Source organism: Mytilus californianus, unplaced genomic scaffold (genome assembly GCF_021869535.1).
Source record: "Mytilus californianus isolate M0D057914Y unplaced genomic scaffold, xbMytCali1.0.p SCAF_1, whole genome shotgun sequence".
NCBI classification, from domain to species: domain Eukaryota; kingdom Metazoa; phylum Mollusca; class Bivalvia; order Mytilida; family Mytilidae; genus Mytilus; species Mytilus californianus.
In genome coordinates, this window is record NW_026262581.1 from 135,826,321 (window position 1) to 135,898,409 (window position 72,089).

Here is a 72,089-nt window from a genome sequence, read left to right on the forward strand (position 1 = left end):
TTCATGAGTGCTAGACAAAATACAAATGAGAAATTGGAAGATTGGGCAGACCGAGTTCTCTCGTTAGCCTGTAAAGCCTTTAGAAATCTTCCCGACAGTTATATGTATACACAAGCTATCTGGAAAATATGCCAGGGATGCTCAGATAAAGAAGCTGGTCAACATGGAGCCACCGCCAGACCAACATCTGTTGAAGCAGCAATTGACCAGATAAAATGGTTCCAACATAACCACACAGCTATCTTTGGTAAACCAACCGGTAGACGTGATCCAACACCAAATCAGGATGAACCAAGTGATTATGATAGCGACCTAGCTGTTCACGCTATGGGTAAGACGGACACAAAGTCCGATTTGTCTAAACAAATGGAAACATTGCTAGAGAAAATGACTGTCATGGAAGCATTTCATAAGCAGGAAATTGGAGACATTAAACAGCAGCTTCAAAAACAACAGCAGGCAAAACAGTTTCCTGCACAAAATGAAGTCCAGCCAGCAACCCAACCATTCAGCCAACAAAATCAAGGTAATCGCCAACAATGGCGTAACAGGGAAAATAGGCAAGATAATCAGCGACAATCACAATTTAAAAGGCGCTGGGGACCTATTCCACCTGAAAAATTAGCAAATATGGCTTGCTATTTCTGTCACCAGTTTGGCCATATACAACGGGACTGTCCTGAATTGCATTCATCAACAGGAAAAAATTACACAGACCATTTAAACTAGAAAGAGTCGGGCTAAAGGGCGGAACCCTGACTCAGACCACACCTAACCGCCTAACGTTAAACACCATTTCAAACGAAAGAAACAAGACACCTGTTTCGGGGATTACCCCGTTGAAAACATGTGACATGTCAACATCCACAGATACTCTGTCTAATTCATCATTGCACACAACGGAGCCTGATAATGATTTACAGAAAGTAATTGACCTTCAGTTGCAAGATCCCGTACACTTAGGAGGAACTATTTGCCAGTTAGGCTCAGCATCTATTCTTCGATTCACTTTAAAAGTGCATGGACAGCCTGTAATTTCGGTAGTAGATACCGCAGCAGAAGTTACAATCATTTCTGACAAAGTTTATGAATCTCTTAGCAAAAAACCACCCATGAAAAGAAAAGCAACAATGCATGCAGCAGGGCGTGGTATGCACATGGATGCCTTTGTAGTGGGACCAGTTGAATTACAAATTGGTGAAAGAACATATCGGACAGATATTTATGTTGCGCCTATTGATAATGACATGCTATTAGGACTTGATTTTCTAGTCAAAGCAAAAGTAATTTTAGACTGCAGAAAATTAATCTTCTTCATCAATGGAGAGGCACTACCTATGGTACATGGACATATTGGACTGGTACCGCCTGTAAACGTTATAGCAAGAGTAGCTAAAATTACCGTTCCAAATAGAACAGTCATACCTCCTAATTCAGTCGTACAATTAGAGTCAGATTTGTCAGCGGAATTAACTGATTTTATAGTTGAACCTAATAAAGAGATAGATTTGTTAATCCCACGTGGTTATTACAACGCTAGTTCTTTGCCATGTGTCAGTTTACTTAATGTCACGAACAACAAGATAGTTTTGCAAAAGGGAACTCTATTAGGCGAAGCAATTTAAGCTGACGTTGTTGAAACGGGGCCAGCCCCGTCAGTAGCAACAACTGGAATAGCCAGAGATAACAATACACTACCGGAACAGTTGCAGAACATATTGGATAAATCCAGTACACTTGCTGAAGACCAAAAGTCCAAAGTTGCAAATTTACTTCATGAATTTGCTGATGTTTTTGCACTAGATGATTTTGACTTGGGAACATTTAACCACATTGAACACGAGATTGATACAGGTGATGCGCGCCCTATCAAACAACGAATAAGACGAACACCCATGTGTTTTGCACACGAAGAAGAAAACCATTTAAAGAAAATGTTAGATGCAGGTATAATAGAACCATCTATGTCAGAATGGGCATCTGCCCCAGTACTTGTGCGCAAGCGCGATGGCAACGTGCGCTGGTGCATTGATTACCGGAAGTTGAATTCCGTGACGAAAAAAGATGTCTATCCGCTTCCCTTGATAGACGAATGTTTGGACACGTTAGCGGAAAACGAATGGTTTTCAAAATTGGACGCTAATAGTGCATATTATCAGATTAAAGTGAAGGACTCAGACAAGGAAAAGACCGCCTTCATCACTAAATATGGATTATTCCACTTTGTCCGTATGAGTTTTGGACTTTGCAATGCCCCTGGAACATATTCACGAGTAATGAATCTCGTTCTCAGAGGTTTAACATGGAATGTTGTACTCGCCTTCCTGGACGATATTCTAGTAATGGGAAAGACATTTGAAGACCATTTACAGAATTTGAGATCAGTTTTTGAACGTTTCAGAGAGTATGGGCTCAAATTGAAACCCAGGAAATGTGATTTCTTTAAAAAGGAAATAGACTTTTTAGGCAGAACAATCAATAGAGATGGTATGGCAATTGGCAGTGAATATGTTGAAGTTGTTAAGAAATGGAAAGTACCTACGACAACAAGAGAGGTTGAACAATTTCTTGGTTTTGCTAATTATCATAGAACTTTCATTAAGAATTTTGCAGATTTATCCTACCCTTTGTATCAATTGACCGGTAAGAAACCGTACAAATGGGGAGATTCAGAGCAAGAGGCTTTTGACAAACTTGTAGAGGCATTGACAACAACTCCGTTATTGGCATTACCCAACAGTAAAGATCCGTTTATTTTGGACACAGATGCTTCCAATTTCGCAATTGGCGCAGAATTAATACAAGTACAAGATGGTGTAGAGCGTCCCGTTGCCTACGGAAGTTTTTCATTAACCCATGAGCAAAAACGATACTGCACGACACGGAAAGAATTGCTTGCAGTAGTGAAATTCACCAGACATTATAGACATTACCTTTTAGGAAGAGAGTTTATAGTCCGTACAGACCATAGTAGTTTAACGTGGTTATTGCACTTTAAAGAGCCACAAGGACAACTAGCTCGATGGTTAGAGGAGCTAAGCCAGTATCACATGACAGTAAAGCACAGGCCAGGCAAAAGACACCAAAATGCGGACGCATTATCACGTCTGCCAGATTTAGCTTGTTCACAGAATAGATTAGCAGCTGGGAACGTGCTAAAACACAATCTACCCTGTGGAGCATGCGATTATTGTACTCGTGCTCACCAAAGTTGGCTTGGTTTTCAAGAAGACGTAGATAACATTATTCCTTTAGCTTCACATCAAGACTGTAAAACTTTTGAGCAACCACACAATACAGGACCACTTACAGTACTACCGAGTTCTTTGATTTCAGAGAACAAATTAATGAAACAGGACATTACACAACATACAAATGTTATTATAGAGGACAGTGCTACACTAGATAGTTCAATATCACAAGACGGGGACCAGAACGTGACAAGTCACGTGAATGAGAATTTAGGTACATCTCCGGTCCAGCCACAAGTATTTGACAGTACAAATCAAGATACAGTAAGCCAGAACCAAAATGTTTGTCACAGTTCATTGGAAATAGTCACTACACCACTTGGTATGTCAGTTTACGCGACATATTTGGACCTTCCAAATGTAAATGTCATTACTGAGACAGGTATAGAAGCTAGTACTTATTCACCAGAGCAATTACGAGATTATCAGTCTAAAGACCCAGACTTGGAGTTAATACTGGTATGGTTCAGGGACAAAACAGAACCATCAGAGGCTACAATATTCAGATGCAGTCCAATAGCTAAGAAATATTGGATAAACAAAGATATGTTCTACTTAGATGATAATGGAATATTGAGAAATTTGGACAAGAAAGACAGAACACCAAGACTTGTGGTACCAAGAGATCTTGTAGAACAAGTGATATCATTATGTCATGATATTCCTGCTGCAGGTCACCAAGGTATGAATAGGACAACATTGAGAATAAAGGCAAAATATCAATGGTATGGTATGACACAACGAATTAGAGACTTTGTCAAAACATGTAGTACATGCAATTTACACAAGAAGCCAAACAGGAAGGCTAAATGTCCGCTCACCCAGTTTCATGCAGGTGCACCAATGGAGCGTGTCCACTTAGATTTTCTAGGACCACTGCCAGAGACGAAATTTGGGAATGCACATGTACTAGTTATGGTTGATCAGTTTTCCAAATGGATGGAATGTATTCCGTTACCAGCACAAACTGCAGAACATACGGCAAGAGCTGCTGTGAACGAGTTTTTCTCTCGTTTTGGATTCCCATTTCAGGTTTTTACAGACCAAGGACGCAATTTTGAAAGCAAGCTTTTCAAATCCATCTGTGAAATCTTACAAATGCACAAAGCAAGAACTACTCCGTACAGACCATCCTCAAACGGACAAGCAGAACGTTGCAACAGAACCTTAATGGACGCCGTCCGTTGCTTCGTGTCTAAACAACAAGACAATTGGGATGAACACTTGGCACAGTTGGCAGGAGCTGTTCGATCGTCGGTGAACAGAAGTACTGGTTTTACGCCAAACATGCTAATGCTTGGGAGAGAGGTTAACCAGCCTGTTGATTTATTGTACAGCGTACCTGGTGCTAAAATAGACCAGTCACAAGATGAGTATGTGATAAGACTCCGAGATGCCATAACATCTGCACATGAAATAGCGCGCAACACGCTAAAAACTACACAGAATACCATGAAACGTGATTATGATGTACGTATCCTGGAGAGAGAATACAAAAAAGGAGATTTAGTTTATGTTTTAGACACGGCAAAAATTAAAGGTAGAGCGAAGAAATTGGACCCACCTTGGAAAGGTCCAGGACTTGTATGTGCCAAATTATCTTCGTATGTGTACAAGATAAAATTACAAAAAACTGTACTGACAATAAATCATGACCGTTTAAAGCCATGTAAAGACAGAGAAGTACCACCCTGGTTAAAACAGTGCCAGCACCGGTTACAGGACGGTGAAGATGTGACCAAGGCGACTAACCCAGACTTACACTGTTTGTGCAGAAAACCAGATGATGGACTGTTTATGATACAGTGTGATTTTTGCGATGAGTGGTACCATGGAGCTTGTATAGATTTGACACCAGCACTGGCAGACACTATAGTAAAGTTTAGATGTCCACGGTGCCAGGACTCTGGTACCGCAAGGTAATTTAAAATATAAGACAGGATACTATGATGTACATATAGAGCAGAAGGAAATCAGTTGTAAATTTTGATTGGACATTACAGTGAAGATTGTGTGTAATATATATATATCAAGGAATGATATGCTAGTTTTAATAAAACTCCGCAGAGCGACAACGGAGCAATTGTGGAATTTTGAAATATATGCATGTTGTTAATATGTCAACATTGGAATATATATAACTATATATATGGAGATTTATTTGTATCCCCGTGGTGCGACCAGACGGGGTGGACTAAAGAAATATAGTGAATATTCGAATAGGAAGTAAACTCCCTCCTTTCAAAGTGGGGGGGGGGGAGTGTTGTGTAATATGGTATAATGGACGTGACATTACTATGTAGACAGTACGGTAGTTAGATATACCGCGTAGCCCGGTTCCCGGAATGATCCATGGTAAACTACCCAGCTCAGGATAAGATCTCAGATAGTTACCAGGTAACGAGAGTTGGCGTATTGGCGGGAATATAGCGAACGAATTATATATTACCAGAGAGTATCAGAGGATATTTGGTAAGTTAGTACAATTAGAGGCGTTGAATTGTATTAGTAGTATTAGTATTGAGTGATAATACTCGAAAATCACATCAGGTTTCAATATTTGTATTTAAAGAAGAAGGCATGTAACAATATTACTATTTATTATATCAGAATTCAGTAAGTGTTAATTTAGGTAAACCTGCACACACCAAAAGTTATAAATAGAAAGTTGACGTTGTATGTTTCCAATGATGCTGTTGGCTTGTCGTATCGTGTAGCTAATTAAATATGTAGACTTGAGCTACCTTGTATTGATCGCCACACAACAACGAAACAGTCATCAGTACCAAATTATTTTGACGTTGTCTTATTCTTAGGGAGTTTTTAGTTGTTTTCCTAAACAAGCGACGTACTTTGTTAAAGTAAGTGAACATGATATCATTGTTGATATAAAAACCTATTATATTATGCTGGTATGTAGACCAGTATGTAGCGACACCTTTCCGGTTTTGGACGGAAAAGGTGCATGAAAAACTTAACTTATAATGCTTCTGTATTTGTAATTATCCAACTTTTTGTCTGGTAAGTTTTTTCTCATTAGTAAACTCTTGGTATGACATTAGGCAAATGTTTGTTTTAAAATCCTATAAGAAACAAAGAGTAAATATTATTTGAATATCAATTATTTCATTTTGATTTTACAAGATGTATTGTAGAAAGGGATTTGATACTAAATTAATTTTAAGTGGAAAATGAAAGGCAGTTATAATCATTTATTCTTCACGCGTGCAAAAAGCGCGCGTTCTTCTCTATCGATTTATGAGTTTTCGAACAGCGGTATACTACTGTTGCCTTTACTTCTCAGTACATTTTTGATATTGCAAAAATTGATAAAATGGGGGAGTGCTGAGTATTCACATAGCTATTTAATCCCGACAACAATTCACTTTGCCTTCACATGTACAGGAACCTAGTCAGAATTTGTCTTTGGTTATATGTTACAGTTATTTGGTATAAATGAATTTTATGTTTAAAGAAAATTTAGTTAGTCTTTCTACTACATTTATTTTCAACTTGTCTGTTCTCGGGACCGCTTGCTATTTGAATATATATGCTTGCTTATTGTTTGTTGAACTCTATATGTCATTTTTATTGTTTCTTTGGATTTCTACATCTAATTAACGTACAGACTTCAGTACAATTGGCACCTCTTCTTAGTGATACTTAGGAGATAACTGTACTGTATTTTAAGCTCCGACGGCATCAATTGGTGATTTGATGGTCGCAAATTAAGTTTACTGCTACGACGCGTTAGCGGAGCCAATAAACGGGTATTTGCGACCATCAAATCTCCATTCTATTGAAACTGACAGAAAATAACGTCAAATCATACATTTAAAATCTGTCATACGTCGTCTGCGCTTGCGCATACGTTTTCATAGCATCAATTGTGAATTGATGCCATGAAAATTGGTGATGTTATTCAATCAAAATGAACGTTAAAACAATGTTGCATTAGAATTGGAAATGAATAAGTCACTAGTTTGCTTTTATGTGTATTCATATAGCAATTTTAAATTCTTACACATAATACTGCAAAAAAAAAAACAAAGTTATGCATGCCCGTAGTTATCCTCTTATTCTTAACTTGAAACAAACGGTAATTTATTTTATTTTTTAAAGGTATAAGTTACTCAAAGATCTGAAGAAAAAATGGGCACAATAGTGGCCCATTCTAAGGACCGCATCAACCCTTATATAGATTCACTCATTAAAGTGTGTCTTCTTTTCGATTTTTTATCATTCTCTTCTAATTTTCCCGAATTATACGAATACAAAGAAATTGTGTTTCCATTTAGGATAATGAAAGTGAATCCACAATCCATGTCGAACTTTGCTAAAGACCTTTCTTCATTAATTTGATATTCCTAAGTATCTTTAACATGTTTAATTTCTGTATTTTATACTCTGAATGTTTAATGAAAGATCAAAACACTAGTAGTACTCGTTATACTCCGGAAAAGGCTGTCTAATTGGGAAAGTTCAGGTTGTAAGTTTAAAGGATCGATATAGAGTGTATGCTATAACTATTTGATATATGTTAAAAATTGATACTAATTATCTATTCAGGCAACCAAATCATTGGGGGAAAATACTATAGGACAAGTCTGACTATTCTGAGTATGAAATAGTTACCGCTGTATTTGTGACAACACCAATAAACTGAGTATGAAATACTAGTTGATTAAAGTTGATTCTTTTTTGTTTTTGTTGACTAGTATATATTAAACAGATTATCTTTAAGGGGTTTACGCATATAAAACAGTCCTAGTTTACTATGAATATGTAAAATAGGCAGTGTTAACCTCATACAAGAGAATAGTCAGATACGCTGGTAGAAGGATAAAACAGGGTCAAACTCGGTTGGTGTATAACAATTAAAATCATAGAGAAATCATATGATTTGAATAAAAGGAGATGTTGGGTATACGTCATTGAAAGCAATCTAACGACATAGTTATCAAATTAAACACATTTTCGGCCTAAATTGGAGGAGCGTGTTAACCCCCTCTTTCCTTGATCTGCCTTGTCCTTTGAGGAACTTTCAATGATCTGCCATCAACACCAAATACTCCAAGTAAGAAAATATTACGATATTACACAAGAGAACAACTGACGAGATTACCGACTCTGGACAGGCACATGAGAACGTGGTTGGTTGAACTATTTTGATACCGCAAACTTTTTAATATTCGTCAGTGCAAATGGTATATAAGAGAGGAACATACTGCGAGTTCTCTTAGAAAGGTAGATTGTGTCTTCTTTTTTTAAGATGGTTGGTTTTTTTTTTGTGTTTCAATCCCATTTCAGGTGCCTGCAATTCAGTGGTTGACTTTGGTTGCTGTCCGTCGCCAGTTTTCTCCCTTCTATTGTTTCACATTCGTTTATAGCTGACTATACCATATGGGTTTGCTCATTGCTGAATGCCATCGTTGCCCCATAGTCGATAACATCCACGTCATTTGGACTCTAGTTGATAGTTTATATCATTGGTAACCATACTACATCTCCCTATTCTTATTTACAATCAAAACTAGTACTGATATCACTTGACTCTAACGGCAGATTTTCCCTTACGTTTGTCGGTATACATGTTATTGAATTTTATCTCTAAAGTTTTGTTGTACATTAGTTATTCTCTAATCGTTAGTAAGTGAGTAATAGAACACAGTTTAATAGATAATGATATGTTGCGTAACAGTTAACTGGCTAGCAATCAAATACAATAAGTAAGTAGAAGTCTACTGGTTATTTGCGACATCGAAAATTCAGAAGTACAGTTCCACAAGCTTGACTTCTGAAATTGCACCTGCCTGACCTCAAACATTTTACCGAAAGACAGTATTTCTGGCTCCGACTTTTGTGTGCGTGAATTTTAACAAACATTTATATCTGCATTATGTCTTCAACACAGAGAGAAAATCCCGCACCTGAAGGCAGGTTTCAGCTGGTCCCAAAACAAACATAGTTTGCTGCGTTGAAGACCCATTGGTGGCCTTCGGCTGTTGTCTGCTCTTTGGTCGGGTTGTTGTCTCTTTGACATATTCCCCATTTCCATTCTCAATTTTATGTGTACTAGTTCAGTGAAAATGGACGTCACACTAAACTCCAAAACATATAAATGATCTAAAATTTAAAAAAAACATACAAGACTAACAATGGCCAGAGGCTCCTGACTTGGGACAGGCGCAAAAATGCGACGGGGATAAACATGTTTTGTGAGATCTCAACCCTCCCCTATACCTCTAGCCAATGTAGAATAAACAAACACATAGCAATACGCACAGTAAAACTCAGTTTAAAAGAAGTCCGAGTCCGATGTCAGAATAGGTAACAAAAGAAACTAAGCAAAATGACAATGATACATAAATGAACAAAGGATTACTAGTAGTTACTGACATGCCAGCTCCAGGCCTCAATTGAACTGATTGAAAGATTATGTCTTCATCATATGAAAATCAAGCACAATCCCTCCCGTTAGGGATTTAGTATCATACCATCATAAATATATGAGAAGAACATAACCCGTATCATGCCAACAACTGGTTTTAGAATAAATGTGTTTGAGTGAATCAATATTAATTCCAAAATATGCCATCTTTAATAACCTGACAACAGTATCGTAACTATATCCCTTCTGAATAAGTCTGTTTCAAGGTTTGGTTTGCTTTTGAGGTGAATGACGACATTTTTGTGCTTTGTATAGAATATTACCATAAAACACATTTATTCTAAAAACCAGTTGTTGGCATGATACGGGTTATGTTCTTCTCGTATAATTTAAAAAGCATTATACTTAACCCCCAACGGGAGGGATTGTGGTTTGATTTTCATATGATGAAGAAATGATTTTTCGATCAGATTAATTGAGGTCTGAAGCTGGCATGTCAGTAACTGCTAGTAGTCCTTTGTTAATTTATGTTGATCATTGTTATTTTGCCTAGTTTCTTCGGTTACCTATTTTAACATCGGACTCGGACTTCTTTTAAACTGAGTTTTACTGTGCGATTTGCTGTGTGTTTGTTTATGCTACATTGGCTAGGTATAGGGAAGGGTTGAGATCTCACAAAATAGGTTAAACCCCGCTGCATTTAAGCGCCTGTCCCAATTCGGGAACCTCTATCCTTTGTTAGTTCTCTGCGGGTTTTTTTTTAATTTTTGGTTCATTTGTATGTTTCGGAGTTTAGTATGGCGCCCATTTCGCTGAACTAGTGTACATTATTGTCTAAAGGCCAGATGAGGCCCGCCTCCTGGTGCGACATTTTCTCGCTGCGTTGTAGTCCCATTGGTGGCCTTCGGCTGTTTTCTGCTCTTTGGTCGGGTTTTATCTCTTTGACACATTCCCCGTTTCCATTCTCTATTCTATTAAAGCACTGTGTTTTAAAGATTCTGTGGCTGTAAATATCATATTTTTCAACAACCCTGTGATTATATTTACTTTCTCTATCTTATACACGGTCGACCATTTATCTAATCTGAAACTTCCATGCAATGCTCTAAAAAAAAGATAAATTCCATTACACCATAATGAGGAAAGAACATTCTATTAATTATAGCTTAAGTATCTCGACTTTTAGTCAAAACAAATTTGTTTGTCTTTTTGGTTATATATCAAATGCGACTAATCCTGAAGCCATGGTTTGTCTTTTATTGGTCAGCCATGTCTTTCAACTGGCAGAAAAAAACATAATGGTTCAAATGACAGTATAATTTTAATGACGGGACCCTTTGTTCGTATTTAAGTGTTTAATAAACCTAATCTTGAATCATAGAACCAAGAAAAAGAGGTCAAGTCAAATAAAACATGTCGAACGATCATAATATATTAACGCTTCTATTCTATATTGTAGAATAATCATAGTTACCTATTACTCTTATAAGAAACATTGATAATCTACGAGTATACGAGTACGCTAAAAGACTCTATATTGTTCACCGCACTATGATTCTGTAGACCAAATATAACTTTTTTACTTGTAGTATAGATAAAAAATGTTAACCTTCTAATTAACTCAACCTATCGAAACTAAACTTTGATAAATAAATTATGAAGAAAGAAAAAGGCACGACGACCGCATTAATACGAACATATTTTGCACTTAATATATGAACCAAACACAATACTATATATACCTTACTAAAATTGACTAAAATTATATAGATAAAGGGCTGTAGGCAGGGGCGGATTCAGACAGGGGCGTTTACAAAGCATGGGTTGTCCTCAGCTTAATAAAGAAAATTATCGCCCCCCCCCCCCCCCCCAGGTTAATAAAGAAAATTTTCGCCTGATATTATAAAATGTAAAGCTTTATACACATACATTACATATTTACCCTGTTAATATATTATTACTCACATAAGTATATCTAAGTGTTGTCTAAATGTTTATCTTTCAGCATTTTTCAGTGCTATCGTAGAATGATAATTGACTCCTAAAATTCATAGCAGTGCTAAAATTTCATAATAATATTTATATCATAACTGCCCTTATCCCCCCAAAAAAGTTGGATCTAATCCGACTATAACAACCCTTCTAATCAGTAGAATAGTAGACCAAGAAGGATGCTCGCATTATTTCAGTGTATAGATTAAGCTTTCCGAAATTGTACCAATACTATGAATGCACCTGATACATATAAATGTTCGATTCGGAGAATGACCGGTTTTCTAAGTTATGAACATATGTATGCACTTGCGTTACCAATTATTAATTCCTACAATGTGTTAGAATCAAAATTCCATTTGTTTCACATTTACCGAAAATTGAAAGTAGAATATAAATGATTTAAGATTAGTGTAATGTATTAACAAGACAGAATCCACCTACAACTATAATTTTATTTGATGATATTTCCGATGTTATGTTATTATATTTAGATCATTAATATTCAGGTCATACACAAAACAACTATTTTAACCACATGTATTGGATGTATAAAACGTTACGTTATGTGATTTGGATAAGATCGTTTTCACTATTAGCAACATCCAAACAAACACAGAAGTTAAGAGAGTTTAAACCTATCATACAAAAACTTCAGTTAAGATATACGATATAAAATTGAGAATGGAAATGGGGAATATGTCAAAGAGACAACACCCGACCAAAGAGCAGACAACAGCCGAAGGCCACCAATGGGTCTTCAACGCAGCTAGAAATTCCCGCACCCGGAGGTGGTCCTCAGCTGGCCCCTAAATAAAATTGTGTACTAGTTCAGTGAAAATGGACGTCATACTAAACTCCAAAACATATAAATGAACTAAAATTTAAAAAAAACATACAAGACTAACAATGGCCAGAGGCTCCTGACTTGGGACAGGCGCAAAAATGCGACGGGGATAAACATGTTTTGTGAGATCTCAACCCTCCCCTATACCTCTAGCCAATGTAGAATAAACAAACACATAGCAATACGCACAGTAAAACTCAGTTTAAAAGAAGTCCGAGTCCGATGTCAGAATAGGTAACAAAAGAAACTAAGCAAAATGACAATGATACATAAATGAACAAAGGACTACTAGCAGTTACTGACATGCCAGCTCCAGACCTCAATTAAACTGATTGAAAGATTATGTCTTCATCATAAGAAAAACAAGCACAATCCCTCCCGTTAGGGATTTAGTATCATACCATCATAAATATATGAGAAGAAAATAACCCGTATCATGCCAACAACTGGTTTTAGAATAAATGTGTTTATTTCCGATGCAAAGACCCTATGAGTGAATCAATATTAATTCCAAAATATGCCATCTTTAATAACCTGACAACAGTATCGTGACTATATCCCTTCTGAATAAGTCTGTTTCAAGGTTTGGTTTGCTTTTGAGGTGAATGCCGACATTTTTGTGCTTTGTAAAGAATATTACCATAAAATATTGGATGTGAAATACCTGAACGTATAAGATGTCTGCATGTTGATTTATATTTAGGAATGATGTCCATGTACCGATGATAAAATTTAGTAAATGTTTTGACTAGTTTGTGATATCGAAAACCCTGGTGTAATAATTTTTCAGTAATACAGAGATTTCTTTCGTTGAAATAAAATACGTTGTTACATACACGAGCGAATCGAACAAGTTGAGATATATTAACACCATAAGATGGCGACAAGGGAACGTCACCATCTAAAAATGGATAATTAACAATAGGAAATGAAAAATCATCTCTTTTATCATAAATTTTGGTATTAAGCTTCCCGTTAAAGATAAAGATATCAAGATCCAGGAAAGGGCAGTGTTCATTGTTAGTATTAGCTTCATTAGTCCCCTACCGACGAAGTCGAAGGGGACTTTAGGTTTGCACTCCGTCCGTCTGTCCGTCTGTCCATCTGTCCGTCTGTCCATCCGTCAGTCCGGCAAATCAGCTTTCCACACTTTTTTCTTCGTTCTTAAAGATATTGATTTGATATTTGGTATATAGTTTTATCATCACAAGTTATAGATCAAGTTCGAATTTTGTTCCAGTCTGATGATTTAGTCCAGAGTTATGGACCATAACTCTGGACCATATCTAATGTTAGAGTACTATGTTAAACCATATTTCTGTACAAAGGGAGATAACTCATTTTTTTTAAAGACATTCTTTGTTAAATTATTAAAAAGAATTTTTTGGCAGGTTTGTTTGTTATTTAATATGAACTAATTTTCTGAATGCTATATATATAAAAAAAAATTATGAAGAGAAATCCTTTAATTAGATAATAATCTATTTTTATTAATGTATATATTTCAATACATTACATTGTGTAGATAAAAGTTGTTGACATTTTATAGATAAGTTACAAATCTATATTAGTTTGTGACAAATGAAAGAAAAAATATTTGGAACTATTAATTATATTTGATTATAATTTGAAAATAGATATACACTGTATTACATCATATCTAATTTTAGAGAACTATTAATCATATCTAATGTTTTTTTCACTCATATAATCAGTTTTCCACACTGTTTTTAGTCATGCTTGAAGATATTGCCATGATATTTACTTTTTGTTTACACCATGACAAGTTATAGAACAATTTAGCATTTTGTTCCAATAAAATGAATTTTTACCCAGTAGGGGACTATGTATTGCCATGCAATACTCTCAGAATGCTTGTTTAAAGTCAGTTCGGCAGGATAAATCTCTTTAGTGTACATACTAAAGTCAACCAGACCAAAGAGCAGACAACAGCCGAAGGCCACCAATGGGTCTTCAACGCAGCTAGAAAATCCCGCACCCGGAGGTGGTCCTCAGCTGGCCCCTAAATAAAATTGTGTACTAGTTCAGAGAAAATGGACGTCATACTAAACTCCAAAACATATAAATGAACTAAAATTAAAAAAACATACAAGACTAACAAAGGCCAGAGGCTCCTGACTTGGGACAGGCGCAAAAATGCGGCGGGGTTAAACATGTTTTGTGAGATCTCAACCCTCCCCCTTTACCTCTAGCCAATGTAGAATAAAGAAACACATAGCAATACGCACAGTAAAACTCAGTTTAAAAGAAGTCCGAGGATATGTCTGTTTTCAATCAACAACAACAAAAAACTTCCTTAACTAAATCCCCGAACTTAAGTGTTGAATTATTGACACTTTTGACTTACTATATTTATTGCAGAAACCACTTATTTTACAATAAATCTTTCGAATTTCATGGATTTATGATTTAATTTTCCTTTAATCATTCAAGCTAATATGCAAATAAAATTTATGGTTTCGGGTAACTAAGATGTGTGCGTGCTTATGTAAATATATAGAAAAACCTGTAAATAGTTATCAAATGTACCAGGATTATAATTTAATACGCCAGACGCGCGTTTCGTCTACATAAGACTCATCAGTGACGTTCAGATCAAAATAGTTATAAAGCCAAACAAGTACAAAGTTGAAGAGCATTGAGGACCCAAAATTCCAAAAAGTTGTGCCAAATACGGCTTAGGTAATCTATTCCTGGGATAAGAAAATCCTTAGTTTTTCGAAATATTCAAAGTTTTGGGTGTCTGTCCAGCATGGAGATTTTTTAATTTATAAATGCATGGCAAATAAGGCAAAAAATGTGATGTCCTGATACAAATCTAATTCTCACCTTCAGAATCCTGCTAATGTCAGGCAAGAATTTTAGGCAAATTTCAAGAGATAAATGATATTCAATGAATTAGAGCCTTGTCCGCACCTATCCTTACCATCAAAATCGAAAGATATTTTTGTTTACATAAAACTGAATGTTTCCCCACTTTGATTAGATGAAATCAAGAGAGGAGACCCCAATTTTGACTTCTGATTGGTCCCATATTTTAAGGAAATCCCCAACCTGTGTTTGCAACTACTTACTAATGTAGTATAATAGCCTAGAATTTACATTCATTAGTTTTTTCAGTCCACATGATGCAATTATATATTTTGTTACTTAACTATAACAAAATTTCTGCGTGGTCACATGTGGGTACACCAAAACTGGTACCTGCCACCTTATAGTAATACAATTGTTTAAGAAATGTTTTACTTTAAGCAAACGAATTTGGTGCCAAAGCAGAGTCCAGAAATTTTGCTTTTAAAACTGATTTCTTTTAACATTTGACGAGAAAGTATTAAATGAATATGTATAAATGTGTAACAGCTATTGGAAAAAAAGCTCAAAAATATGTTTAATACCGCCTTTTTGTGTGCCCAAGTCAGTGGACGTCGTTGGTATCTTTCTGTTATAAATGATTTTTATTTATAATGTTATAGCTTAAATTAGGCTGTTGGTTTTCTTTTTTGAACTTTTTCCTATTTTGTTATCCCGGGGTCTCTTACGGATTGGAAACAATCAGTGGCAGGTGCAGTGCATATTAGTTCATTAAGAAAGTATTGAGCAAAATATTCATCTCAAATATTCAACGATGATTTTAAGAGTTATGGACACTCGATATCTATTAGAACAATGAAACCGATCTGTTGATGAAGGAAAACATCAGAGATTATTTTAAAACTAAATGTAATATCCATAAACTGTTATATTCTCCCATGTGTGAAGCTAAGTTTGACTTTTATCCCATTTTTCTGTAAACATGATTTTGGAAGGTGAATGGAAACGCATTTAATAAAAGTTAGTCAATACAATGGGACCACCAAGTATCATAAGTCTAAGAAGGACACAAAACAACACGGCCTAACGAGATTGTCGTAACTTATTTTTTAATTTGTGCCTAAATTTCACTTTTTTTCATTATTAAAATGTTGGGTTTTTTTTAGCTTTTTAAACCAAATCTATACGCCAATCAGAAGTACTTAAATTCACCAAAAAAATTCCAGGCTTAAATAAACTATGATTTGATTTCCGAGCGCACAACAATTTGTATGGAATAACGTTTATCAAATGTCATCGATAACATAACAAGAAACGCATTATAATAAGTGTTTGAAAGCATAAAAACCTAAAAGGACATTAAAACAGTCAAAACCATTTGGGGTAAATATTCATGAGGTAGTTATAACCTTAAAAAGTATATATTTATCATGCTCAATTAAAGCAGAAATAAATATAATGATTTTCAAATTGGAAGGTTGGTCGATTTTAAAGTTACCGTATGTTCAGATATTCAGTTTAACGAGTCTTTGGTTTTTATAACCAAATACAGTTATCAAAAGTGACTAAACACTAACTGCAACGTTTGGTTGAAAGTACCCAATAGCTCAATGTCAATGTAATTCATTATTTGGTTCATATCTTCTTAATATTTAAAATATATTTCTCTTCTTCTCTTCAAAATAACTGGTTTAAGGTCTTTTGAATCCAATTTCAGTATTCAATTTATGTATGTTGCAGGATAAAGCCTTTCTCTAACTACTGTTGGTTTCTAACGATAAAATGTTCGTTGTGTTTAAAATTTTAGCAATTTAATCTTTGTATATTGACTGTCATTTTATTCATAACTTGTCTATAATCAGGATTATATGGAGGATTATTTAAATTGTCAAGACGTTCGGCTATTGCTGAAAATCGAATTTGATCCTCCAAATTTGTTTTCCTGATTTGTATCGTTTGTAAGATTGGCTTTGTATTTTTTCTGCGGGATTTTTGGTAAAATGTAAAGAAGCACATATATGATTTCCTGCATATTTGTATCTGATTACACCTAAAAGAAGCCTTCTAAAAATTCACCGCAATATCTAATTGCCGAAATGCCGGATTGACGAAAATTAAACAAAACATGCAAAGTCCACTTGTTAAAACACAATAACCGTCAAGTCTATTCGAATATTATTCACTATGGCCCAGAAAAAAACCTTCAACAAAATTGACACGAATTGCTTTGTTCTTTTTCGGGTGTTCACTAAAACATCATTAAGTAGCATATTATGATTTACGACAAATTTGAATTTAAGCAGCATCGGTTTCTCGAAAATTTGTTACCGAAAAGTATGATGAAAAGTGAAACAAACAAGCCACAATAACCAGATAGTACCTACCTTCATTTAGACAGCAATTATTGGAATGCGACAAATTGGGATTATTTTTTAATCGCAAGCAATATAGGTTTCGATGAATCAATAAATACTTTATTTTCTAAAAGAAATTGAAAAAGGTACAGAAAAGGGACCACAATACATTTAGCATACAATGGTTGGGTGATACATACATTGAGTAAATTAATACAAAATAGACAATACAAATAATAATAATGATAATAATAATAATAATAATAATAATAAAAATAATAATAATAAAAACAATGATAAAAAGATAAACAAATGAAATGCTCAGGAACTAAGAGGACTAACTTTTTTCATTTATTACTCTAATAAATTTACAGTCTTCTTAATGTGGAAATCCTTTTTGTATAAAGCAGAGAGTGAAATTAAGCGGTGTTTTAACACATCGAAGTATGGACAAAAATAAAGACGATGACATAAATATACATATAGATATGATATTTTAACAAATGCGTGATATAGAAACTACCTTCATTTGTCATTATTATTCTTTGTGTAACTTGAAATATTTAAAACATTTCCGTATACTTATATACGATTGTACTGCATGACATACACTATGATATGATATATCAATATATTGTATTTACATGTTTTATATTTGCTTTCTTATTTAATTACTATATATGGCAATTGAAGCAATTGAAGCAATTAAAAAAATAATTAATGCAGAATTACTGTATCAAAATTCAATAACTTTTTCTGGTAATTTTACCCCTATCTTTTCGAAATGTTATAAAGTTTAACATGGTTGCCATCAATTTCTGCAGCAAGAATCTTCAATTCTGGTTGGTATGCAAGATACCTCGGTCTTTTAACTCTATTATCCTGGTCGAGAAGATGATAAATCAATCCATCAGTTGTATTCATCTGATATATTCTGTTTACTTCACTGCTTGCCACGAACAGAATATTATTGAACATAACGATTCCCCGTGGACTCTTCACTTTTACTGACCAACATAAATTCCCTTTAAAGTCAACGCTGTGAATGGATTCATTTACAATATCTACAACAAATACGATCTTTTTCACAAAGTCCAAAGCGAGACGTATTGTATTGCCGGTGAACTGCCCAAAACTTCTTGTATTTCCTGGTATGACAAACAACTCCTTTCCGCCCAATTCATAAATGCGAATGGCACCATCTTCCCCTTCTCCACTCTCCACGGCAAAATGTTCCTTATGATATGCAATACTGTATGGTTTTTCTTTTACTTTGAATGTTTTATACGTACGTATCTTATTATCAATTCTGAAAATTCTTATCTCCTTTTTATCAGCAATAGTTACCGCTATGAGATCATTTGGTGTGCTTGAAATACCTCTTGGGTCGTCTTTCAGTTCTCTAGCCATTTCAAACTTCAGATCACGTTTGAATACCTTCAAACTTCGATTTTTGTAATCAGCAACGACAATTTTACCATCAGACAGAATTGCTATTCCTCGGACCCTCGTAACTTCTTTATCAGCAGGAGCAGAGCTCATTAATTCATTCGCAAATTGTCCCATGAATGGACCGTTATCTTGTACTTGTGCTTGAAATGGATCATCACGTTGTTGAGTAAATGCCAGTGACCTGCGATCAGCGCCAACACTTTGACGATCGGACACTACTGATATGGTTTCATCTATTGGTAGTTGTTTAGCTGCGATGGCGATATGGTGTTTCGTTGCTTTAAGTGAGGAATGTTTGTTTGTACAGTTGGTACAAAGTAACTGTTTGCAGTCGATACAAAGACTTACTGCCGGTTCACCACAGTCATTACCACAATTGGCATTCACTGAGCTTACATTATAGTCGGTTATGTCGTGTGATGCATCCACCAGGGTATGTGAGCGGGTAGACTTCAGTTTTCTGTGATACGACGTGCACTCGTGACAAAATGCTTGGTCGCAATTTGCACAAAATACTTCCAATGTTTCCGCAAGTTCATCACATCCATCGCAAACTTTTGAAACTGTTGCCATATCTACATGATATAGATGTAAATAAATATAATTTAGTACAAGGGACTAGAATGGTTTACTATTTTTATTGGACGAATTTGTTTAACAGCAGCAATTTATTAGTGGCATAATGACGCTGATCGTTAACATTGTAAATTAAAACAATTCGATGAAACTCAAAGCTAGCATACGATATCAAAATCTTAGAGAAACAATGGAAACATATCATCAAAATGGGAAAATTTAACATTACTTCCATATATTTGAAGTAAATGGAAAAACATGGCCTTTACTACGAGGAAGTTTCAAATTAAACTACTTGTATGCATCAAAACATATACCTATAATGCAGTATTTCACAGTTCAATCATTGGGAAATTTCTGATTAGAAATAAAACATATAAACTCCCAATATAATGAAAGACTAAAATCAACTTGAGTCTTAATAAATAGTATTAAATTTTAGACAGAAAATATCAACATTATTTGTCATAATCCATCCTTCCAACCAGCCATTAACAAACATTAAATCCAGTTTAGATGATTTTAGTATAAACGGAGAAATGTTCACAGCAGTTTTATTATCGCTATTTTCATGGATACGCGAAAAATACTTGCACGAATATTTGATGGAAAATCGATTCATAAGAGAATAAATAAAACCTGGAAATCGCGAAGTAAAAGCTGTGTGAATTTTAATTGCAAATAAAAGACTGAGCGAAAATTTACCGGTTTAAGGTATTTTAACGTGATTTGAACTAATTTTTCGCATACCTTTGGTTATTGATATTAACAAAAGCATGATATAAGGTACCATTTTATTATATATATCTAAATATCACAATTGAATAATAAATCGATCATATGTTTAAATAAAAATGAATAAATCGAAACATCTCACTGGTTGCATTTGTCATTTTGTTCATACATTAGATAAAAGAGCATAACAAGTGTACCTATCTGCTTACCTGTTTAAACTCAGTTATAACACACCTTTCGCGTTTGGTTAAATTATATATATATATGTATCAATAAATCTATTCTATTTATTCGTCTATTTTAAAATACACAGGGTTTGAAGAGAAAACGATATTTAAAAAGTCTACCTTTCTAAGAATCTGAGGTTTACCAAATCAAAAAGATTCCAGTAATTGATGAAAATGAAAAATCGTAACAAAGTAAAAGAAAATTTCACTTCTCATCATGCTTAGTTGAACCAAATCAACTGATGGCTACACCATCTGCTTCGGTGAAATTTTCTATTTTTTTGTTAATTTTCAGTATATAAAATTATCAAACTCCCTCTGGCAAAGTTGGCCTGGCATTCATCCTTTAAAAATATTTTATGCATTTTGGTTCTCGATCGCACATGAATGTTATTCCAGGAACACGTATCGTGCTACCTGATATAATTATATTTAAAAATAAATGAAAAATACACTGCATGCGTCCGAAGCATTTTTTGTATTCACCTTCACCAGGAACACTCAAAGCAAAATATTTAAAATCAAAGGATTAATTAATATCAAAACGCGTGAAGACCTATATGACCTTACGGGGCCTAAAAGACGAATCTATCTAAAGTCAACTTTGGTTTATAATTTTGTATGCCAGACGCGCATTTCATCTACAAAAGACCCACCAGTGACGCTCGAATCAAACATTTAAATTGCCATATCATTTACACTTTATGATATTATATGAATACCACATAGCTGAGAGGGTTATAGAGTAGATTGTTACCCCGAGATAACATTGTCAACCGATGCGAAGCTAGGTGGGTAAATCCTTCCTTCGTCTGAAACAAGATAATGTGTTATGTAAGGGTTTGGCGGACGACCTCGCGACATGACGTCTTATTTAAAAGGATCAGTGACCTTTAACACAGGTTTATTATTAATCATGTCTGATTTGCTTAAAAGTGAGCTAATGACTTGAAGCATTGTATTAATCATGAATTTTGACGCCTGAAATTTTCAGTAAATATCAGTTTTTCAAAAGTCAATGTAACCATATATTTACCTCATAATTAATATTCCACTGTATGTATGAATGTAAAAATGAATTGCTTAACAAATATTTTATTGGTTTGGACTATTCAACATGACATTGAACAAAGCATCATATTATGTTACCTCAATTTTAATTTGCACTCATGGTCCACGATTATCTTTCAAGGTGATATAGCAATAATCTAAGTAAAATTAAACAATGAAACGTATTCATACGATATCCCAGGGCTTGAGTTTCCAATCAAGATTTCCTTAATAAATGGTTGCTGCTCACAATGAAACTATGGTGTTCGTGTTGTTTAAAATTTAGTTATCTTTTGTAGTGGTTTTTGTTTTGTTTGTTGTATCTTGGTATTTTTGTTGGTTTTTTTTGGGGGGGGGGGAGGGGGGTTGCCATTGTTTTGCTTGTTTTTCTTCAAATTGTGTTTGTATTGCCCTCTTTGTATCGCCTTCCTATTTTTTATATATAAGTTCAAATAGAGTGGATGTAAATAATTATAGGCAACCGTAGGGCCTTCAACAACGAGAAAAACCCATACCGGATAGTCGGCTATAAATGCTTAATCTATTCTGACGTAAAAGAAACATGATACTGATGTTTAGTAAGCAAATTTGTTTGAAATCACATTAACTCTTAACACCTATTATTGTAAATATAAAGACTAGTTGTTCTCACTGTATGTTTAATTTACCTTGGACCATGCACTGATATTCGGGCTGCAAAACCCAGATTGATCAATATATTGATAGTAAATATGATTTAACGTAAATGTTTGTTATAAGGAAAAACAGATTTTCCAGTTTTATTTTTAAATTTTACCTGCGGTATACGAAAATTGATTTCAATACAAGAAATTCATACAGGTGACGCCATATTGTAAAACGTAAAAGTAAACAAAGTTCTGTTTTGCAACTTCAGTTCAGGAAGACGGATAAGCGGTAAGTTGATTCGGGAATCAATTACCTGGAAAGTTACCATAGATTTCAATAAAAATAGCAACGAATGCATGAACTACATTTTTTTTTATGAAGTTTTTGAGTTGTCTTAAGGACTTGTTCATTTTACTTGATGCGATCAAAATCAATTAAATCCTTTTTATTTTTACTGTAGGAATGGAAGCTGCACCAAACGCTTGTGACGGCTGCGAAAAGGATGAAAAGGTAGAATCATTTTGCGTCAATTGTGAGCAGCTTTATTGCCAGGAATGCACCGCTTATCATATGAAATGTAAAACCACTCGTTCTCACGTCTTACTGGATGCATCACATCTTGATACAGATATATCTCATTCTTCTACTGATGTCAAATGTGGCAATGAATGTGGGGAGCAGGCAGCAATTCTTTGTCTAGATTGTAAACAGTTACTTTGTGGCAACTGTACACAGAAACATTCAAGGCTTAAAGCAACCAAAGGACATATTGCAATAACCGCAAAACAACTCGCTAGAGACGAAACGACCTCATTAATTTCCTTTGGTGCTTATTCTGAAAGAAGAACTTCTGTAGTTTCACATCCACAGGAGCTAGTGCATGCACAAGTTCAAGTTGAGAAAGGTCCGCACTCGGGTATGTTTACAAATGAGTTCATGAGTTCCGCTCCAGGAGACAAAGAAGTAACAAGAGTTCGTGGAATAGTAATTCTCTCCGATGGCAAAATTCTTGTTGCCGATTATAAAAATCGAAGTTTGAAACTATTTAACAGAGAATTGAAATTAGAAATGGCAAAGGATATAAAAGAAGATCCAAGAGGAATGGCTGCTACTGCTAACGATTTTGTAGTAGTCACTATTGCCGATAAAAAGGAAATAAAAATATATAAAGTCGAACATAACAAGATACGTACTCACAAAACGGTTAAAGTGAAAGAAAAACCTTACAGTATTACTTACAATAAAGACCACTTTGCGGTCGAACACGGTGAGGGAGAAGATGGCACTATTCGTATTTATGACCAAAACATTAGAGAAATATGTGTCATACCGGGTAACACCAGACACTTTGGACAATTCACTGGCAATACAATACGACTTGCCTTAGATTATACGAAACAGGTCATATTTGTAGTCGACATAGCAAAAGAGTCCGTCCATTGTGTCGATTTTAAAGGTGGGCTGATCTGGACAGTGAAAGTGGGAAGTCCCAGGGGAATTGTTTTCCACAACAACATTCTGTTTGTTGCCAGCAGTGCAGAAAACAAGATAAACCAGATGAATGCTGTCGATGGATTAGTCTACTCTATGTTAGATGAAGACAATAGAATTAAGCGTCCTCGGTACATTGCCTACAACCCTGATTCGAAAACACTTGCTGTTGAAATCGATGGGAACCATATAAAGCTTTATACCATTACAAAGTGTGATAAATGAAATGTGCAAGTCTTACCAAATGTAAAAGTATGAGTTAACTGTTTTCATCCTCTGATAACTATTTATTTACTACTTATCTTGCCATCTACTACATCAAGACAGAACGTAAACAATCCTCAAAGATACCAGGCTTACCATTCTAGTATGTACGTCTTGAATTGAGTGAATTGAAACAGTTGAAGGGCCAAATCAATTACGAAGTTGGAGAGCATTGAAAACCTTAAATTATACTGTTTATAATGTTATTTATAAGTCCCCAAAAAACAATTGGATCAAATTGGTTGGTAAAAAATTTACTGAAATACAAGCATGCAGTATTTTTCAATTAGTATCGCATGAACTATTTTACGCGTCACTTTTTGAGTATAATTGACCTTGATAAGATATTATTTTGTGTTCAGGTATTTTACATAATTTTCAACGTATAAATAATATATTACTTGCAGTGACTTGTTTATGCTGCTCGATTTAATATTTTTTAATTTGTTTTGCTGTCTTCTTGTGGCATTAAGTAAAACATCATACACATGAGTAAAATCATACATGTAACACAACACAAAATCGTTAATGCACTTTTGAATAATGTACGTATTGACTACAATAGAAAGATTTATAGATTCTATTTCAATATATTTATACATGAATCACTTAGGGACGACATCAAAAGATCAATGTAGGATAAAAAACTTAAATCAAATAGTTTGGGGGTTGAGGGAGGGGGGGGGGGGGGGGGGGGGGTTAACATTGCTGCAAGTTTTGTTTATCCAAAATCGATTTTACATATATCCATATTGGTCAATCAATTTTTCCCAAATTAAGTTAAGAGGGGGGTGGGGTTAGTGAAAAAACTATGTGAATTAAGTTTTTTATCCTACATTGAACTTTTGATGTCGTCCCTTATGAAAATAAAAAGATTGGTTTTCAAAATTTCAATGTTAAATTCTCTAGAAATCTTACTTCCTGTTACAATTTGTACCTAGTAATCTATTTTTTTTTTATTTAATGGATTAAACTACGGGAAAGAAATTCACAAATAACGGTCTATATGATTGTTGTATATCTTCTACCCAAACATTTCACCCTTGGAGTGGGTAAGAATCTGTTTAATCTTAGAACAAGGATGCGGTATTGGGAAATTTTATCTCCGAAAAATTATACTTGCTCACTCTTACTAACTTTGGAATCGACGTTGAATTTCAGCGTCCGTTAAAGAAAAGCTGTTGCACCCAAAAATAAACGTAAAAACTAAAATCAAGTTTTATATAAGGAATTTACCAGAAAACTGTCTCTGTTCTGAAGAAGTCGTAAATTAATTGACGGTTTTATAGTTGTAAATGTCTGTGTCATTTGGTCTCTTGTGGAGAATTGTCTCATTGACAATCATACCATATCTTCTTATTTTTATATCATAAAATAAACTTGGCTAATACAAATGTTACAGAAAATGATATTAAGAACATGTATGTTCATTCGTAAATGTAATTAAAACAGAGATATCTACAAGATTATCATCTAAAGTACTAGTTGTATGTCGGAAGGTATAAATACTTTCACCTCTTTTATTTTGTATATTTATAAACAATGAAGTTAAGAAGTTAAACATAGGTATATAATATTTTGATAATGATAAAGTAAGCATGTTGGAACATGTATATGCAGATGATCTTGTATTTTTTACTGAGAAAGAGATTGACTTACAAAAATTATTAGAAGTTTTGAATATGTGTTGATGTACATGACCTAGCTGCTAATTTAGAAAAATCTAAAATAAAACATTTTATAAGAACAGTATATATCTAGATCAAATTTTTCATTTGTTTTTAATTGTAACCGTATTGATATTGTCTCAGTATACATATATGATGATAAAGCAAAAGGCAGTGCCAAACGCCAATAGTAGATCTTTGTTTGTTATGTCTAAATGTACAGCTAACGGTAGTTTTTAATATTGTAATTTTCCAAAATTGTTTAATACTCTTAACTTTGATGTATAAATAGTGTAAAAATTAAACAGAAGTGATTTCGCAAAATGAAGATGTGGAATAGCGCCCATCAGAATTGAAACTGCTCGTTACGAAAATATTGACATAGAAAATTGAGCATGTTTTAAACGTACTCATGCAGTTGAGATGAAAAAACATGTTTTGTTAAATTGTCTTGTATATGCAGATATCCGTAACGTTATTGTTTAATCATGCTGGTATTGTTGATGAGATTTATTTTTGACATGTTTAATAATGAATAATGAAAAGCTGATATTCCCTTTTACAAATGAACGTACCTTGACCTATAATGGTTTACTTTTATAAATTGTAACTTGGATGGAGAGTTGTCTCATTGGCACTCATACCACATCTTCCTATATCTATATATGGTGTTTTCTACTGCCAACATATGCAATGTTTGAAATTTTATAAAGGCGAAAATGTCGTTTATACTCATGACAGCTGACTTGTATTTCTATTATATAAATTGTTTTATAGTCTCTCATAACTCTAAATAAAAAGGCTTGTTATTAACTTGTGTTTTTACTATGTTGTCTATTTTATCTGTAACAAGTAGTTAGAATTGAGTAAAGTATTTGTTTTGTCTTGTCCTGTATTCATATTTTCGAAAAGTTTGTCTACTTTCATTTCTATAAGTTAAAAGTTCCTATTCAGCTGGTTGCAGTCGTATCTTATACACAAATCTCATTAATTTGATAAGTAAATGATATCTTGACTATGGAAACAATTTGGCTTAATAAGTGTTTAAAAACCTAATTAATAAATTCATTTTCATAATTATTTAAAAATAAACATTTACTATTTATTGTGTTAACCTGTCCTGTACATTGAACTCTGCAAATGAAGTTGTATTTTCAACAAACAGCAAATTAATATCCACTAGTTTTAAAAATATCATTTATTTTTTTTTTACTTTGAGTATGGTGTTTGCATTCATTTAAAGCAATGTCTGTATAAGATATATATATATATATATACATTCGTTATTCTCTAAAAACATTTAGATAATACTGAACGAAAAAAATACTCAACAAGCCATGATGCAACATAACTGCATGTGTTATTCTTAATAAAAGTAATTTGAATTTTTAGAAGACCAAGTGATAAGTTACCAATAGTTTAAATGACACTGTAAAGTACATACAAAGTCAAAGAAGGAAGATCATCAATGTTTTCCTTGAAATATATCTCGAAGGAAGAGAAAATAGTCCATATCATCATTATAAACTGTTGACACAGAGATATGTTTCGTCTGCATGTATGTAATATTGATAGTACAAGCATGAAATGTATATGCAAACACTTTTAACATGTAAACTATGCAAAAAGTTGCAAGGTCATTGCAACTCATGAGATGTGCGTTCTTTCGAAGAAATGCTCTTGGCAACTGATTATTACTAGTAAATAACTTTCTGCTTTATATAATCAAATTGGATCTGCGATATATATCATTGAACGTAACACATGTTTCGTTTATTTCCTACACTGCACTGAAATTCTGAAGACAAAAATACATTGGTTCTGCGCATCATAAGTTTTAATTGTGTTTACCATTCCGTTATTATATGAAATCCGCTTATAAGTACAGTGAATAATATTTGAGTGCAAGAAGCATGATGTTTGTTTCAGCAGATGAAGTACTTTGTGAAAGTTTTATTATCATAACAAGCATTCTGTGAGTATTGCATGGCAATACATAGTCCCCTACCGGTTTAAAATTCATTGTATTGGAACAAACTTCTAACTTGATCTATAACTTGTCATGGTGTAAACTATATAACAAATATCAAGTCAATATCTTCAAGCATGACGAAAAAAAGCGTTGAAAACTGATTATTTATGTGAATTTTCTGTCCAAGGACCATAACTCTGCACAAAATCATCAGACCGGAACAAAATTCGAACTTGATCTGTAACTTGTCATGATAAAACTATATACCAATTTTCAAATCAATATCTTCTAGCATGACGAAAAAAAGTGCTGAAAACTGATTATTTGAGTGAATTTTCTAAGTCAAAGGACCATAACTCTGCACAAAATCATCAGACCGGAACAAAATTCGAACTTGATTTGTAACTTGTCATGATAAAACAATACACCAAATATCAAATCAATATATTCAAGCATGAAGAAAAAAAGTGTGGAAAACTGATTTGCCGGACTGACGGATGGACAGACAGACAGACAGACAGACAGACAGACAGACAGACAGACAGACGGACGGCGTGCAAACCTAAAGTCCCCTACGACTTCGGGACTAATAAAAGAGATGTTGGTGGAATTCAATCATACGGTTTTTTTACTAGTAATTGCGTCTGTTAAAGCGATATTACTGAGTTGAAAAGTGGGCTATTGATGAATAATACAGATTTTCTTACCAGACACTGAACGTTAAATAAGAAACAAGTAAATCTTTCACTTGAAATTGTGTTAAAAATCTCGATATTACAGAGTTAAGTGAATTTCCTAGATTGTTTTTCCCAGCGCCTTTTGTATGGCCATTGGTTAAAGTTTAGAACTCACATCACTAGTTAGACATCGCCACATGTTATTGTGCTTTTCATCAGTCAAGACCCTGGCTTTGATTGTCCATTAATTCCATGAAATATTTTTTTGTATTGATATCAGAGATTTTGTTGTCTTTAAACCATTCATTGAAAACGTGTGTATGAGATTTAAGACTTCCCATTTGTGGTAATGACACTTATTTAAGACAGCATTGTATATCTTAATGGTTGTTTGTCATTGACTTGTATTCCAGATATGAATAGCTTAACATGGTAAATTATTTTCACGGCCTAGATCTTAAATCTTGACACTGAAGTTAGTTCCGAACAAGGTCAGGTGATACCTACGAGATTGCAACGAATTTGCATCTAATCACTATTACTACATAGAAGCAAAATAATCAAAACATCTTCAATGAGGCATGAAAATGAGATCCAGGTCAGAAGATAATTATTACATACAATTTCAAACTCAAAGATAACATCATGAAACAATAATTTACTAAAGGAACATTCGTAGACGCTCATTTAAACACCTTAACACAGCAATCCATGTCACACTTTCACCTGAAAGTTTCAAAACTATAATTAAATAATGTAGTATTCAAACATTTTTATATTTCAAATACAAAAAAGATTAAATAAAAATGACTTTTTAAAATGTTTCCAAGTTTATTATCTCATAAACTATGAATGTTACAAAATTAAATTACTGAAAAACAATGAAAAAGATGTTCATGAAGACAGTTAATCTATTTTTTCTAAAAACCCTGCTTCTTTTAACAACTCGTCCCTAACTTCTGTCAGTATTTTCCCTAGTAAGTTTCTTCCTTTCCATGTTTCCTGGTTAAGAGCTTCTGGGTCATCTGATCGAAGTCCTATTCCCCAAATCTTATCATTTCGACTGGCCAACACCAAAGTCTTTGGGTAGGTTTTAATCAGGTGTTGTTTTAAGTCCTTATTCTGGGAATACTGAAAAAATATTTAAGTACATACTTATGAAACTATTACAAATTGATATGCTTGTACTATAGTATTAAATTTTATTTTTCCTAAAAATATTCCTCTCAAACACAACCGCCTTAATGGTCTCATATAAGTGTCCTCATTCAGAGTGTGGTTCGTGAGTTAGACCCCAATCGTGTCTAACCAGACTTAAAAAGACGTATGTGAGGCTTCTCCGCTTAGCCACGACTAGTCGGCTCGATGTCAGGTCAATTTTGCCGGGTATGCCTTCCTATGGCATGTAAGAAATTCGGCTCACCAAGACTTCTAGTATAAAGCAGGTTCACATATATCACATCATCACCATCACCGATAAAAACAAGAGGCTCGAAAGAGCCTGTGCCGCACACCTATGTCTTTGTGCATCCTCAACAATGAGCAAAAACACAAAAAAATCGTAAAATCGTAATTCAAGAGCAATAAAAGAACAAAGTCGTCCCCCCCCGCGTTGCACATATTTTATATATCCAAGGGCAATAGCAAACAAACCGAAGTTTAACGGTACAAAAGTAATGCACCGACACGAAGCCGGACGAATGGACTGATGGACATGGTGATTCCTATATAACCCTTAAACTTTTTTGGGGGGAGGGGATATGAAGAATTAAGCAATCTGAGAAGTATACCAGAATACCATCAATCTAGCTATTTTCATGAATATATATTTTTATTTATAATCAAAAACAAATTGTAAATTCTTAGTGAAACTGGATTTTCGAACTTGTCCGAGACATTGCTGAAAAAAGCTATAATACAAGTTTCATAAAAATTGGCAAAAATTGTACACATGAGAGCGCTAACAATGAAATTTTACATATAATTAATATTTCCAAGGGGCATAACTCTTTTAAAAATAGTTGATCGGCACTGATTTCATAACTCGTCCGAGACATTGCTGATATAAACCTATGAGACAAGTTTCATAAGAATCTGGCAAAAATTGTACACGTGAGAGCGCTAACAAGACCGGACAAACGGACGGACGCCCAGTATTTCTATGTCCCCCACAACGCGTCGCGCGGAGGACAATAACTCAATTAAGAAGTCGACTGACGGTTATTAAACGTATTTGTAGATCTTGTCTTGCTGGTCAGTTTTGCTTTTAAACGTTTCTATCTATCTATTAAAGTATTGAGATATTTTAGGCAAAAATACAAAAAATGAAAAAAAGTCGTCAATAAAGGACAATAACTCCAATAAGGGATCGACTGACAATTTCAACCAGCTGACTTATTTGTAGATCTCGTCTTGCTGATCCTTTATGCTATAAAAAGTTTCCCTCTGTCTATTATAGTTTTCAAGATAATATGCATTTATTTATTGAAAAGGGGTAAAATTTGTCATTAAAGGTAACAGGTACATAAAAAAAGAAAACAACACGCGTCCGAAGCGCTTTTCTTGATTTACCTTCATCAGGAACGCTCAATACCAATTAATTGAAAGCCAATGATGTACAAGAACCGAAGCAGTTGAAGAGCTATACGACCAAAAAGGAGCTAAAAATAGCCCAATCTATCTAAAGTCAACTTTGCCTGAGGTAGTTGAAACCTTAGTTTCGAAATAATTTCAAAATTTATAAATGGACAATTTTAGAAAGGTTTGTTATAAATCATGTCAGTACTTCGTACTGAGCTGATGAGACACTCGGGGACTGATAGTACACCAGCAGAGGTATCGACCCAGTGCTGTATAAAATGAAAACAACACGTTATAAATTTCATGCCTCCGAAGCGTAAATGGCTAATCTCACGGGATTTTATGAAATTTTGCATACAACTAGAGCATGACGGACTGCACATGAACATCAAAACAGTTATAGATATAACTTTATACTTTCTGAGATAAAGCAAATAAAATATTCGAAAAATAGTAGTACAAATGTATAGAATACACGTAAATATCGTTAAAAAGTTCAGCAATTTTGACTTAAAATTAACTTTTCTCGAAATCCTGTTCTACGAATTTTGTTTAAAAAATTATGTTATTGCTACTGAAATTTCCGTTTTATTGATATAAAATTTATAGGGGGTCACCGAATTCGTTTTTTGATCATGAAAAGTTGAATCTTCTGTACAGCGTAGAAAAACCGCCGAAAAGGCAAAAATAATCGTGACGTCGTCGATAGAAATGTTATTATTTTCGACTTTTTAAGATGTTATAAAGAGACTGGAGTAATTTATACAGCAAAAACGAATTAGGTGATCCCCTATAATTTTCATATTCATAAAACGGAAATGTTAGTGGTAATAACGTATCAATTTTAAAGAAAATTCGTAGGGCTGTTCGTTGCGGAATGACGGAATGACGGATAAGGGTAAAACTATATGGCCCCGAGCTCTTTATGGCGGGGCCATAAAAATAGCTTTGGCCCAGTACTTTCATGAAGATTTTTGTAAAAGTTACCGGACGACGCTGGACGACGGATGCCAAGTGATGAGAAAAGCTCACTTGGTCCTTTTGGCCAGGTGAGCTAAAATGTCAACGTGTTAGCAAGTTGTTTTGAATGATTAATTAACTCGTTTGCAGCTTATTCGCCTATATGCTGTTTAAATGACTTCGAGTTTACTTCAGGTCATTTAGTTCACTCAAATATTTTCTATCATGATGAGGAAGTTTTCATGTTTTTTCACTGCAATTGTCGTTAACACTTGAAAACTTAAAGATTCCTCCATCACAACTTCCTTACCAGCTAAATAATATAAGTGCATACATCATTTACAAACATTTGCGCCATCCAAAAGCTAAGAAAATCCTTTTCGGAACCATATGGTATCTATTACCACATATAACACATCTTTAACCTTTAAATAAGCTAAATATATAGACAAGTTTTTAGACCGCTTACTAATTGACGACAAAGACGGACGGTGGATACTAAATGAAGGAAGGCGATAGCTAACACCGACATCATGAGCCTATGATGCATAAAGTCTCTATCAATTAAATCAATAAACATGCTTAATACTTACTACATATTAGAAGCAGATTCTGGGTGTCGTTTTCATATTACCTCTAAAAATAGCGATACAGACATGCAGGAATATTTCTCTTGAAAATATTGATTTAATGGTTACAGTGAGTTTTCAAAGTTTGGATCATGAAAATGAAAGAACGGACATATGTCGGATGGAAACTTCAGATTAAAAGGCATCTGTATACAAGATATGGATTATCCAATTTATTATTTTAGATCTTGACATCCACAGCATGTCTTTTATGTCAGATTTTCTTTATCTATAACAGCTTTCAAATTATAAGACAAAACCTGCATTTTACTCCTATGTTCTATTTTCAGCAATGTCGACCATGTTGTTTAAAAGGAGGGATAATCACGCCTGCCACGCCCCCGCCTGAATCCGACCCTGCACCAAGTGATGGGTATAGCTTACACTGGCGCTTTGAGCCAGGTGAGCTGAAAAGCATCCATGATTGAAGAATTCACACAAATATTATTTGACATATCGTCCAAAAATCGTCAATGATTGCTGATGCATCCTGCAAAATCAAGAAAAACAAATTCTACGATTGCGTCACGATTGCAATTCGATATGTACTGCACTCCAGCGTTCAATTTCCAAATGCACTTTGCTTCTCAACCACCCGTGATGGGATAGTGTCACGCTCTCTGTATCTTTGTAACAACTCTTTTTTTATGGTCTGCAGGTGGCATCGAAATGACAAATGTAAAAGAATTCAAACGAGAAAACTAACGGCCTGATTTATGTACAAAACAATAACCGAAAAACGCGTAGGGAATCCAGCAATTCACTCAGGTAACCTCTCACGTAGGGAATCCAACAATTCCTAAAATAACTAACCTCAGGTATGATGTTAACCTCTCAAGTAGGGATTCCAACAATTCCTGAAATAACTAATTTTAGGTTTGGAGGCAAGCAACCTTTCACTTAGAGTATTCTATAACTCCGAAAGTAACTATCATCGGGTTTCGTTAAACTCTAAACGTAGGGAATCCCATGATTTATGATTACCATCTTTACATGTCCTCACGTACAGAGTTCTTACAATTACTGAAACAAATGGTGGCATCCTTTATTTTCTTTTCATAAAGGGAATCCCAATATATCGGGAATAACTTATCTTAGCCATGGTGGCAATCTTTACTATATGTCTTCACGTACAGAAGCCCACAACTTCTGGAAACTTATCTTAGCCATGGTGGCGCTCTTTACTATCGGTCTTCACGTACAGAAGCCCACAACTTCTGGAATAACTTACCTTAGCCATGGTGGCGCTCTTTACTATAGGTCTTCACGTACAGAAGCCCACAACTTCCGGAATAACTTACCTTAGCCATGGTGGCGCTCTTTACTATAGGTCTCCACTTACAGAAGCCCATAACTTCTGGAATAACTTACCTTAGCCATGGTGGCACCCTTTACTATAGGTCTTCACTTACAGAAGCCAACAACTTCTGGAATAACTTACCTTAGCCATGGTGGCGCTCTTTACAATAGGTCTTCACGTACAAAAACCCACAACTTCTGGGATAACTTACCTTAGCCATTGTGGCGCTCTTTACTATTTCCTCACATACAGAATCCCACAACTTCTGATCAAACTTTGGAATCAATCTTCCAAGTCTTTTCTGTTCTGCAGGATTCTTTTCTGACATTATTGCTTCAGATATCCAATCACACTTTAGTATTTCTAAAACAAAATAATATTTTTTTTTCATCTTTGATATTTCTTTCTTTTTCAGAAGCCACTGGACGTTAAGCAACCAACAATCAATCAATCAATATTTTTCAGAAATTCAGTTGTCAAGGAACATAAATTTGTATTACAAGTTATGAATGTTCTATCAGAGCAACAGCAGAGGTTTAAAAATTTTAGAACCATTCATTCAGCTTGAGCCAAATCATGTCAAACAGCTCACATAACGGTATCAAATAAAATCATTTGTTTATTTTCTAATAAAATGGCCTATGAGAAGTATAAACTATATCAATAATCATAAGAATATATAAGAAGGAAAGCTGCATGATAAATATTTAAGGTGCAAAACAAATTTAGCAACATACAGTGACGGAATACATTTGAACTGTTATAAACCTAACTGTAAATATCACAAACTCACTTGCTTTTCTAAACATCATGTATTGTTCTGCGCAGTTAAATTTACGACCATCAACTGAGAACTCTGATGGATACCACTGACTGAAAGGTGAACTTTGTCTAAAGAAATACACAAAGTCATCTGTCTCTTTGTGCTCGAAGTCACCACGTGGTTTGTTCAATCCTGGTTTATGTCCACTTCCTGTACGTTTATTGTTAGTAGGTGAAGGAGTCCATCGGTCCCAGTCTCTGTATCCCCAGTTCAAATTAGAGTAACCCCAGTTACTATAACAACCAGGAAACATATAAGCGTTATATCCACCAGTCTGGAGTCTGTTATTACGTCGTTTGTCTGTATATGCTGTCATCTGAAAATTGAATATTTAATAATACTAATAAATCATACTTGGTTTTCAAATCAAACGAACGAACAATCGTCAGGTCTGAATGGAGACATCTAATGTCCCCACTGGCTGTAGGGTGAATTACACTCTCTCTACACCCTCGCAACAACTAAATGAATAGGCCCTCTCCCTATCCAACATACCCATCATTTTTTCAGTGGTAGCTCATATCCCCCCTCAGTTGTCACAGTCTGCCTACCTGGTAGAACCTACATATTGTAATAATTGTTAATTTGATCTCGTCCAGAATATGTATGAAATATTTGCCACTGGAAGTTATTCAATCAGCTATCAATCAGTCTATCAAAAGAAGAGCAGTTTCGAAAACACTGTTACCGACGTGTTATATAAACGATCAAATGATTGGTGTTGGTTAACTTCCAATATCGGCAAATATGATATCCATATCCAAGACGAGAACAAATAAGTGATACGATAGTGTTTTAGTTTAGCGGAGAAATGTTTGTCATGCAACGGTCTTCTGACCGACCCCACAAAAAGTTGTTAACACGCATTTTATTTAAAGCGTAGAGAGATTTAATTTGCGCCTACTCCGACCGGACTTGACAATTTACAAAATGGGAAATAAAACATTTATGTATCCCATACAACTAAATGGACTTTCCCCTTGGCACTGTACGGAAAAGTCCACATGACCATATTTTTGTATTCAAGTCAAAATTCGCGGTCTTTTGCTGGTGTTTATGATATATTGAAAATTGTTTGACTGTTTACTGTTTTTATTATTACTTTGTGGATTGTTGATATACGTCCGATTACATTAAATAAATTTTACAATAAAAATTCAGGACAGTATACCGGTACTGGATTATGTTAATTGTCAGTAATTAACATATCACGGTACAGAGAGTGGGCTGATAACAGCAATGAAAAAGAAAGACGTGTGATTATAGATTTATGGTCGTTTTGGGTAAGATAAAGATCATAAAGTTTGCCTTACACTGACAGTACACCTACCGACCAATTAAAAGGTTTTTTTTAAGTGTTCACAAGATAACAGTCCGCAGGAAGACATGCCACAAACCCGGTCACATTAGTGTTCACAAGATAACAGTCCTCAGGAAGACATGCCACATACCCGGTCACATTAGTGTTCACAAGATAACAGTCCTCAGGAAGACATGCCACATACCCGGTCACATTAGTGTTCACAAGATAACAGTCCTCAGGAAGACATGCCACATACCCGGTCACATTAGTGTTCACAAGATAACAGTCCTCAGGAAGACATGCCACATACCCGGTCACATTAGTGTTCACAAGATAACAGTCCGTAGGAAGACATGCCACATACGCTGTCACATTAGTGTTCACAAGATAACAGTCCTCAGGAAGACATGCCACATACCCGGTCACATTAGTGTTCACAAGATAACAGTCCTCAGGAAGACATGCCACATACCCTATCACATTAGTGTTCACAAGATAACAGTCCTCAGGAAGACATGCCACATACCCGGTCACATTAGTGTTCACAAGATAACAGTCCTCAGGAAGACATGCCACATACCCGGTCACATTAGTGTAACAAGATAACAGTCCGCACGAAGACATGCCACATACCTGGTAACATTAGTATGACTATGAGTCAAGCAGTTGTATTCTTAAAACTTGTTTTAGAAGATAAACAAATGTCTATTTGTAAGTCTTTGGTTTGAACCTCTGGGAATTGAACCGCTTAATGAGTTATGAATATAAACTTCGGATTCGAAAAGTGTTTTAGAAGCGTTCAGTTTTATTCCTTTTTAACTTTATTCACAACACTGAATATTTGCTTTTGTCACGACTGGTTGATTATAATTGTTTGTATAAATAACGTCCACATACAAATATGTCATGCATTTTCGCGAAGAAATTGTGTCACGATGAGGAAATCGAGTTATATATTTTAATACTAAACTAATTTGAAGATATTAAACTTACAGTATAAATATAAAGTTATTACAAACAGTAATAGATAAACATGCAGTTGCTCCTAGCTGCTGAAGTATATTGATTTTACATATCCCCCAGTGGGCTTCCATGGTGTCATATTTATTTGGACTACCATAAATTTTAATCATGTCCACGCAATAATATTTGTAGTCTGTTCCCACCCACCCCCATTTCCCCTCTCCCCGGGCCCCTGTTTAATATATTTCCACCCTGCCATTTACGATATGGTCTCTTTTTCTAAATAAACGTTAAATAATAATATTTACACGCAAAGTTACTTGGAAAGTTAATGGGGAAAAAGTATAAGGTAGTATTTCATCAAAGGAGCATACCTCAATGTACCTTAATTCTTTAAACTACTGTTGCTATTTAACGTAGCAGCAATTTATATATAATTGGTAATTAGCAGACTATGTTATAAATTTCTCAGGCCGGACGGAAAGCAAAACGAGGGGTAGGCATAGTATATGTGCCTCATACCCCTCCCCCTTTCAAACAAAATCAAACAAGCAAACAAAACCTGAAAATCTCCAAAAAACTGTAATAAAAAAGCGTGGTTTCAAAGCTTTTCTAGACATTGTTGATTGCATTAACATTTATTCTAATATAGACATTTTTTTGCTAAATTATAAATGCAATTTAGCATGAATAGAAGTATCTAAGGAATCCTCTGAAATATTCTAAGCGGCAAGAAATGGTCTTCTCCTTTTTATCATTTCTATAAATAGAGGTCTTAAACTTGCCGACAGCATAGCAGTAGCAACAATCTCCAAGTGGGCAACCACAACCAATCTTATCCGCTGTCGTTGTTCCTGTATCATAATAACCTTTGATTCATGCAAATGAGGTTATTGCCATAAAACTAGAGGACCTGCTACAAGTCTCATATTTCAAAGGAATTCAAGCTTACACGTAATACATATACACAAGTCAAATTCATTTGAGTCAATTATGTTTTTGAATGAACATAGGCAGATCCAGGGGGGCCTGGGGGCCCGGGCCCCCCTTTCGTGGGAAAAATTTGGTTGATTATATAGGGAATCACTGAAGCATGACTGGAGCGGGCCCCCCTTAGGTCAGGCAGTAGTCCCCCTCTTATGAAAAGTTCTGGATCCGCCACTGATGAATATCAAAAAGATGGTTTTAAAACTGGCGTTTGACAGGAAATAATCTAGATTGAGTGTTATTCGTAAATCAAGCTATACAATATCATAATTGTGTATGACCTACATAAATTAAATTCAGTCTTACCTTTGTACAGTAGTTTTGTCCTTTCGTTTTCAGGCACGATGCTGTAAAGGGAAGTTTTAGAAAGGGGAGTGGAACTACATTATTGTGACTTCAAGGACGCTCCACGAAAGAAGATGAAACGACACGTGTGAAACAATAAGGTATTAGTAAGTCCACCATATACTGTCGATTAAAGGTATTTTTAACTGCAATATTGTATTAAAAAATAGGATGACCGTTGATATTGAGAATTACACGAAAAATCTTCTTTACTTTAATTATCTTTAAAATTTAGCAAGACGATATGAAAGCTTACAGTTGAATATTACACAACCATTTGTTTTGTTTTTGTTTTTGTTTTTGTTTTTGTTTTTGTTTTTGCTTTGTTTTTGTGTTTTGTGTTTGTTTGTTTTTTTTTTTGTTTGGTTTTTTTGTTTGTTTTTCTTAATTGGTGTGCACTTGGATTTGTGTTAGCATTCAATAGGCCTATAACTTTGGACAAACAATAATAGCCCATCATAAAAATTTTAAAGTACCATTATTATTTTTTTCCTTAAATAATTCAAAAAAAGGTTGTTATGGTTACCAAAACACGATATGCATATCGAAAAATAATCGAAACATCATCTATTGCATGCATCATTTTCTTAAACAGATTTTGTCGAAAAGCCAACCAGATTTAATTACAATATTTATGTGAAATCAGCTTCAATGTAAATTGTTTGCACTGATGAAAAAAATATCATATAATCTCACGAGTTATGAAATACTTTGGTTGAATGTGTGTCGATTTTTGCTATTTGCCAATGTTATTAAATTCTACATAACAGAAATGAGAAGAAGAACGCAAAACATCGCAATAAAGTTTGTATAAACGCTTGCAATAGCAATTTGAATTATTCGTATATTTATAATTATACTCACAAGGATGTTTTGCCTTCAAATACAATTGTCTGAAACAATTTATTTGAAAACAGCTCCACACACACTCATTCAACCTTTTCAATAGTGCCATTGTCTACAAGATCTTACTGAGTCCAACGACTTACGAAACAAATTCATGAAGCAATGTAACTGCCGAAAAATCATAACCGACTAAGACACAAACTGCTTAAAGATACTGTATGAGCATTGCAAATGCTTTCTCCCCGTTTAAAGAAAGAAGAAATGTAGTTTTAGTAGGATTTCTCATACGACCTTTATGGTCCCCACACTTTTTTCAGTCTGTTGACATAGACTAATGGTATGAGAATGAAAGCTAAGGTGTCCCACTGTCCCAGGAAGTCATAAAAAGGCCGTTAGATGTCAAAGCAATCTCGGACTACTTAAGATGACGATAATGATCATTTGCCGCTTACCGTTCAGTTTCAATCATTTATTCACTAGTATATATCAGGATGAAAACATTCATTATTTTAAATCAGGCCGTTAGTTTTCTTGTTTTCTTGTTTTATATTTGTCATTTCGGGGCTTTTTATAGCTGACTATGCGGTATGGGTTTTGCTCATTGTTGAAGGCCTTACAGTAACCTATAGTTGTTAACTTCTATGTCATTTGTTCTCTGGTGGAGAATTGTCTCATTGGCAATTATACCACATCTTATTATTTTTATGTTAATGTGATATGAATATGATGACCCCTGTCATACTAGATCGACACGCTGAGTCGGATTTATAAGAAGTCATGTAATTCTACAAGTACACATTTTTCCGATTCCAACCCGACCAGGCTTTGTTCTTGCTCTTTAATGCCTAGTGCTAAGCGGGAAAGCAGCAGATACCAGTTTTCAAAGTTTTGGTTTGACCCCTGGGTTGAATCCATGATCCCCCGCACTCTACCAGGTTACCATAAGATGGTTTGTCGCATATCACTGTGACCTTCATATGAGATTGACATTTGACCTTACTATACAATTAGTTGAGTTTTCTGTCTCCTGTATAACTTAATTTTCCTTTGTCATATGCTTTTGATATTTGACATACGGACATATCCTCTTAAAACAATGTCTCATGCTACATTGCAGATGACTTTCACTGTTGACCTCAAGTTCAAAACATTGTTCTTAGCTATGAACTTCCGGAAAGCAAATATAACAAAAGAATTTAAACGAATAGAGAAGAAAATATATTCAAGTTTTCTATTTCTTTCAATCTGATTCACATCTTACTTTATTTAACTCGATTTGTACACATTTTGCGTAGATGTTTTCAATATGATGGGAACTATGAAGCAGTTCATATGTACAAGTGCTAGCTGTTCTCACGATCTTCAAAATATTCTGTTTGGTCATGGACAAAATGTGTGTGCAGTGCGATATGGATCCAAAACAATTACAGCAATAGAGAGGATACGGGTTTTATTTACTACAACTATTTTGCCGCGAAATACAATATCATTTTTCTTGAATAATAAATGGAATGTTATACGTAAGGCTTGTTTAATTGGTCTTCAAAATGAATGTTATTTTCACCCAGGAATACAGTAATATGTAAATGTAAAAAGGCAGAAAGACTTAATACTTGTGTAACAATTGTTTCAGATATAATGGGAAGATTTGCTGTCTTCGGTTGTAATAGGTAAATTACAAAAGGTTAATGATATTGAGCATTCATTGGATATTGGGTTGCCTTATAGGGCGATCAAGTGAGAATGGAAACGTGTGCAATTTAAATCAGTTCGTGTGTATGTTTATTTTCTTTTGTTTTTGGGGAACACTCGCAATATCTTCGGTTAATTTGAGTCATATGAAACGAGTTTCTGAATATTATAATGTTAAGGAAATTGTTGAACTAATGCATGCATTTTAATAGCTGATTATGGGGTATGAGTTTTGATCATTGTTGAAGGCCGTACGATGACCTATAGTTGTTGACACCTATGTAATTTGGTCTCTGGTGGAGAGTTCTCTCATTGGCAATCATATCACATTTTCTTATTTTTATATACATACTAAACTTTGTCCTCTGTGTAGTTTTTTGTTATATTTATTACGAATCTGTACAATCTAATTAGTTGTAGTAGTCCGCACTTGCACCTCATTTTCGTTCGGTTGTTTATATGGTCGCGACATATAAACGAGGAGCAAGTGCGAAGAAGTAATTTCAATTAGATTGGAATCCGTAAAGTATAATCGACAAAAATATTTCATTTATTGATCGTTGAGTGAAAAACTTTGGCTTCTAATTAACCTTCGGGTTTTTGTGCCGAAGTTTACCGATTGTGACCCTGATAAACAATCAATACAGAAACATAGAGTATGACTCCTAAAATATAAGTGAGATACTCGAGCGCAATGTGTATTTGTTAATTTTATACTGTCCATGCATTCAAATTGGTTAACAAAATTTCTCAGTTGTTAAATGATTAATTTGGTGTATTGATTTTTTTCTTTCAGAATCGATTGGTGATATCTTCTTTTCCCATTTGTTTACCATATCTTTCATATTGGTTTCCCCTTCGCCCTTGCGCTGTGTGTACGTGGTTGCCGAAATTCCAACGAGAGATGTCATGGTTAAGGTCACACTGCATACGGAAAAGCTATCGGCGAATTATAGTACGGGAAGACGATAAAGGATTTTCTTTTAAAAGAAAGTCTATGTACACGTGTTTTATAGTTAAACTTAGCCTAGAATTGGGAATGGAAACGTCGAATGTGTCATGGAGACAACAACCCGACCAAAGAGCAGAAAACAGCCCAAGGCCATGCACCAATGGGTCTTCAACACAGCGAGGAAATCCCGCACCCGGAGGCGGCCTTCACCTGGCCCCTACCGTTCAAGTATTTAGAAATATTCAACTGTTTTGTTAAATTTGAGCCAGATATGAATTGAACTGTTTAAAATAGAAGGGTGTCTGCTTGACCTTACCCAAACAACCAATTCTATCATATAGCTTGCAAGCTCTTTATTAACAATGGTGGTCTTTACAAAACAGACGTGTAAAGTATTCTTCTTATGTGTTTTGAAGATGGTGAGGATTTTTATCAAAGGATATTTATTCTGATCGTTGGTGATCGGTGTTAATACTATCTCTACATCTTTTATAAAACATTTTTAAATAAAAATAGTATCATTCTAAAAATGAGAAGATGTGATATGATTGCCAATGAGACAGCTCTCATCCAGAGACCAAATGACATAGAAGTTTACAACTATAAGTCACCGTACGGCCTTCAACAATGAGCAAACCCCACACCGCATTGTAAGCTATAAAGGTCGTTGAAATGACAAATGTAAAACAATTCAAACGAGAAAACTAACGGCCTGATTTATGCACAAGACGATGAACGAAAAATAAGTATGATATATAGCAACAAACGACAACTACTGAATTACAGGCTCCTGACTTGAGACCAGCACATCAATAATGTGGCGGGGTAAAACTAGTTTGTTTGCGCCAAACCCTCCCCATAACCTGGGGCAGTGGTGTAACAGAACAACATTTGAACAAACTACATTTGAAAAGGGCTTACCTCATCAGATAGATACAAAGCAGGAAAACATCTAACAAATAAATTGCTTCGCCGAGCGGAGCTGGATACGACCGCAGAGGTCCAACCCTGAACAGTTGGGGCAAAAATGGACGCAATATTCGCGCTTGAAACATGTCTGAATTTGGATTGTAATTTAATATTTGACACATAAAAGGTTTCTGACACAGAATAAATGTAGTCAAAGAACTTAGAATTGGTTATATGATTTGAATTTATATTCAATTTTTTGCTTTTGTGCAATACACTTTGCTGTTGCGAATTGACCCCCCCCCCCCCCTTTTCCCCCCACAAAAAAAAAATAAATAATTTACCCCCCCTTTTTTTTTTTTTTGCTTTTGTGCAATACACTACGCAACAACACTTTTTTTTTGCAAAAAAAATAATATTTGAAGAATTTTTCTTTTTAATTTCTGAAATCAGAAATGAGAAAAAATTGACCCCCCCCCCACAATTTCTTTTTACCCCCTCCCCCCTTTTTACCCCCCAAAAAATCTTTCCCTCAAGATATGGTCATAATCTCAATTCAAATTTCCGATGGAGTTTGCAACCATAATTACCCATTTAATAGAATTTAAAATATGGTGTCAAATCTTTCATATGGATTTTTTTGTAAAAAAAAAAAGATGCAACATTTGCAGATATTTTTACTGGTCTTCCTTTATAAATATGCATTTCTTTAAACATAATTTAAAAGCAGTGTATGGGAGGTAATCAAAACGTAGTATTTGGATTACCTCCCTTACACTGCTTTTGAATTGTCTTAATTGTTCATTAACCATTACTTTATACATAATTTATAAAGTGTAAGGGAGGTAATTCAAATGATGAATTTGAATTACCTCCCTTACACTGCTTTAAATTATGTGTTGTACTTAAGTATTTGCCCATTAAAAGAATTTGCCCTTTATCCAGGACACCGTTGTTTTCCCCCTTTTTTGTCCCTAATTCCTAAACGGTTTGAGCCATAACGCCACCCCTCCCCCCCCCCCCCCCAAAAAAAAGCAAATCCTAACCATTCCTTTCTGATATGGAAACTTGTGGTTTAATTTCAGAGAGATCCAGAGACCGTTCCACAAGTTATTGTCTGGAAACTAGAAAAATGCTTATTTTTGGCCCCTTTTTGGCCCTTAATTCCTTAACTGTTGGTACCATAACCCCCAAAATCAATCCCAACCTTCCTTTTGTGGTATTGAACCTTATGGTAAAATTTCATAGAGATCCATTCACTTAAACTAAAGTTATTGTGCGAAAATCAATGTGTCTTCGGACGACGACGACGACGCCAACGTCATACCAATATACGACCTCAAAAAATGACCGCAAAAATTTTAAAGAGACTTAGTGCAGATCTGAGAGTACTCGAAGTTACTGACAGCTAGTTCAAAGCCAATAACAACTAATAAAAAAATTATGCATCTAAGACTAAAATAGCAATCATAACACATCCAACATCCAATGGATTTAGTGTAAAGACGTCATTAAAAGTAAGAGAAAAACATGACCTTGTGATACAGGTATCGACAGATTGTAAGGCCATGAATGTGATTATGTATATAACAATAATATTTAGTTTGATTTTAATTTACTGATAACAAAATCAATATTTATACCGATTAAAACAATATTCAAAGATCTAATTATAGTATTGAATTGGTAACCTTTTAGAATAAGTTTATCTAAAGGATCGATAAATTTACCCGAATCGTATCTAAATTTCCGTGCTCGGTAAACAACATCTCCGTAAAAATATTGATGTGCTAACCCGTTTGAAATAAGTTTCTACAGGTACAGCCCAACTTCCAAACTTCATCTTTGTATTTATGGAAGAATTTAGTTAAGGTTTTAAGTAATTCTTGCATGGTAACGAAATCCCTGACTTAATAATTTATCAGTAATACATGGATTACGTTCTTTGAAATCCAAAACGCCACAAGTTTCTTTGTTTCTTTTGAAGGCCCGGATTCTCCGGTGAGTCTCTCGCTGTTCCTTCTGATACATTTCCTGTTTATAAACCTGGATGCAATTGTAGTATGGCGTGGTTATTATTGTTACATTCACATATCTGTTTTCGAAATTTGTTTGGGGAAAATGGATTTTTACAATTAATAATTTAGCAAATAAAACAATTCGTGTTGTTTTCCCTTAATTGATTTATATTATAAGTTAACCACATACTGGAAACATTAGACGAATAAGGCAATTTTTCAGTTTGGTACCCTGTATCCAATTTATCGAATATGGAAAACATATTGCCTTGTATCGTTTCTTTCATTGATTAGACTACTAGTAACGTAAATTATTTATCTGTTGATATACGTATAAAGTGGTTAGGACATTTTTGTTCTAAACAGTAAAAGCATAAAGATGTGATGTTATCAATTTTTCCCATTCGCGGTGTAATGTTCCAATCAGATTAGTTTAAAGCATGGAACAGAGAAACTAATGCATCTATCTTTATAACATATTTGTAAGCAATGTTTTGCGATTACTTTGGTGTGTCACAATAAATATTTGACATAATTTCAAAAGTGATTCTAGTATTTTTAACGAATCTCATGAAATTGGTTTATCATTTTAAACCACTTGGCGATACAAGGGGTGTCATATACGAAGCAACAGTTTAATTAGATTTTTTCTGATTTTTCTACTATACATCTGCACTTATTATTGATTCGTCTCGATTGTGCATTGTCCTTATAATAGTTTTGGTATACGATGAATATAACTTACAATGTACAACTTTTACTTACCAAGACAATTCCATTGTAATTTTTATATATATCAAGTATCTACGGGCGTCATCAAATATTCTAATACTACATATTTATTCAATTATTAATCTAAACCAATGAGATTTTCCACAAAAGTTCTGTCACATGTTACACGTTAACAAGTAAATGCAATACAAGTTGCATACCAGATGGAAATTTAGACCAAAGTAAGGCATCTACAAACTAGAAGCTCTAAAGACCCTGTGTCGCTATCCAAGGTCAATGTTCATCTTAAACTAGGGCGTGTTAAAGACCTCGACTACCCATGAGAGTCTCGCACGCGGTCGGTTAAGCAATGGACACTCTCCAACGCTGTGGATTAGAATAAAATTCATGAAAAAAATCTCTGTGTTGTTGATTTTGTTGTATTGCTGAAAATGCTGATATTTTTTCTGTTTATAGTTTCTCTCTATCTTCTATAGTTTTTGCGCAAAACATAAAAAGGTTAAACACCCTAATTTAAGGGCAATAACTCATATAAGAAGACAAATGACAGTATTAACTAGATCAAACAGGTGTGGATCTTGTCTTGCTAATCATTTGTGCTGTTTAAAGTATCTTTCTATCTATTATAGTTTTCATGATAATAAGCAAAGTCGCATAAAAATGATAACAAGAATATATATGATTTAGGGGTGGGGGATCTCGACCGTTTACAAGATAAAAGCACATTCTCAAATTGAAGGGGACTGGGGGCAAGAATATATATGGTTTAGGGAGACTTAATTATCTACAAAATGTCTAATAATGAACAGTAAATTTCAAACTTCATTTATACAGTCCTTCTAGTAAATTTCAAACTTTATATATACAGTCCTACAGATCTTATCAGGAAACAGAAAATTTTCAAATAAATCTGTCACTCAAATGATTATCATATGCTAAGATATTTCCCAGATCTAATTAATAATGAAAATCATACTTGCAAATCTGAAGGATTATTCTTTTGAACAGAACTATGGTTTAACATAGTACTCTAACATTACATATATAATAATTAATAATGTAATTAACTTCAAAATGTCTAATAATATAGCTTATAATCATCACCACTTAGGAAATAGAAAATTTTCAAATAAATCTGTCACTCCAATTTTAAGTTTGAAATAAGACATTTACTACGCTTAGTCATGATATGATAACAAGAGAAAAATATTTAAAAATACCACTTTTGGATATTAAAAATGGCGATAACTCAAAAAGGATAAATACTAAAATAGTGAAAATTGAACTAGACCTTCATTTAGTCACAAAAAACAACATATCTAAATTTGAAAAAAAAATCATCACAGCGTTTTCATGTTATTGAAGAGACACTGTTTGGCAGCCGCCCGCCGTACATCCCCAAATCATTAACCGATATTTCCTTCGAAAATCCGGTTAAAAATGGTCAATAAAAGGTAGAAAGAGTTGGCTGACGATTTCGGCGCTGTTGACTTATTCGTAGATCTTATCTTAGATAATAGGCAAAATTGAAAAAAGGGTAAAATAAGTCATATCAGGGCAGTTACTCTTATAAGAAGTCGTCTGACAGTTTTGATGTAATGAAAGTAGATAGATCTCAGCAATCTTTGCATGTTTACCCCTGTCAGATTTTCTCTTAGCTATAGTAGTTTTCAAGATGATAGACAAAACTTGCAATCTATGCTCTAATTTTAGCTATGTCGGCCATGTTGGTTAAAAGGCGGGTTCATCGGGCACATTTTTTAAACTAAATACCCCAATGATGAATTTCTTCAAGTCACAAGTTGATTAAATTTGGCCCAGTAGTTTCAGAGGGGAAGATTTTTGTATAAATTAACGAACGACGACGATGACGACAGTCAACAGACGCCTAATGATGGGAAAAGCTCACCTTTGGGCCAAGTGAGCTAAAAATGTATAAACAAAAATACCAAAATCCAAGGTATATTCAAAGAGAAGGGGGAAGTCCATTTAACCGGACAAAACAAAGCGCTAGACTACATCAACCAATGAAACAAACTGAAAACTTTTACGAAAAAAATGGTGGGTTAAACCGGGTTTTACAACTAGCTTAACCTCCGAGTTGTATGATAGTTTCATTATATTGACAAAACATTGTTGACGGACTTACACTTCCTTGTTTAGCTTTCAGCAACATTCCTCGCAGGCAGAACAAAATTACAATATTTTGAATTTATTTTCAATGCATGTATCATTAACAAGTTTACAAGTTAACAAGTTCATATTGAATTAACAACCTTATTCAATAATAGAAAAAGATCTGCTTAAAGAAGTAAAACTAACCATAATTCAAATTAAAAATTTACATAAATAGAATAGTAATATAAAGTAATATAGACAACAATATTTACTATATGATAAGAGACTATAATCAGTGTTGTTCATTCTCCCCTATATGGTCAATAGTGGGTCACTTATTCGTGATAAGTGCCCAGTTCCTGATGCTTATGTTTTTTATACTCAAATTATCTAGCAAAATTCACTCATATTTCTATGATGGTCCCTTTGTACCTTCTTTTTTATGTCCCGCTTGCGATAGAAAAGAGGGGCATTGTGTTTTCTGGTCTGTGCGTCCGTTCGTCTGTTGATCTGTCCCATGTCAGATTAAAGTTTAGATTACGGTAGTTTTCCATGAAGTTGTGGTCACATCTTGAAACTTAGTACACAGGTTCATTATGATGTGAACTTTAAAATTTTATACCTAGTTACGAGTTTGACCACGATTTCACGTTACATTGAACATAGAAATGTGATAGTGTAAAATTAGAACATTCTCAGGTTAAAGTTTTTGTTAAGATAGTGCCATAAAATTGTGGTCACATCAAACTGAAACTTATTACAAATGTTCTTTGCGAGACAATCTTTTCAGATTTAATGCCAAATTACGATTTTGAGTCTGATTTCACGGTTCACTGAACATGAATACTGGATAATGCGAGCGGGGCATGGTGTCCTATGGACACATATTCGTGTTAAAAATATTTTTAAAAAAAGGTATATATTTACATTTTAAAATAATGCTAAATGTCTCAAGAATAGAACAATAAACTAAACAGCATTTTACAAAGTACTTGATGATGGTAATCACAGATAAGCTCTATTCAAATAAAAAGTAGAAGTTGGTCTTCTAATCAACACAAAGTGCTATAATTACTACAGAAACCCTGATTCCTTTAAGAGTTCGTCTCTGACTTCTGTTATAATTTTCCCTAATAGATTCAATCCTCTCCAGTTTTCCACTTTAAGTATGTCGGGATTATCTGCAGCCAAACCTATTCCCCAAACCTGATCAGTTGGACTTGCCTCTACTAAAAGCTTAGGATATGTGCTTAACAGTTCCGTTTTCAATTTTTCATTTTGGGAAAACTGAAATCAAAATTAAGGTCAACATTAATTAAAAATTACATAAAGTATCTTTATTATTTAAATCTAAATGCTTTCTGTGAAGACGCATTTTCCTAACCTATCCACATTTAATACATTGTACATGTATATTACTGAGAAAAGATATTAAAGTCTTCTCAAATGATATGCTAAACAGAAAACATATGAATACAAATTCAAATTGATTTATATAAGAACAAACATTCAATGAGTATTGCCTGGCAATACATAGTCCACTACCGGTTAAAAATTCATTATACTGGAACAAAATGCTAACTTAATCTATAACTTGTCATGGTGTAAACTATATAAAAAATATCAAGCCAATATCTTCAAGCATGACGAAAACAATGTGGAAAATTGATTATTTGAGTGAATTTTCTAAGTCCAGGGACCATAACTCTGTACAAAATCATTAGACCGGACCAAAATTTGAAATTTATCTGTAACTTGTCATGATAAAACTAGTTACCAATCATTAAATCAATTTCTTAAAGCATGACAAAACAAAGTGTGGAAAACTTATTAATTGAGTGAATTTTCTAAGTTCAAGGACCATAACTCTGCACAAAATCGTCAGACCGGAACAAAATTCTAACTTGATTTGTAAATTGTCATGATAAAACAATACACCAAATATCAAATCAATATTTTCAAAAACGAAGAAAAAAAGTGTGGAAAACTGATTTACCGGACTGACGGATGGACAGACAGACAGACAGACAGACGGAGTGCAAACCTAAAGTCGTCTCCGACTTCGTCGGTAGGGGACTAATAAAAACAAATGTTCTATATTGGCAATATTATTAAGAAACAGAAAGAAATATAAATAAGTACTATAATTATGAAATGAATGAATTTTTCTAGTATCATACTAATAGATGTCATGACAAATATCTGTGTCAATGTAAAATGCCCAATTGCATAGAAGGCTTATAAGGGATTTTTGTGTTACTGTGAACAATTTGCACGATTCTTATACTAGTAGTGTTAAGAGTCTTCCTATCTAATTTCATTTGGAAATATAGTAACAAAATATTAACTCCCCTGTTAACACTGATAATTAAATCTTTTCAATGTTTGTCCCGTTTTAGCAAGGACACTGTCAATTATAAATTCACGAGAAAACGTTCTAGTAAATAGTAAAAATAGAAATAAGTTGAAATAAAAACATAACTTCCATTTAATGTAAACATTTCCCTCCTTAAATAGCAAACCACGAGTACAGCAGGCTATGGAGCTTGATTTATTCATAAAATCCCCTAATGGAATCTTATTACATTTCATTAACTATTGTATAATTATCACTTGTACAATTATATAAAAAGTTCATTTAACAGTACAGTGAACAAAACTATACAATTGAAATGTTTGTAAACAGGTCATGTTCATACTATGGATTCAGACTAGCTTTAGTTATATCGCCTTGCTACTTGTTCACACTACGAGTTTTGACCAGCCTTAGTTATATCGCCTTGTTACTTGTTCACACTACGAGTTCTGACTAGCTTTCACTATATCACCTTGCTACCTGTTCACACTACGAGTTCTGACTAGCCTTAGCTATATCGCCTTGCTACTTGTTCACACTACGAGTTCTGACTAGCTTTAGTTATATTATCTTGGTACTTGTTCACACTGTAAATTCTGACTAGCTTTCGCTATAACACCTTGCTACTTGTTGACACTATGAGTTATGACTAGCTTTAGCTACTAGTGTATCACCTCACTGTTCATACTATTGACTTATACTTATTTGATGTATCACCTTGCTTTTGGTCCACATAATATGAATGTATGCCTAATTTGCTACATTACCTTGCTATTGGTCCATATAATATAAATTTAGGCCCAACGTGCTTCATTGCCTTGCTATTTGTCCATCTAATATTAAGGTGGGCCTTATTTGCTACATAACCTTGCTATTTATTCACATTATATATATTTATACTTATTCTTGCGGTATTTACTTGCTATTTGTTCACACGATAGATCTAAGCTTACTTTTTAATAACATTAAAAAATTAGACTTACTTTGCTCTATTGTCTAACTACTTGTGCTGATTAGATAAGACTTACTTTTGCCATATTGCCTTTTTTTACTACCTCTTCACGTTTTGCCTCCCATGCTTCGTAATCAAGACCATGTATGCTTCTTCCAAGGCTCTTCTGTTCACCAGGATCTTTCGTCGACATTATAACTTCGTCTAGCTTTGCTTCATTTTTAGAAAATTCTAAAATAACATTAAAGGAAGATACTTTATGCAAACATAAATTCCATAAAAATTTACGATGTAATTAGTGAACATAAAATTATATTCCTATAAATAATTATATATGCATGTATTTGTACCTTAAATTATAAATATTGAAATATCTGCACCCCTCTTGACTCCAAATTCCTTATGGAACTCAATTTAACACAATTTGACAAAGGGTTAATGCATGAAAATATATTTCAGACACAACTACACATAGAATCTTCCTACACATAGAATCTTTAAATACTGTATGTACATTATATACATATAAGTGACTTAAGAACTGCTGCGTACAGGTTCATGAGCGAGAAAGATAAAGTCTCTAAACTTAGTGTGAGGGACTTAACTTCACAGCTCTATTTTACTTAAAACAGCTGAATACTAGTATTTAGGGAGATATTCGTCATTATTCTGTTTCCCTACTTTACAGCAATAATGAGCAGTGAACAACCATTAACAGTTACTGTTGATTAACCCTAACCCTACAGACCAGTTTACATATGTTTACTGTCTACTAGTACTTTATTCGCCTATGTCAATCAACCGGTTCGCACTGCTATACTTCAAAGAATCTTAACGGAAGAATTTAAACCAAAATGTAAACGACAGGCGCTGAATTATGGGAGTTAGAACATGAGTCTTTCGTTCAATATTAGTTGGACTTAAAAAAAAATCACACACAGTCGCTTGGGTACTGGATTCGGATTTTTTTTCATTGTTCGCACTTAATACTTAATTTTCTGTTTTTATACCATATACTTAACACTACTTTGCTTGTTTATTTTTTTAGTATGGATATTAGAATTAAGGATTTTATCAGAGTTGATAAATTCACCCAAGCAAGGTAAGACAAAGCACTGTCGAAGGCTGTATGGTTGCTTACCATTTCATTTGAACTTTGGTGGATAATTGTCTCATTGGGAATCATTCCGCATCTCCTTATTTTAAACAGTAGTGATAGGTATGTGGTATAAAAATAGAAAATTGAATATTAAGTGCAAACAATTAAAAAAATCAAATTCCTGTACTCAAGTGCAGAGGCACTTGTCCCTGAAAAAAAATCCTGTATACCTTAATGATATATTACGGAATATAGGGTTTTTTTCAGAGACAAGTGCCTGTACTCAAGCGTCTGTGAAAAAATGTGCCGGTCTAGTTAACGACAGATGGAGCAGCCTCTCCAAATTCAACCAGACCGGAAAACAGGGCATAATAAAATAATAAACCAAGGTACATGTATCATAAAAATTAAGTGTCAACTAATACAGTGAAAATCATCTAATTCCGAAGCTACTCATATACGCTCATCGTTCATTTTGAAAATTCCTTTCTCAACCGCGATGCTTAAAATCTGCAAAAGTATCAATGTTTCAATTCATATATTTCACCTAAAAAGTACTTCAAGAGTCTAATAATCAAACCAGTTTTACATTAGTTTTTCATTTCATAGAAACAAATATCAAAATCAATAATAAACACTTTTTTTTTACAAATGCCAGTTTATATTTTTCTACATACTTGCTTTATTGTACATCATATACTGTTCAGCACAGTTAAAAGTTAGGCCATCAAGAGTGAACTCAGCTGGATGCCATTGACTGAATGGTGAGTCTTTTCGCCAGAAAAATAAATAATCCTCAGTCTCTCTTTGTATTCTGTCTTTCCCTTGGCGAAAACGTTCGTTCGATTGTCCTCCCGCTCCATGGTCTCGTGGTGCGTGATCTGATGAACTGTTACCAGTGTATCCACTACTAGTGGTGTTTTTGTTCTCACAAGGTTGAGGTTTTGGTCTTTCTGCATTTGCTTTACCATGTCCACCAGGGAATCTAAAAGCATTACTGTATTTATCGCTTCCTGCTCCACTCTGAAGTCTATTGTTGCGTCGTCTTTCTTGGTTTGTGTTGTTTTCCTTTTTATTTTCGTCTGTAGTAGAATTATTGGAATAAGACGTATCTTTTGAATAATTTGTAGAATCCAACGTATCTGGGGTAGAACAAGGTGTGGATACAAAATTACATGTTCCATCTGTTGCTTCACTTTCTAAATTATAGGAAGGTATATATTTATCGTCATTGGCTTGTTCCGTTTCTACCGGTGGAACATAATGTGCAGTTTCGGGATCAGAAAAAGCAGAAATATTAGGGTACAAATTTAACCGTCCATTTCCAATGCCTGAAGATTCTGCCATATGTAAATGGTTTCTACAAAATATGAAACGGTTTCACTAAGAGTTAAGTTTTATCCTGTACAGGTCTTCTTACCTCAGGCACATTTAAATGTGAAATGCGCGTATAAATAAAAGGATGCGTACATTGGTGATACATATTTAATACAGTTAATACTAAATATAATGCCAAATTCCCCGTTTAGAATTCATTCGGAAATACCTAATAAAATCTTATTTAAAATTTTGAAATGTTTATATAATTCCAGCATCATTGCTTCGCTACAGAAATTCGTATGATAACATTTTTGTCGACTGCCTCTTTCCGCTTGGTGCCTTCCATTATCATATTTGATTACAGTATTTCTTTTGAAAACGTAAGTGTTAAAATAGAAAGTTCCTTCTGTATATGGAGTACTTCCAATTGATGCCATTAATGTTTGTATTTATTCATTGCTACATGATGATGGGTAACATTCTATAGATGCAAGTAAAAAATGAAAAACAAGAAAAAATAAAAGGTCTACTCTATCAACAAGTTCCATAACATTTTATTTTTTACCATTAATGTTAAACTTTATCATTTGTTTCATATAAGGTGCATATATTGAGATGGAGACTTAAAATATATCACATTTATTGTATTCCCTAGATCACTTGAAAAAAATGTATTTCATTTGCGATTGAGTCATGTACATTCAGTTGAATTCCTGTTTCGTCTATTTCAAGTCTGGATACAAAGAAAGGCGAACGTATATTAGATTGAGATGATGATGGTTAACTAGAATCAAGGACTACTGTATAATGTACACAATAATTGTAATGTGTTGCTACATGTAGTTAGCTAAGCGAATATATAATAAGCAAAAAATGTTCAGAGACAAGTGCCTGTGATCTTAATTCAGACATTATCTCTGAATTATAAAAAGCTTCTGCCAAAGTTCCATAAAATTCCAAGCAGGTTTGACAAAGTAATTGATGTGCAACAAACTTTAACCCTTAACTGTATCTACTTGTTTATTTAAAAAAAAAATCTTAAGTCCTTTTATCAGAAAAATTCAGAAAAATAAAAAAAAATATATTTTCATTATTTTGCTCTGGATACTCTCTTTTGATCATAAAAAAAATGTTCTGTCCAATTTAACATAAGTAAGATTCCTGAAGGCTTGACATAGTTATTGATGATTGAAAAACGTGAACCTTAGTCTGAATCTGAATGTTAACTGTAAAAATACTAAGTCCATTTATCAATGAAAATAATAAAAAAGTTCTAAATTTTACTCTGGCTACCGTCTTTTAGACTTCAAAAAAGCTTCTGTCCTAATTTCATAAAATTACATAACATCAAAAACGTTAACCACAGACTGAACTTAATGTTCGCCGCCGCCGACCGAATATATCATCGCTATCTCTCACTTTCGCGACATAAACGTTGCAGGAAAAAGGAATCGGTGACAATATACCTTCTTTTGTTAGGCCATGCAAAATAATATGGTTCTCTCTCCTGCCTACCAACTCCCCCGACTGTCATGCCAGCACTTGTCTTTGTAAAACTCATAACTTTTTAGGTATACATATTTTACAGACTTCATGTTTAGTAATGTTTTTATTGACAATCTTTGCATTAAGACAAAATTGCATGTGTGTCTTAAATACTTCAGTTAAAAGAAATAAAAAAAATACCTACAATATTTTCTGAAGAAGTTAACGTGAGGGTACCCAAGTTGCACCTATTTTGACAGTTTTTTCACCTACGTTTGTTTAGGATCCAGACAAATGTTTCCATTCTGGGTTTATTTTGTAGATGTATCCTTATTTACTATATAGTTCCACCCGAATTTAATTTTGAATCCATATTGAATCAAGGAAAAATGGGTTTGAACCGACCTCCAAACGACCCATGATTCTAAAATGAGGAATTCCAAAATTGCATTCATGCTTAAATTCACATCCTTAAAAATCGAATAACAGATGCTTTGTTTTATTATTTCAAATATTTAGAATAATTTGACATTAGCCCATGCTTACTATTCATTTTTTTAAGAAATGGATGCTTGTAACATGTTTTATTTGCTAATTTTCAAAAGATGACTTTTTCGGACGTCGCCATGCGACGTTTCCATCATGTCCATAGATTTTACTTTTTCCAGTGAATACTTCCATCTGATGACACAGTGAAAGTTTTGTGCATATCTACATATATTTAGCTAAGTCGAAACACGTGCATAATGTCAAATCATAGAAATACAAATTGTTTAGTCTCTAAAAAAAACTTGTAAGATTCCCGCTGCTTTTTGGCCAAATAGGTGCTACCGAGACGTTAAACACAAGTTATCTTAATGTGGCCTAAAAAGAGAAAGCGAAACCGAAAGTAGAATCGAAATCGTTCTTGTCAACTTGTCAACTTGTCAAATTTACGTTATATTTACTTATACTCCTTCCTATACATCATTTCTCATAATTATTCACGTCATTAATTATAATAATCAAAATTATACAATAAGTTAACTTACCTTTCCCTTTATGAACTGAGCTTGATTTGTTTACTTCCGTTTTGGTAATTCCAAAAGACGACTTTCTGAAAGTGCAGGCGTTAGCAAACTATGGGAACGAAGAGGCAAAGAGGTACAATAAAATTACCGATAGTAATAGAATAATGTAATGTTTATCATTAATAACTTATTATTCAAAACAAAACAAACTACACAAACTATTTCGTTTCATTATTTCCATTCGTGCGGATCGTGACAATGATCGGAGTTCTGTGAAGAAACAGTTACGGATTGGCTTAAAAAATCCGTACTAATACAATAATTACTTTAACTAAGAAATATTGAAATTTGTTATCTGCACACATATTTAGAATGGCCAAGTAATTTTTATTGAATCCTTTTTTATATTTGATTTTTTGGGGTGGAATATTGAGTCAGGTTGCACTAAAAGTGTAAAAAAAATATCCAAGGTGAACATCAGGAAAAAAATTGAAAAGGCCAAACAACAAAAAATTGTGTTATGGGCTTCTTCCTCTATTACTAAAAAGTGTTATTGGGTATATTTTTTTTTATTTTTTCTCCTTTTTACGTCAAATGTATGGGGACCCCTGTAGTTTAGTTTCTATACACTACAAAAAAAAGCCAATGTAACTTTAGAAAAGGGAAACAGATTTATATAAGTATTTTTTGTTTCCCACTCCCTATATTTCTGTTGTAAATTTGTCATTTTTGAACTTTATAAAGAATAAAATATTGTCTCTACGCTACTGAAATTTAGGCTAGGCATTTTGAGGCCAAACAATCTTCAGTGGCAGATCCACGAGGGGGAGGTCCCGGGGGTTGGAACCCCCCTTTTTTTTGTCGATCAATGCATTTGAATGGGGACATATAGTTGGAACCCCCCCTTTATCCTGGGTTAGGAACCCCCCCCCCCCTTTTATAAATGGCTGGATCTGCCCCTGATCGTGTACATCCACCTCATTTGGTCTCTGGTGGATAGTCGTCTCATTTGCAAACAAATAACATGACCTTTAATTTTATGAAGGTAGGGCAGCCCTAAATATGATTTTTATCTCACCAGGCCCGAAGGGCCAAGTGAGCTTTTCTCATCACTTGGCGTCCGTTGTCGTTAACTTTTACAAAAATCTTCTCCTCTGAAACTACTGGGCCAAATTTTAACCATTGGACACATTTTTTAAGCTAGATACCCCAAATGATGATTGTGGCCAAGTTTGGCTAAAAATAGAACATAGGGGTAAAATGCAAGTTTTGTCTATTATTTTGAAAACCGTTATAAATAGAGCAAATCTGACTGGAGCAATAATGTTCAGAATGTTGAGCTCCACCAATTGTCCATATACGTCAAAACTGTCGAGACAAATTCTTATAGGAGTTATTGCCCTTAAATGACAAATTTGAGAATTTTTTTTCATTTTTGTCTCGCCTTGACAGTGTAAAAAAGCGAGATATAGGTATGCTGTTTCTGGTGTCGGCGACAATGGCGGCGGCGTCAACAATGTATTAGTTTGTGTTTAGGTCTAGTTTAAGGTGAACCACTAGTGGTTGGTCAATGCTATTTGGTACACAGTTGTATTAGCACTGGCACATCTCATTTCCATGGAGATTATTTGACCCTGCCCCCTCAGTCATGGTCTATTGACTTTGAAACTTTTGCTTAGTTTACATGTATTAGTTTGTGATTAGGTCAGATTATGGGGATCCAATAGTGGTAAGTCAATGATATTTGGTATGCAGTTGTATAAGCATTGGCATATCTCATTTCCATGGAGATTATTTGGCTCTGCCACCTCAGTCATGGTCTATTGACTTTAAAACTTTTGCTCAGAATACATGTATTAGTTTGTGATTAGGTCAGTTCAAGGGGAACCACTAGTGGTAAGTCAATTATATTTGGTATGCAGTTGTATAAGCTTTGACATATCTCATTTCCATGGAGAATATTTGGTCCGGCCCCCACAGTCATGGTCTATTGACTTTGAAACTTTTGCTAAGTTTACATGTATTAGTTTGTGATTAGGTCAGTTCAAGGGGAACCATTAGTGGAAGCAAATGTTAATTGGTATGCAATTGTATAAGCATTAGCACATCTCATTTCCATGGAGAATATTTGGTCCCGCCCCCTCAGTCATGGTCTATTGACTTTGAAACTTTTGCTTAGTTTACATGTATTAGTTTGTGATTAGATCAGTTTAAGATGAACCGCTAATGTTAAGTCAGTGGTACTTGGTATGCTAATTTATTGGCATTTGCAAGTCTTGTTTCCATGGAGATTATATAGCCCCACCCCCTCATCATGGTTCATTGACTTCAAAACTTTTACATAGTTTACAAGTCAATGTTTGTGTTTAGGTTTGTTGAAAGAGAACAACTTATGATAAGTCTATGGTATTTGGTATGCAGTTGTATTTGCATTGGCACATCTCATTTCCATGGAGATTATTTTGCCATGTACCTTCAGTCATGGTTCATTGACTTTGAATATTTGCATAACTTACATGTTAAAGTATTTCTATTTTAATTTCAACATTTGCATTATCAAAAGTACAAAAAGGCGAGACATATCTCTGTGTTAACAGTTTATTGACTATTGTCTTGAAAACTATGATAGAAAGAAACTTTAAATTGCAAAAATGATCAGCAAGATAAGTTCTACAAATAAGTCTACATGGTCGAAATCGTCAGTTCAGACTCCTTAGTAGAGTTATTGCCCTTTGATGATGATTTTTACCATTTTTTTGCGTTTTTGCCTTATATCTTAAAAATTATAATAGATAGATAGAAACTTAAATAAGCAAAAATGACCAACAAGACAAGATCTACAATTAAGACAATTTGGAGGAAATTTCCAACGTCTCCTTATTGGAGTTATTTCCCTTTAATGACGATTTTTGCCATTTTTTTTGCGTTTTGCCTTATATGATAAAAATTATTATAGATAAATGGACACATTAAATCACACAAATTATTATAGATAAATGGACACATTAAATCACAAAAATTATCAGCTAGGCAAAATCTACTAACAAGTAAAATTTTGCCAATATAGTTAGTAGACTGTCACTCTTTATAGGAGTGATTGCCCTTAAATTAGGATTTTTTTTTACCCTCTTTTGTGTTAAGAGTAAAAACTAAAGAAGATAGAGAGAAACTTACAGACTAAATGATCAGCAATACAAGATCAACAAAACAGAGATTTTTATCATGAATTCTATTCTCGTCTATGTTGGAGAGTGTCCTTTGATAAATATGCACATAGAACAAGGTGAGCAACAGAGGCTCTTTAGAGCCTCTTGTTTTTATTATTATGGCCAAATTTAAAAGATATTCGAACTAAAAAAAAATACAAAGACATTTTCGACAGAATTCTACAAAATGTAAAATTGTAGTTGAAGTAACCCATCGGTTACTTACAGGTTTTGAATATCAATAATTAATTACACAAATTACATAACACCCCTCATAAATCAATGCATGTAATGATATGATAAAAAAAAAAAGACTGATACAGCAATTACGAAAAGATAGAAATGGAGAAGTTGACTGAATTTATTTTCTTAAAGCAGTCGGCTTCAATTTTAGAGCATGTATCGACATGTAAAAACTCTTCAGATTTCCAAGACTTGGTGCTTGTGCATAATAAATGGGACTCATCCTGCACTTCTTGAGCTTGGTACTTAGACTAATGGAAGGGGTAATTGTAAACAGTTTTATTGATAAATGAATAAGTATAATTTACTTGTGTTTACCTAAATTTACTTGTGTTTACCTGTAAAATGAAAGCGCACAATTGCAGTCGAAAGCTGCGCTCAAATGTAATGCACAATTCAAACACAACTTCTGCGGATTTGGATCATTCAGAGAAAAGATAATGGGTAGACCTTTCCTTAATAAGATTTGTTTTTTTATCACTTAAAAAATGGACATGTCGCTTCATTATTAGTCTACCGTCTTCGGGTACCATATCAATGCTGTATATGAAGTATTATTTTCTTTTGCCTGAATGCGAGACATAGGGAGTACAATCCGGTGGCGACGGCGTAAACTGTTTGTATAAAGCTTTATATTTCAGAACCTAGAATACCTGGATGCTTCATATCTTGTATGCAGCTACCTTATTTTACAAAGTTTCCGTCTATCATATGTCCATTGTCCTTGACCTCATTTTCATGGTTCAGTGACTGCTTTAAAAAAAAATGCAGTGTTTTTGAAAAGTGAAATGCTCTCTTATTTTGAGTATAGGATAAATATATTTGGTTTAATGGTTTTTTTGCAAGGTCTACATGTCCGTCGAGTAGGGTTCACCTGACCTCAACCTCAAATCATGGATAAAGTTACGTGGTCAAGTCCATATATCCGATACTACATTGTATAAGCAGTAGGTCAACTACATTTGGTGTATGGAATAATTGTAAGGTGTACATGTCTGACTTGCAGGTTTCATCTGACCTTGACCTCAATTGGACAATGTTTAATTTTTATAGTTTGGTCTATTTCTCAGATATTATAAGCAAAAGGGTCACTATATTTGGCATATGGAATAAGTGTAAGGTGTACATGTCTGACCTTGACCTCATTTTCATGGTATATTGGACAATGTTTAGTTTTTGTGGTTTGGTCTATTTCTCAAATACTACAAGCAATAGGTCAAGTATATTTGGTATATGGAATAATTGTGAGGTGTACATGTCTGTCTGGCAGGTTTCATAAGACCTTGACCTCATTTTCAAGGTTCATTGGTCAATGAGTTTTTTGTGGTTATGTCAGTTTATCAGTTACTATTATAAACAATAGGTCAACTATATCTGGTGTGTGAATTATTGTAAGGTGTAAATGTCTATCTGGCTGGGTTCATATTACTTTAACCTCATATTCATGTTTCATTGGTCAATGTTAAGATTTTGTTAAGATTATGTGGTTTGATCTATTTCTCAGGTACTACATTTGTATAAGCGATAGGACCACTATATTTGGTGTATGGAATGAATGATTGTTAGGTGTACTTGTCTGTCTGGCATGGTTCTTCTGACCTTGACTTCATTTTCATGGATATAAAGTTTATGTGAAACTTGTAGTAAAACCTTCATATTACAGACTTTCAATATAAATTCAATCAAAGGTAAAACAGGCGAGACATTTCAGCATGTGCACTCTTGTATTGAAAAGGAAGAACTTTTTATTTAATTAGTTGTAGGTTAAATCTGATCAAAAGCACTGATCATTCGAATAGACACACAATGGTGAACATTGTTTCTTGGGAATTTTATTGTTACATTGTTACAATACCAAACCGCGAAAATTTGTCATTTGGTCAAGTTGGTTGTGTAAGACTCCACCGTTTTAAGACTGCAAATAGAATGGGTGAATTATTCCAGTTTATGTGTATCCCAGCTCTAAGTATGCCTTCCGATCTAGCTACCGAGACAAAAATGTCATATTGGCTGTTGAGTTATTTAAAAAGCGCCAACATAAAAAGTCACTGTTTTCGTTATTCATTTAAACTTGTGCTAGCCTGTACATTGTCGGAGGGTTTTAAAAATTAAAAAAAAACTGTTCTAATGTTTTTGCAGCTTCTAATTTTTAATTAAGGTTCCAAAAGGGCCGGAATTTGAAAGTTTGATGTTTTTTCTCACAAAAACATGAGGTTGTTCTCTGTGTTGCCTTTCAATAATTGTTTCTGTCTTAACTTTTTCCAGTACATCATTGTTTCAAGCACAAAAACTTGTGTCAATACTCTGTTTTAGATACATATGATTCCTTGAGTTGTGACAGTTGAGAATAGAAGTTTGGTTGTAAAGGCTTCATGACTTCTTCATAACTGTATACTTGGCTAAATGTCTGGTGTCTGGTGTGCATCCGGGAAAAGGTCAGACTTTGTTTTATTTATTATTACAGACTCTAATGAAGATGATATCAACAAAGAAAGTCAAAGAGCAGAAAGCAAGCAACAGAAAAAAATGGATCACTATTTGACAAAGAAAGACAATACACAAATAAATCGAGAAAAATCTCAACTTAACAGTGGGGAGGAAACAGCAGTAGCAAAGGAGGAAAATTCAAAGTATGATATACCAACACCTGATGTTAAGAAATCAGACAAGAGTGAAAAAGAGAAAAGTGAAAATGAAATAAAATCCGAACACAAGCAAGCACTTGATACCGAGAGTACAGAAACGCCTTCAAAGCGAATGAAAATGGACAAAGACAGCACTGTAAAAGACAAAAACCTAATAACGAATTATGGAGAATATGTACCAAAAGACAAACATAGGACAAACGAAGAAAGCAGAAACACTTCAACAGATGATTTCTCTGTAAGTCATAAAGAACCTTCAAAGAAACCCAAGAAAAATAAAAAGGATAAAAAGTCAAAACATTCACATAAACATTCACATAAACATTCACACAAGCACAGAAGTGAATCTGACAAGAAGTCAAAGCACTCGGGCAGTCGCAAGGAAAGAAAATCACACAAAGACAGCAATGAACATGAAAATGATCCAAATCAAAAACGACTTGATAAGGAAAAGAAGTCCAAACATTCACACACAGACAGTAGTGAATCAGAAGAGAATTCCCCATGTTCCCGTAGAGACTCAGAAAAGAAGGCTAAAGCTTCACATACTGACAGAATACCTGAAACTAATGCAACATATCCACAAAGAGACTCAGAAATACACTCTGAGCGTTCCCACAGAAGTTTTTACAGTAGCGATTCAGAAACATCGCCATCAAAAGAAAGGTGTTCACAAAGAGATATACCAGAAAAAACCAGCAATCGTTCAGATAAGAAAACGGAGAAAGAATGTGGTTTTACAAGTAAAGAAAGAAAGGAAAGTGGAGGCACACCAAAACATTCCAGTAATTGCTCTAAAAATGATGTGTTTGTACCAAGTAGTAAATGTCATGAGGATCGTAGTAAACACTCTTGTAGTAGTTACAGCGGAATAGAGGGTTCCAGTAAGGGTAAAAGTAAAGAAGACAAGGTGATTGTGCAGTCACGTAAGCGTCACAGTGGACACCTTGACACAAGTCCCTCTATTGATAAAAGTTATCTAAGTGAGAAAAAGGCACAACAAGCCCTAAGATTTGAAAGCACGCCAGAAACACCAGAACTACATCTGGAAAAAGGAAAATCAAAATCTCCTAAGAAATCCGAAAGGAAGTTCGAAGAAACAACTGATTCCAGCAACACTGATTTAAAAGAAAAACACAGAAATAACATTAATATACTTATAGAAAGTATGAAGGAAGAAAATAGATTCAAGAATTCAGCAGAAAGAATTGGGCATTTAGTGTTTACTGATAAACTTATAACAACCAGAGACGATTTCGTCTTTTTCTTTGGTATGGTGTCACCATTCAGTCAGTTCCATGCTGCAAACTTTAAAGTCCAGAATATCATGTATAGATGTGCTGAACAGTATATGATGCACCAAAAAGCAGGTTTGTGGACATTTTTTATTTTTAATAGTGTGAAAATGTGTGTTGATCATTGAAAGATTAATTATACATAGCTTAAAATAAGATGGGCATCTCGCTTACGACAAATGTCATAGAATTCAAGAAACATATTGGTGTCAACGTTAGATCTTTGCATAAAGCTTCTTATTTCAGAAGGTAGAAGATCTGAACAATCAATATCTAACATACAGATACCAAATGGTGTACAGTATCTGGCGTATGTCTTGTCTTATTTTCATAATTCATTAACAGCTTAAATCTAAACTTTTTTCAGGTGATTGTTTTAGTTATGACAGTTAATTGTTATAAGTATTAGAACAACTATTGGTTTTATATAATCATTGTGAGGTTCAAATGTCCCTCTGGTGTCCCTCTGACGTTGACATTTTCATGATTTATTGGTCAACATTAAGTAATCGTGATTAGGCCAGTCTGTTTCTCAGATGTTGTTAGTTGTATAGGTTAACTATATTGGATGTCTATAATGATAATGCTGATTGTATGGTGTACATGTCCATCTGACAGGCTTCATCTGACATTGATCTTATTTTGTACTGTTCGTTGGTTTAAATTTAATGATTTGGTCCATTTTTAAATACTATAGGTAAAATCATTCAGTGTTTAGAATGATTGTAAGGACTGTACATATAAATAAGATGATGTGGTATGAGTGCCAATGAGACAACTATCCATCCAAGTCACAATGTGTAAAAAGTAAACAATTATAGGTCAAAGTACGGCCTTCAACACGGAGCCTTCGCTCACACCGAACAGCAAGCTATAAAGGGCACCAAAATGACTCAGTGTAAAACAATTCAAACAGGAAAACCAACGGTCTAATCTATATAAAAAACGAGAAATGAGAAACATGTACACTAAGGGACAGTGCTATACTTTGAGACATTACACTTAAAAGAATCCTTCGGAGGCTGTTCTCTTATTTAAGAATTTTTTTTTTTTCAAAAGTTAGCAAAAATACTAAACTCCAAGGTAAATTGCAAAATAGATTTATATATACTTGAACTTGTTCTGAAGAATACATCTGTTCAGTCATGAAAGATTGCTTTAGTAAATTACAGAACTTTATTCCTCCAAAAAACAATTAATAAAAAATCCAATGTTAATGAGGCAGCTATTTTATATCCCATATTTTAACTGTTATTTCTAAAATTGCCCAGTAGGTCTCTACAGTGAAAATGAATTTTACAAACTATCATGCACAAAGGGAGATATACATCATGATCAGAACAGACATTTATTAGTCACCAACAGTACTATTCATTGAAATACAAATAATAGACGCTTGACCAAGTTGAAAACTTTTTATTTAAACAATAATGTATAGAAATGGGAATGCAAAATTTGGGCAGTTGCTGTCAAGGTCAATTCATTCACTCCATTACATGTAATACATTTTTACAATAAGACCTATTGGGCAACTTTTTAAAATTAAAATTGATTGTCAAAGTTCGTATTCTGTCTAGATATAGATACAAGATACTATCCAAAATAAACAATATGATAATTCTACCATTTAAATTTTAATCATTTATTTTTGAAGATATATATAACTCAAGTGGACTTATAATATTTTCTATTTTCAGTGCTGTTTGATGACAAACAAATAGCAAAGCAAATCATGGAAGAAACGAAACCTTTGAAAATGAAACGTCTTGGCAGAAAAGTGAGAAATTTTGATGCAGAAAAATGGGGAAATAAATGTATAGAGGTGGTTAAAGATGGAAATATTGCAAAAGTAAGTGTTTCATGATAGTACAAAGTATAAAGACACCAAAGGGGGTATAACCACACTACACAAGTTAAACATTGTCTAGATAAAAAGAAAAATAACAACGATAATCAAAAGAACAAAATACAGAAAACTAAACACAAAATACCACTGAAAACTTAATTGAACTTAGGTGGCACTCAAGTATGAAAAGATATTTTTTTTTATAATATGATAGCTTGTCACTTTGACAGCAGTCTACAACAAATTGCACAGTCCAGCAATGAGCTGCAGTTGTTAATGATCTCTATATTATATAGAAGAAGTTACATTGATGATATTAGTATACCCACACTATGTTTTCGTTTCCAGATTGCAACTCAGATACTTTTAATATCGTATTGCAACCTTACTTGGTTTTTTTTTTGGTTACATCAGATCATAGGAACTAAAAAAAGACAAAAATTTATTCTGAAAAGAGGTCTACTTAATCAAATACAACAAATGAGACTGCAACCTTGCTTGAATATATGGTCATATATAAACGAGATGGGGATCCCTTTTGATTTTTAGATCAATACCTCAAATGTCAAGGTCAAAATTACTAAAAATAGACTGGAATTTGTGTAGAAAAGTAATTTTGAGATGCTAAATCAAATACTACATATGGGATTGCGAATTTTCTTGTATAAATGATCACATAAAGAAAAGTGGTTTCCAGATCCTAAATCAAGTACTACGTACTGGATTGAAATACTTGATTATAGGGTTAAGGGACGACCATTTGATATTCTGGGGGGGGCCAGGAGGATTTTGAAAATAAATAACTCAGCCTTGATAATAATAAAAATGAAAGGTTTGTTCTGTGGTAGTTTGAAAATAAATAACCTGACTTGCAATGTATTGAAAATAAATAACTCAGCAGGTCTTTTAAGCCATTTTATAAATGCTATTCTAAAGTATGAAATGGCACCAGATTCCTACAAAATTCGTCTTTTTTCATATTTTTTTCAGGAAAAACTTTCCAAATCTTTTATAATGCAATGTATAAATATTAATGTACTTGAAATGTCTGAAAGTGGGTTTCATTTAACTAGAGGTATATTAACTCAGAAACATTTACCTCACTTTCATAAGAGGCCTAGGGCTGTTCACCCTCTGACGTACAGCCCCTGTTTTTTGTGATCCATGTTTCTCATTTAATTTTGTTTTCAGTGTTATTTGTCTATAATGTTTGTCGTTTTGTGTTTTATCTGTTCCAGGGTGTGTCTTGTGTTCATTGATTGCCCTTCTTTATCCTCTTAGTGTTGCGTTCCATTTGTAATTTAGTATTTTTTTTAAACTTGAGTTTAATTTTATTTAAGGACTTTTTATCTAATTTTACAAACTACATGAATTTCAAATTGTATCTCAGTTAGGAACGACATCAAGTTGTAATTGAAATGTGTTATAAAAACTTACTTGACATAGTTATATCAATGATAATCAGCCCCTCTTAACTTAATTTGTGAACAAAAACACATAATTGACAGGTATATAAAAAAGATTTTCTGCAAGCCAAAACACTAAAAAAACAAAACAAAAAGCAGCCACATACTTAAGTTTCTGAATTACACTTGTTGCTTTATCCTACATATTGGTCTTTTGATGTTGTCCCTAAAAACTAAAAGTCTTACACTGAATCTATATATTTTGCTTTGAGACCAACATATTGTCTTCTTGTGGCCTTCAGCGGCCCCAAAAACCTTTGCCAAATTTGTTTGACATTACTTTTAAAAGAGGCTTAGTTACAGCCCCCACTTTAATACCTTGTACGTATGCAATACATGCAGTTTGGAATTCAGAAGATTCGATCACTTCCACAGGATGATGATTAATTCTGATTAAATGGTACATAATGATTTGACTATACACTTATTATCTATTTAGGAATAATAAAAAAAATTAAAAATTGTGTGTTTTCAAATATTATAAATATAATTGTGAAAATAAATAATCAGTCCCTTGTTTTAATGAAAATGAAAAATCATGCTTCAACAGTGCAGAAAATAGATAATCTCTTCGTCTAGTTCACAAAAATAAATAACTGATCCAAAAAAAATCCTCCTGGCCCCCACCAGAATATCAAATGGTCGTCCCCTTACATATAATGAGAGGAAGATTCCTATTGATATTTGTGCAGAAAAGTGGTTTCTAATTATAATGTTAAACCAAATCCTATATATGGGATTGAATCTTTTTTTTGGGTATATGGTCATATGAAATGAGAGGAATATCCCTAATGATTTTGAGGTCACTATATTTAAGGTTAAGGTCATGGTGAGGGAGAATATATTTGTACATAAAATATTCCTGTTTAAAATCATAGCAGAAAAAATCATACCTTAAAGTAAATAGAAAAAACCATGCCACCAGGTCACTAAAACCTTTTTCCCTTTATCTGGGGGTGTATGATATGCTAGCTTGCTCACTAAAGGTTTTTAAATTTTCATGGAGGAATCATGGCCACCAGAAAAGTCCCCAAAAACATTCAGGTTTTAGATTTTATGGCAGATTCTTGAAGAATAAATGAACCTAAGGCAGAGATCGTAGTCCCAAGCTGTACTAGCTGTATAAACATTTTAAAGATAGTTCAAAACTGTGTTGTATAGAATAGAATAAGTAACTGTGAGTCGTACTGGTGTCAATGGTAACACGAGGAGATTGACAAACGAAATGTAAATTACTTAATAACATCATTTCAACAGAACTTTATTTTTCAGTTCTCTCAGAATTATCATTTGGAACAAAGCCTATTTGCAACTTATCCCAAAATAATGGCAGAAGCCAGTCCACGTGATTGTTTATGGGGTATAGGACTTGGTTCTAGTAATGCCAAAGCTTGGAATGTCAGGTCATGGAGAGGAAAGAACCTGCTAGGTTATACTCTAATGGATGTAAGGGGAATACTAATGAGGGCAAAAGGACTCATTAAATAAGATTGTATATAGATATGTTAAAAAATGTATAAATAGGTTCATGAGAACTTAAAGACTTGTTAGAGCTTATGAAAACTATGTAGATTATGGAATTGTACAAAGTTATTGTATACCTGTTTGATAATCAGTAAGAATAGATGCTATTTTGGTTTCTAATTAGGGATCAGTTAATATAAATTATTGTGTATGTTTAGTATAAAAATGATCTGCTGTCATTATAGATTATTTGTTCAAAGATAAAATCTGTTAAAAATGTCTGTGTATAAACTTGCTGTTAAATTTACTGTCAATTTGTTTTGTGCAAGCTCTTGAATAAGAATCTGTTACCTTTTTTTTATATATAATCCTTAGATAAGAATCTTACATGTTTTACAAATCTTGGTTAAGCTATGCTTATCAAGCTGTAACATTTCTATATATTTGTTTTCTTTATTAGTAATACATCTTTATCACATTTATTGTGTTTGTTTTTAAAGTGACCTTATCCAGTAATCTAAGTTTTAAAAAAACGTTTGTTAATTATACTAAATATATTCTATGATATATAGTTTCTAACATGTTCGTCTATTTGTCTCAGGTGGATAGGCTTTCAATCATAATCATACCTTATCATCTTATGTTTAACCGTGCCACATTCTGTATGTGCCTCTCCCAAGTCATCAGCCTGTAGTTCAGTTGTGGCCGTCTGTTATAAATGGGTTTTTCTTGTTCTTTTATTGTTTTACCATAAATAAGGCCATTGGTTTTCTCGTTTAAATTGTTAAACATTTTCTCATGCCAGGGCCTATCATAGCTTACTATACAATATGGATTTTGTTAATAATTGAAGTATGTACGGTGACCTATAGTCATTTACATACACATCTTTTGGTCTCTGGTTAATAGTTGCCAATCATACCACATCTCTTATAATTGTCTTATTGGCAATCAGCCCATGTCTCTATTGTTAAGCCTACAGCATTTATGTTGCGGACGCAAGACTTAGCGATCCTTAATTTCGTCTGTGACATCAATATTTAGGCCAAGTTTGTGGTTAATGTTTTTTTTTTAAACGCCAATAACTTCGTCAAACCTCTAAGAAATTTGCTGTTATTTGGACAGAAGCTTTCTTATGACCAAAAGACACTATCCATAGCAACATTATTAAAATGTTTTTTTTCATTTTTCTGCATTTTACTGATAAAAGGACTTAGTTATTTTTGCAGTTAACATGTTGATACAGTCTGATGATAAATGATAGACATCATTTAGTTTATCGAACCTTCATAGAATTTGACAAAACTTTGGCAAAAGCTTTTTTTTATGATTTAGACATAATAATGTCAACAGCAAAATTTTGAAAATATGTTTTTTTTTTAGTATTTTACTGAAGATTGATTTAGTTTTTGCGTTTATATTTACATACAGTTTGGGATTAAATATTTTTGACATTATAGATTTGTAAACTTTCACGGATTGTTATGAAATTTGAACAGAAGCTAATAAATAGTATCTGAAAAAAAAAAGTTGAGAGTTTTAAAAATAATTTGCGTATTTTATTGATAAATATTTACAGTCAACATTACACTTTTACACTTGACAGCAGCAATTGCAGGCGAGACACATGGTTCCGTGAAACTCCTTACAGATTTTTTGTATACTTGTTATAAAAATTTTTAGAAATAGGAAATTCAAACTATACAGGAACAAGTGAATATAAGATGTGTGATTTTGAAAGATCTTAGCAGAAAACAACAGCAAATAAAGATGAAACAGATTAAGGCAAAATAGAAAAAAATACGTTCTGTACAAAATTGCTCTTTTTGTCTTAGCGTAGTGATAATGACATTGATGTATAATCTCCAAGTGCCTCTCCCATGTTAGTTGTTGTCTTGGTGTAGTGATAATGACATTGATGTATGATCTTCAAGTGTCTCTCCCATGTTAGTTTTTGTCTTGGTGTAGTGATAATGACATTGATGTATGATCTTCGAGTGCCTCTCCCATGTTAGTTGTTGTCTTGGTGTAGTGATATTGACATTGATGTATAATCTTCGAGTGCCTCTCCCATGTTAGTTGTTGTCTTGGCGTAGTGATAATGATATTTATGTAGGATCTTCAAGTGCCTCTCCCATGTTAGTTGTTGTCTTGGCGTAGTGATAATGAAATTGATGTATAATCTTCAAGTGCCTCTCCCATGTTAGTTGTTGTCTTGGTGTAGTGATAATGACATTGATGTATAATCTTCAAGTGCCTCTCCCATGTTAGTTGTTGTCTTGGTGTAGTGATATTGACATTGATGTATAATCTTCAAGTGCCTCTCCCATGTTAGTTGTTGTCTTGGTGTAGTGATAATGAAATTGATGTATAATCTTCAAGTGCCTCTCCCATGTTAGTTGTTGTCTTGGTGTAGTGATATTGACATTGATGTATAATCTTCGAGTGCCTCTCCCATGTTAGTTGTTGTCTTGGCGTAGTGATAATGATATTTATGTAGGATCTTCAAGTGCCTCTCCCATGTTAGTTGTTGTCTTGGTGTAGTGATATTGACATTGATGTATAATCTTCAAGTGTCTCTCCCATGTTAGTTGTTGTCTTGGCGTAGTGATAATGATATTTATGTAGGATCTTCAAGTGCCTCTCCCATGTTAGTTGTTGTCTTGGTGTAGTGATAATGAAATTGATGTATAATCTTCAAGTGCCTCTCCCATGTTAGTTGTTGTCTTGGTGTAGTGATAATGACATTGATGTATAATCTTCAAGTGCCTCTCCCATGTTAGTTGTTGTCTTGGTGTAGTGATATTGACATTGATGTATAATCTTCAAGTGCCTCTCCCATGTTAGTTGTTGTCTTGGTGTAGTGATAATGAAATTGATGTATAATCTTCAAGTGCCTCTCCCATGTTAGTTGTTGTCTTGGTGTAGTGATATTGACATTGATGTATAATCTTCGAGTGCCTCTCCCATGTTAGTTGTTGTCTTGGCGTAGTGATAATGATATTTATGTAGGATCTTCAAGTGCCTCTCCCATGTTAGTTGTTGTCTTGGTGTAGTGATATTGACATTGATGTATAATCTTCAAGTGTCTCTCCCATGTTAGTTGTTGTCTTGGCGTAGTGATAATGATATTTATGTAGGATCTTCAAGTGCCTCTCCCATGTTAGTTGTTGTCTTGGTGTAGTGATATTGACATTGATGTATAATCTTCAAGTGCCTCTCCCATGTTAGTTGTTGTCTTGGTGTAGTGATAATGACATTGATGTATGATCTCCAAGTGTCTCTCCCATGTTAGTTGTTGTCTTGGCGTAGTGATAATGATATTTATGTAGGATCTTCAAGTGCCTCTCCCATGTTAGTTGTTGTCTCGGTGTAGTGATAATGACATTGATGTATGATCTCCAAGTGCCTCTCTCATGTTAGTTGTTGTCTTGGTGTAGTGATAATGACATTGATGTATGATCTTCAAGTGTCTCTCCCATGTTAGTTTTTGTCTTGGTGTAGTGATAATGACATTGATGTATGATCTTCGAGTGCCTCTCCCATGTTAGTTGTTGTCTTGGTGTAGTGATAATGACATTGATGTATAATCTTCAAGTGCCTCTCCCATGTTAGTTGTTGTCTTGGTGTAGTGATAATAACATTGATGTATAATCTTCAAGTGCCTCTCCCATGTTAGTTGTTGTCTCGGTGTAGTGATAATGACATTGATGTATAATCTTCAAGTGCCTCTCCCATGTTAGTTGTTGTCTTGGTGTAGTGATAATGACATTGATGTATGATCTTCAAGTGTCTCTCCCATGTTAGTTTTTGTCTTGGTGTAGTGATAATGACATTGATGTATGATCTTCGAGTGCCTCTCCCATGTTAGTTGTTGTCTTGGTGTAGTGATAATGACATTGATGTATAATCTTCAAGTGCCTCTCCCATGTTAGTTGTTGTCTTGGTGTAGTGATAATAACATTGATGTATAATCTTCAAGTGCCTCTCCCATGTTAGTTGTTGTCTCGGTGTAGTGATAATGACATTGATGTATAATCTTCAAGTGTCTCTCCCATGTTAGTTGTTGTCTTGGTGTAGTGATAATGACATTGATGTATAATCTTCAAGTGTCTCTCCCATGTTAGTTGTTGTCTTGGT

General features: G+C 34.0%; 5 protein-coding genes across 9 annotated transcripts; 2 read left to right on the forward strand and 3 right to left on the reverse strand.

Annotated features, from left to right (window-relative positions):
• Positions 1-5,945: 5,945 nt before the first annotated feature.
• LOC127735750 (uncharacterized) lies at positions 5,946-24,694 on the forward strand. Of its 2 annotated transcripts, none has more exons than XM_052246047.1 (2): positions 5,946-6,112; positions 22,795-24,694. In XM_052246047.1, the coding sequence occupies exon 2, from the start codon at positions 22,797-22,799 to the stop codon at positions 24,048-24,050; it is 1,254 nt and encodes a 417-aa protein (XP_052102007.1). In that variant the 5' UTR covers positions 5,946-6,112; positions 22,795-22,796; the 3' UTR covers positions 24,051-24,694. The 2 variants fall into 2 exon arrangements, with proteins under 2 accessions (XP_052102007.1, XP_052102000.1); XM_052246040.1 differs by lacking the exon at positions 5,946-6,112 and adding an exon at positions 22,531-22,622.
• LOC127735727 (uncharacterized) lies at positions 17,733-22,459 on the reverse strand. Of its 3 annotated transcripts, none has more exons than XM_052246012.1 (2): positions 22,376-22,459; positions 17,733-19,694 (listed from the first exon to the last, which is right to left on the reverse strand). In XM_052246012.1, exons 1-2 carry the CDS (start codon positions 22,383-22,385, stop codon positions 18,439-18,441), a joined length of 1,266 nt encoding a protein of 421 aa, XP_052101972.1. In that variant the 5' UTR covers positions 22,386-22,459; the 3' UTR covers positions 17,733-18,438. The 3 variants fall into 3 exon arrangements, with proteins under 3 accessions (XP_052101972.1, XP_052101980.1, XP_052101988.1); XM_052246020.1 differs by having other exon boundaries at positions 22,360-22,459; XM_052246028.1 differs by lacking the exon at positions 22,376-22,459 and adding an exon at positions 20,640-20,676.
• Positions 24,695-29,219: 4,525 nt separating the features above from the next.
• Positions 29,220-38,378, reverse strand: LOC127714494 (uncharacterized protein F44E2.8-like). Of its 2 annotated transcripts, none has more exons than XM_052220556.1 (4): positions 38,257-38,378; positions 34,668-35,013; positions 34,086-34,237; positions 29,220-29,536 (listed from the first exon to the last, which is right to left on the reverse strand). In XM_052220556.1, exons 2-4 carry the CDS (start codon positions 35,011-35,013, stop codon positions 29,312-29,314), a joined length of 723 nt encoding a protein of 240 aa, XP_052076516.1. In that variant the 5' UTR covers positions 38,257-38,378; the 3' UTR covers positions 29,220-29,311. The 2 variants fall into 2 exon arrangements, with proteins under 2 accessions (XP_052076516.1, XP_052076527.1); XM_052220567.1 differs by lacking the exon at positions 38,257-38,378 and adding an exon at positions 36,028-36,332.
• Positions 38,379-47,640: 9,262 nt separating this feature from the next.
• Positions 47,641-55,944, reverse strand: LOC127735768 (uncharacterized). The gene is made up of 4 exons (XM_052246073.1): positions 55,806-55,944; positions 52,647-53,329; positions 50,947-51,101; positions 47,641-48,849 (listed from the first exon to the last, which is right to left on the reverse strand). Exons 2-4 carry the CDS (start codon positions 53,314-53,316, stop codon positions 48,637-48,639), a joined length of 1,038 nt encoding a protein of 345 aa, XP_052102033.1. The 5' UTR covers positions 53,317-53,329; positions 55,806-55,944; the 3' UTR covers positions 47,641-48,636.
• On the forward strand, positions 55,823-68,429 carry LOC127735759 (NKAP family protein-like). The gene is made up of 4 exons (XM_052246061.1): positions 55,823-55,917; positions 61,698-63,248; positions 64,871-65,022; positions 67,758-68,429. Exons 1-4 carry the CDS (start codon positions 55,896-55,898, stop codon positions 67,971-67,973), a joined length of 1,941 nt encoding a protein of 646 aa, XP_052102021.1. The 5' UTR covers positions 55,823-55,895; the 3' UTR covers positions 67,974-68,429.
• Positions 68,430-72,089: the final 3,660 nt, after the last annotated feature.

Excerpts from the sequence above, each read along its gene's own strand:
- LOC127735750 (XM_052246047.1), top strand. The coding sequence starts at position 22,797 with ATGGAAGCTGCACCAAACGCTTGTGACGGCTGCGAAAAGGATGAAAAG.
- LOC127714494 (XM_052220556.1), bottom strand. The coding sequence starts at position 35,013 with ATGACAGCATATACAGACAAACGACGTAATAACAGACTCCAGACTGGT. Across the intron at positions 34,238-34,667 it reads CATGATGTTTAGAAAAGCAA|AAATACTAAAGTGTGATTGG; the intron begins GTGAGTTTGTGA and ends ATTTTGTTTTAG. Across the intron at positions 29,537-34,085 it reads AGAGCGCCACAATGGCTAAG|TATTCCCAGAATAAGGACTT; the intron begins GTAAGTTATCCC and ends ATATTTTTTCAG.
- LOC127735759 (XM_052246061.1), top strand. The coding sequence starts at position 55,896 with ATGGGAACGAAGAGGCAAAGAG. Across the intron at positions 63,249-64,870 it reads TATGATGCACCAAAAAGCAG|TGCTGTTTGATGACAAACAA; the intron begins GTTTGTGGACAT and ends TTCTATTTTCAG. Across the intron at positions 65,023-67,757 it reads AAGATGGAAATATTGCAAAA|TTCTCTCAGAATTATCATTT; the intron begins GTAAGTGTTTCA and ends TTTATTTTTCAG.
- LOC127735768 (XM_052246073.1), bottom strand. The coding sequence starts at position 53,316 with ATGGCAGAATCTTCAGGCATTGGAAATGGACGGTTAAATTTGTACCCT. Across the intron at positions 51,102-52,646 it reads TATGATGTACAATAAAGCAA|AATTTTCTAAAAATGAAGCA; the intron begins GTATGTAGAAAA and ends ATGTTATTTTAG. Across the intron at positions 48,850-50,946 it reads AAAAAGGCAATATGGCAAAA|TTTTCCCAAAATGAAAAATT; the intron begins GTAAGTCTTATC and ends TTTTGATTTCAG.